The sequence below is a fragment of the Ornithodoros turicata genome, chromosome 1, assembly GCF_037126465.1.
Source record: "Ornithodoros turicata isolate Travis chromosome 1, ASM3712646v1, whole genome shotgun sequence".
Lineage (NCBI taxonomy): Eukaryota > Metazoa > Arthropoda > Arachnida > Ixodida > Argasidae > Ornithodoros > Ornithodoros turicata.
The window spans coordinates 192,133,753-192,204,877 of NC_088201.1; the positions used below are offsets into that span (position 1 = coordinate 192,133,753).

At 45.6% G+C, this 71,125-nt stretch overlaps 5 protein-coding genes across 8 annotated transcripts in view; 2 read left to right on the forward strand and 3 right to left on the reverse strand.

The window, feature by feature from the left end:
- The first annotated feature begins 23,235 nt into the window (after positions 1-23,235).
- Positions 23,236-24,131, forward strand: LOC135374508 (uncharacterized). The gene is made up of 3 exons (XM_064607465.1): positions 23,236-23,527; positions 23,672-23,850; positions 24,007-24,131. Exons 1-3 carry the CDS (start codon positions 23,272-23,274, stop codon positions 24,028-24,030), a joined length of 459 nt encoding a protein of 152 aa, XP_064463535.1. The 5' UTR covers positions 23,236-23,271; the 3' UTR covers positions 24,031-24,131.
- A 1,240-nt stretch (positions 24,132-25,371) lies between these two features.
- Positions 25,372-27,039, reverse strand: LOC135374512 (uncharacterized). Its single transcript, XM_064607469.1, has 3 exons — positions 26,879-27,039; positions 26,325-26,560; positions 25,372-26,004 (listed from the first exon to the last, which is right to left on the reverse strand). Exons 2-3 carry the CDS (start codon positions 26,437-26,439, stop codon positions 25,424-25,426), a joined length of 696 nt encoding a protein of 231 aa, XP_064463539.1. The 5' UTR covers positions 26,440-26,560; positions 26,879-27,039; the 3' UTR covers positions 25,372-25,423.
- Positions 27,040-31,577: 4,538 nt separating this feature from the next.
- LOC135374521 (uncharacterized) lies at positions 31,578-32,473 on the forward strand. The gene is made up of 3 exons (XM_064607476.1): positions 31,578-31,869; positions 32,014-32,192; positions 32,349-32,473. Exons 1-3 carry the CDS (start codon positions 31,614-31,616, stop codon positions 32,370-32,372), a joined length of 459 nt encoding a protein of 152 aa, XP_064463546.1. The 5' UTR covers positions 31,578-31,613; the 3' UTR covers positions 32,373-32,473.
- A 1,240-nt stretch (positions 32,474-33,713) lies between these two features.
- LOC135374532 (uncharacterized) lies at positions 33,714-35,381 on the reverse strand. The gene is made up of 3 exons (XM_064607477.1): positions 35,221-35,381; positions 34,667-34,902; positions 33,714-34,346 (listed from the first exon to the last, which is right to left on the reverse strand). The coding sequence occupies exons 2-3, from the start codon at positions 34,779-34,781 to the stop codon at positions 33,766-33,768; spliced, it is 696 nt and encodes a 231-aa protein (XP_064463547.1). The 5' UTR covers positions 34,782-34,902; positions 35,221-35,381; the 3' UTR covers positions 33,714-33,765.
- A 15,596-nt stretch (positions 35,382-50,977) lies between these two features.
- Positions 50,978-71,125, reverse strand: part of LOC135378895 (caspase-7-like) — a 103,975-nt gene continuing 83,827 nt past the window's right edge. For 3 of the 4 annotated variants that reach the window (XM_064612061.1, XM_064612060.1, XM_064612059.1), the window contains exons 8-9: positions 62,433-62,510; positions 50,978-51,747 (exon numbers count right to left, since the gene is read on the reverse strand). In XM_064612061.1, the coding sequence (XP_064468131.1) occupies positions 51,247-51,747; positions 62,433-62,510 (579 nt within the window). In that variant the 3' untranslated portion in view covers positions 50,978-51,246. Of the gene's footprint in view, positions 51,748-55,069; positions 62,302-62,432; positions 62,511-71,125 lie in introns of those variants that run through there. The other variant, XM_064612062.1, reaches the window with a different exon arrangement.

Below are 71,125 nucleotides of genomic sequence, written 5' to 3' on the forward strand. Positions count from 1 at the left end.
GCTTGCTATTGATAACCTGAAATAAGAGACTTCAACTAGCAAGCAACGACGGTTATCGCAGTCCCATATGAAGACACTTTATAATATGCGAGAAGCGGTAAAAAAAAAACGCGGATGCAAGTGCAAGTTTTCTCACCCGTCGGAAGCACTGTAATGCTTAATCCGCAGTCTCCGTGGGACGCGCATGACTTGACATGACAGTTTGATTAAAATGCATGGGAAGTCTTGTGAGTGCGCACGAGAGCACATTGTTAAGGGTGAACAAATACAATTTAAAAAGAGAAACAAGAATTTCGACCCCACGCGCCTTGCTGTTGTAACGATGGCGGTTAAACCTGCTCTGTCTGCTGCTGTTCTGAAATGTTAACACCTTGGCATTCTGCAGAGGGGGTGGGGGTGGATATACGTTTATTTCGGAAAGGTCAGTCTGACCGAAGGTCGGCTTGCTATTCCTAAAACAAAAATATAGCACAAAGATGGAGCAAAACCGAATATAAGATAACGAAGATGGGTGAAGTGTAGATGACATGAGAGGTCAACTCATAATTTCTTCGTGAGGGGACTTCATATAACGATGTACAGTCGACCCGCGTTTAGCCGGACTTCGTTTATCCGGATTTCTGCGCTATCTGGACAAAAAGCATGGGACAGATTTTTCCCCATGTATTTTGCCCTCGTTTATCCGGACTTCAGCTTCCGGACTCGGGGTAGGATTCCAGGGAACAGAAGTGACTAGTACGGTAGTACCCAGCAATCGGATTCAGTTTTCCGGTCATTGTCCAGGAAGGACACTTGGCCCGCGCCGCACCTAGTCAAGGGAGGTCGAGGACGCTGGTCGTGGCCTCCTTTTTACTGACACAAAGAGGGCGTTGCTATGAAGAATTTTCTCCCTTGCTGACTTTGCACGTTACACAAAAGTAGTCCACTGAGCAGTCTGGTCATTTCAGACTGAGAAGGTCCGCAACGAGGACCCCTGCGCTGCAATCACAGATGACGGCATCGTCGGTGTCGTCGCTTCCGATTGTGCTGAAGAATCTGATGATGAAAGTGGGGAATGGGGGGGGGGGCACCAGCTGTGAGGTAGAAAATCCGCGGGTGGCACTGAGAACAGCGCTAGTATTTTCCGAGCAACAAAACAATATTTCGCAAGTTAATGCCATTAGCGAAGGTTTGCAAGACCTGAATGTGTGTATTAGAATGAAACAGATGACAATGGATAGTTTTCTGTGTAATGGTCAATAAAGGTGTGTCAATAGTGAATGTCCTTTTAGGATCACTCTGGATTTCCGTGTTTCACTTATCCGGTTCCCCAGGAATCCGGACATTTTCACAGGAAACGAGGCCGTCCAGATAAACGCGGGTCGACTGTAGTAAGTTCGGATGCAATGAAAAGTGGTCTACCTTTCACATACTAGTCATGTTATGTCATAGTGCCTAATAAATAGGCCATCCAGGATAAAAATTGTGATGATCTTGCCTTGCCGTAATCTTAAAACTCTCTTTACAAAAAAGAAGAAAGGCATGATACTCAGACCGAACCAGGGAACATGAAACCTAGAATCGACATTTGCATCACTGAACCACCAGCCCAGAATGTTGTCATCGTGAGAGACCAAGACGCAACCACTTTGGAACGCACACTCAGCAGCCGTTACTTCTTTCGTCGTGTAAATAATAATAATAATAACTTTATTTTTGTTGGGGTACCTAAAAACAAGCACAAGGGTCAAAAAAAGAAAGGGTGAAAAAAGAACGAAAAAATAATTTTATAATGAATCTTCACAATTCCTGAAAACAAGTTGAACGCGCAATTCTAGATTTGTAGAGCACAACCCTGAGAAGTCTAGTCAGCAAGAATCGAAACAGTAGGCCTAGTACTTTTAGTGCCTTTAAAGATTATGAGAAAATGCCCTATCGTCGAGCGTTGGGCGAGTTCGGCGGCCGCTTTTTCCTGTCGTTCTCTCACTGTCAACCTTTGACAACAATGACATCACAAAACATGGGGCACCCCCCCCCCCCCCCAAGCAGCACAATGTACTGAAAGTCGAGTGCAATAGAGCTGGACGGTATGTGTCTTATCAGTGTTCTTTAGTTTCACCATTCTGTTCAAGGCCTTTTTGTAGCTGATGCGCCAATAAACCCGAATCAAATCAAATCAAATCAAGGCCTTTTACCTACCCGTCCACCCCTATTGCACTCGACTTTCAGTACATTGTGCTGCTTGGGCCGCTTCCTAGCGTCCTGGTCGATATCGTCATTTTTCTTTTCTCGCAGAACGTACACACTTATCGAGCAGCAGAATCGGCAATTTTATTTTTGTTATCTCCGTGGTACATTGATAGTTTTATTGCGTGACAGTTGTCACATCAAATCGCGAACTGCCTTGGAAGGTGCTGAGCAGACCAAAGGAGATAATGACGGAAAGAAGATCAAAGACGGCATGTTTTATGATAACGTAGACTGAGAAATGGCATCACTAGTTCCCCTCACGCTTACTTCTGGGCACAGAGCGGGCTGTTCCATGATTTCAGGAACAACCTGATGTCAGTTGAAAAGGAGTGACACCGAGACAGGGAGAGGAGAAATTGGCCGCAAAACCCGCACAATGCTCAATTATTTTGTATTTTCGGACATTTGTAATACAGCACAAAAAGGCGCTGTCGTGTCGGTTCTTGTGGGATACACCCTCCAGAGTTGTACTCTACATCTTTGCAATCACGCAGTCAACGTATTTTCATTAATTACAAAAATTAATTACGAAAGTTAATTAACGGCTGCGCTAGTTACTGATACACCACCACCATTGAGTAGATCCCGTCGGGAAAAAGATATATTCAACGACTCTGGCGAAAAAAAAAAGTCAGTCGCGGATTTAATAAAATTTAGTCGGTCTTACGTCACGTACCCTGTATATATGACAATATGCACGCATGTATTTTTAACATATTCATTATTTTGGTACCTAGAACAAGTTAACCCGTAAGGAGATTACGGCCTTGCGCAATGCTGAGAACGAAAGTTTTGGCGAGTTGGGGAATAAAGCAAGTTTAAGCCAAAAATTCGAAATTCATGTTAGAGGATTGACAATCATCTACATTATAACAAAAACGCGCGGCACTGTGCAAAACGGAGATTCCTGTAACGGTGAAGTAAGTCAAAACGAACAGCATGCAGTATGACATAGAGCCAGTACGGCATTATTAAGCCAAAACTCTGACGCTCTCGCCCTGCCGTTACTCTCATAACTCCCACTACAAGAAAATAAAAAATAGAGAATACATGAATATAATAATAATACTAATAAAAAACACTAAGCAGGCCGCGGATCGAACCACGGCCCTCGAAAGCTATAACCAAAATCGCCACCAGTGGGCCAACACCGCCCGTTGCTGTCACCTTCTGGAATGAAGATACAGACGCTTCGCAGGCCACACTGAGCTTTTCAACACTTCTTTTGTCGTGGGAACAACATTGGAGCGGCCCACAGTAGCGCACACAGTTGCAAAGTGTAACAGACAACTTCACCTTTCGTGTCCGACATCGGCATTTTCTGCAGAAGCCATTGTTTTGAACAAGTACGAGAAAAATAGCACACCAATGCATTCTGCCACGAAGCCAACACGGCGAAAATAAGTCCTCCAGGAACAAAAGCGTGACGTTCTTGCGCTTCCATTCCACTTCTACGCCATCGAAGGGCCTCTCACAACAACACCCATGTGTGGGCATTTCTTTCTAAAGCACAGGGTCAACAGATATTCTAACAAAACCAGATGGGATGCATTGCTTCAATGGAGGGCAGCGAGTACGCCGGTCAAGCCAACTTTAAGAAGCTGTGTCCCGCACTTCTGGGAATGCTTTGGGAAGTTATTATCAGTGTGTGCAATATAATTACGTGAACATGCACTGTTGTGTTGTCAGATGTTCTTAAAACCGAACGGCAATTGGTGATAAACAAAAAGTATACTGCTAAAATTTTCTCAAATACGTTAACACAAACGAATTCATCGAACAGCGACATCTTAATAATTAATATGACAAGAGATAGCGCTTCAAAATTTGTGTTCCACCCGCGGGTGCATAATGTACCAACCATGCTCTCAAAATTATATCTAACTCAAGAAATGAGGTCAAAAGCAGTTACTAAATCTAAATAAGCAGAGAAAAGTTCAACTGACGCGTAAAGGTGACTTTCCTGCTATACAACGCTGCAACGCGGAGAAGCCACTTTGACTGTTTCCGAATTTTGGCATTTGGGCCAAGATTGCCATGCAAGGGAACCGCAGACGATTGAGTGACTCTGAAACTTCTTCTAAATGTTGAATCTAGAGGTACCCTGCAATGCATATCCACGGGAATATTACAGTGCATCATACATTACCAGAGATATTAAGCGATGAAATCGTTTCCTGCGTGAAAATCCCTATACCTCCCATGTATTCACGGTCCGAAAAGCGGGATGTCTGGGGAACCAAATGTATTTCACGTATAGCGATAGTTTTCGTTTGTATAAGCTTAGAATAGATGTCTGAACGTGTTTCCTCGTTAATATTACGGTACCTTGGATAGAACAGCTGCTACAGCACTTTTCTATTGTCTTCGCGGCAAGTTTCACTCAATGGTCGCGAGAGGGCGCAAGGCGTCGCTGTCCACGAAAGCTGGGAATGCGTCGTTGTCGTCGTCCAGCGCCCGCCACAGGGGTCCCCCGGCCGTCAGATGCGTTGCGGACGCATCGCAAGAGCTGGAGTTCAGGTAACGCATCTGGGAAAAGCTGCAGTTGAGGGCGACCGTGGTAGGCGTGCAGACGTGGCGACGTGTGGTCGAACAGGGGCACGGCACACGTTGGCGGCATTTCACAGAGGATGAAGATGGGAACAGCGATCCGTCAGATAGAGACGAGCGAGAGAGAGTGAGGCGCTCGGTGTCGTGGTCCTGGGGTGCCGCGACCGGCACGGGAGCCGCAGCTCGAGAGTCCCAGGTGGAGTGAGTGAGGTGCCGAGACGGGCTGAAGCGTGCCGAGGCGTCGGCTGCCGCGACTGCCGCGACCGGCAGGTGAGCGCAAGGCTCGAATGTCGCGGCCGGCAGTGAGAAGCGTGAGAAGAGGAGCGAAGAGTACCGAGATGCGGAAGGAGTAAAGGCGGGCCGTGTGTGCCGGAGGTAGTGCTGCTCGATGGCGTCGTCACAAATTTGGGATAGTGAATGGCCGAATTGCTCCGGACGTGATGTTCTTCGTCCGGGTCACCAAATGTAGAGGACGATGGTCTTCCTCTACATGAGCCCCGACCGGCGATGATGGTATGCCACGGAGAGGCGATGACGGTGGCCTATCTCCATGGCCGCGCCGGTGGAACTGAGAAGCGGCTGCTCCATGCGCGTGGCCATCGTTGTCGTCGTTGTCGCCGTCCAGCGCCCGCTACAGGGCTCTCCGCAACCTTGATCAGAAATGTGTGAAGTATCTGCTGGAGGTATTTAATAGATCATGGAGGTCAGGGAAAGTACCCGACATTTGGAAGCGCGCACGTGTTATTCCGCTATTGAAGCCATGCAAACCACCATCGCAGCTCTCCTCCTTTCGACCAGTGGGCCTGACTAGTTGCCTTGGGAGGTTGATGGAGCGCATGGTACTCGCTACACTGGAGTGGTGGCTCGAACATCGCCGCGTCTTCCCGGAAGAAATATCAGGCTTTCGACGGCACAGAGCAGCAATAGACTCGGTACTCGATTTAATCACTTCTGTGGAAGACGCAAAGGTGCGCAAGAAGACTGTGCTGGCTGCCTTTCTCGATGTTAGGCGGGCGTACGATACTGTCAGCCACGCTTCTGTCCTCCATGGCCTTGTTGATGCCGCCCTGCCTTTCAGAGCTCTCTCATGGCTTACTGATTTCCTTCATGGACGGGAACTGTTCGTCCGCACAAGCCAGGGGGATACAGACTTTGTCGAGTTGACACATGGGGGGCCCCAGGGGAGTGTTCTGAGCCCCATCTTATTTAACATTGTTATGGCTGGCCTTCGAGGTTGCGTCGGTAGGAAAGTGGCTATCTCCATCTATGCTGATGACATTTATATATCTGAACCAGCGGTAAATCCCGTCCTGCCCTCCAGCGACGCCTCCAACTCGCTCTCGATGCTATCCAGCAGTGCCTGTCACTGGCGGGCTTAGACATATCGACGGAAAAGACAGTAGTACTTCCTTTTACAAGGCGGAACATGAGGCACTTCCAGCTTTCCGTTGCTGGCATACCGTTGAAACACGTGTCTCACCATAGGTTCCTCGGTCTCACTGTTGATGCTAGGCTCTCTTGGCGGAGGCATATTGCAAGCTTGGAGATCAAGATCCACCGTTGGATTGCAGTGATCCGTCGCTTGGCAGGCATGAGATGGGGAAGTGACACGAGCTCTCTGTTGGCCGTCCACGGGGCTTTGGCTCGAGGGTCTCTCGCGTATGCTTTGCCGGTGCTTAACGGCCTGCCGACATCTTCAGATCATAAGCTGCAGTGCCTCCTGGCGCGAAGCCTTCGTGTGTGCCTCGGCGTCCCCCGAGCAGCAGAGACCCGAGCAGTTATTGCTGAGGCGAGGGACACCCCACACAGGTTCTTCGCTACGGTGAGACCTGCCGACTTTTCCTCCGCCTTTTATCCCATCATCGGCGGCACCCGCTCGTATCGAAGATCTTGAGGCGCAAGCACTGCAAGGTCCGCTCGGTGATGACTCAGCTGAAGCCTAGCGTCCCGCGTTTCGTAGTGAAGACAGTGGCTCCCAGTGCCCCTCCATGGTCTCTGTCAAGCCCAGTCACCCGCCTAACTGTTCCTGGCCTGCATGGAAGGAAAAGGGATACAGCCCCGTGTGTCGTCAAGCAGCTTACCCTGGGCATGATGAACGACAACTACACGGCGTCAACGTCAGTTTTCACTGACGGGTCATCTACTCGGGGTGGATCGTCCTCGGCATTTGTCATTCCATCTCAGTCAGTCTCCTGTGGTCACCGTCTTTCTCACAGAACATCGTCTACGTGTGCCGAGCTTTACGCCATTCTATTTGCTATGCAAAAAATATCAGCCAGTCCAGCTCAGTCCTGGGTCGTCTTTACAGACTCAAGACCTGCGCTCCAGTGTGTGGCCAACTTGGGGATACGTGGACTCCTCAGTCCTGTTGTCTTTGACATCCTGCAAGCTTACAAGAAGGCGACCATTGCAGGGCACACTGTAGTATTGCAGTGGATCCCCGGACATGTCGGTATCAGCCGCAACGAAGAAGCAGACAGAGCCGCTTTGAACGCCCATCAGCACCCAGCTTGTTCCCCGATAATGATGTCGTCGGGCGACCGAAGACACCTCCTCTCGATACTCACCGGCCCCAAGATGCAGGCTCAGTGGGAACACGACATAGCTCACTCCCTTCTCTCGGATGTAGACCCCACGCTTTCTCCCGTCCTTCCTCCGCGACTACCGCGCCCCTTAACTGCTCTCTTCCACCGCATGAGGCTCAACGTTGCTTTTACACCTGCCTTTCAACACCGTCTCGGCTCCACCTCGTCTTCCCTCTGCCCCACTTGTGGAGTGCACGGCGACCTCAGCCACGTCATCCTGGCTTGTGGGCAATACCACCACGACCGTGCCCTAATGGAATTCTCTATGCAACGCATTGACAAGCGGCCGTTCAACCTAGCGAAGATCCTCGGTCCGTGGTCGAACGCTGCCCACCAGACGCAGGGCCTTCGTCTTCTGGCGGAGTACTTGTGCTCCACCGGTCTGGCGACGGCTCTTTGAAAGCCCCATCATCATCCCTTCATCTTCCCCCAACGCGAAATAGGGCAGTGTACCGCCTCCGCGGCGGTGAATCGCCCACCCCATCACCATCCACTATATATATATGTGTGTGTGTGTGTGTGTGTGTGTGTGTGTGTGTGTGTGTGTGTGTGTGTGTGTGTGTGTGTGTGTGTGTGTGTGTGTGTGTGTGTGTGTGTGTGTGTGTGTGATGTGGTGCATCGCTGGTGTTGACCAGATTTCATTAAAGGTGTTAGGGTGGACTGGTTGTTTGGAAACAATTTATTATGATCTCGTGTGCCCTTCAACCACAACAGAAAAAAAGCCCACAGTCTTTCTTTCAGTGGAAATAGGCGTTTTTGCTACATTAACAGAAGGTGGCTCAAATTAATTGTACCTCCTTGTGGCCTAGGTGGAGTATGCCTCACTGTGCTTTATGTCCAGTAATTTCTTCTCTAACCGTATCTCTTTCGCAGTGAGCCACAACGTATGCAGTTTTCAAGCTTCCTCTCACCCGGAAGAACAGCGTACAGCTCCGCAGGCATCAGAATATCTCCACACAATAGGGGGCTGCAATCTAGCCCTATAGGTGCCAACGTTTTAAATGGTACTGCGAACACAGTCATAGTACCCTTTATCACGGCACAAAGCAATTATGTCAAAGTCATGCTTGTGGAGGCAAAGCCATGCTTGCCAAAGCCAAAGAGGCAAAGTGATGCTTATGGAGGGTTTTATTATGCCCTGCTGCTCAGTGTATGGCTTCTGTTTATAGCTGGAACAAACCAATAAAAAAATCTGAGGAAAGAAATATGCCACCTTCAGTTGCCATCGACTAAGCAAACTAAGTCAATAATGGTGGTTGTTATTCACTCTGCTATGTGATTGTGTTCATGTTAATTCACCTGTTTGGTACTGTGGTGCCAGCTAGCTTCCGTGTAGTATAACTAGGGTTCGTGGTTTTCGGCATTTTCCGAAAAATGCCGGAAAACACCCCCCGAATGATTTTTTTCAGATTCGGAATATTCCGAAAAAATCCGAATTTCTCGTATCCTGACAGCTGCCATTCCTGGAACCGCAAAGGGAAATCCCCTTGGAATCTCCCTTTGTCGACTATTTCTCGAGCGTGGCATTATCTTCGGGCTGTGCCCTTGTTTCGTTGTGCTCTGTTGTGCTCCTAGTGACACACCTATCTTTAGTGAATTTACTATTCAGAACCTTTGTGGTCTGTTGTTGTCGGGTTAAAAAGAGATCACGAGTGTACGGAGCTCCCAAACGGTTTCAAAAGCCGATCGCTGATCCCCTGCCCTCGCCTTCTAGTTCATTTTTGTGTTCTTTGTATTCATCTATCTACTTCCCTCCAGTTACGACTTTGAGTGACCCTTGTTTCCGTTCCTGAGGCACTTCAAGGCACTTCGAGGCACTTCACTGTATGAGGACTTATTCTTATTTGTTCTACGAGATGAATCTCGTATGGATGATATAAAGCGCGAGTGTTTCGAATATGCTGCATGCCCTGCCCCTCAGGTGGATATATATCCTATTCATTTTTGGACGACCCGTTCCAGTACATGGCCTTTGTTATCGCAGTGCGCCTTAAGCATACTGGCTATTCCTGTTTCTAGCGCTAATGTTGAGCGCGCGTTCTCTAAACTGCGTGTTATTAATCGCAAGGAGCGAGCCGCTATGACAGATGCGAGCATGATGATGTACGCTTGCATCTATTACAACAAGAGGTAGTCTCCTTGTTTGCTGGTTTGGCACAGGCAATAAAAGGCATTGTTAATGAAATCATGAATCGATTCACTTCTTTTCGGTTCGTTGTTACTTCGCGCGCAAAATAGGCTTTCCTTCATGCGAAATAAATAGATGCCCGTATTCGGGCATTTATTTTTTGGCGGAATATAGATGCCGAAAAAATCCGATTTATAGTCCCCCATATAAATGCCGATAACCACCCCCCGAATTGGGTTGAAAATAAATGCCGAAAACCACAAACCCTAAGTATAACATATATGTGACCGCATGGAGGACAAAGAGGAGGAAAGGCGTAGGAGCTCTCACACTTGCATAGCTGGTCAAAAAGAAAATGTGGGCCATACATCACATAAAACACAAATACCAGTATATTTTCAGCAACCAGTGGTTAATTTCTAGTAGGTGCGGTGCATATAGCGTGTCCATGGACTGATTTTTTTATTCTTAGGGAAATCATATTTTTGCAGTTATAATGGATGACAACATGTTCTACATCCGAAGTGGATGTACTAATTAGGTCTCGTTGAATTATTGGAAATAGAAGGTCGGTGCAAATGCAACGTCGTTTTCCCTATGTGCCGCTATAGTTTTCAAAAGTATGCTCGTGACCATTTAGTGCGAGGACATGGCCCCGAATTAATCGTTGTGTGAGAGTAAGTCTCGGAGAGTTCTTTTTGCCTTTTCACTTGAACGTGAGGAAGAAACAACGCTGCAGAACTCCAAGCAGCACATTTAATGTAATGTCGTGCAGGATGCAAGTTTTACAGCGATTTCTTATTTCAGCACAATATTTATAAGCTGTAAAAATAGGTGCAAGGGTACGATACAATGAAGTAGCTGGTACCGTAAATTTTAGACCTCTTCTTGGCGTGGGTGCTTGGCATAAAGAGTGACCTGCTAATAAACGTACTTCGGGATTTCTGAATGTGAAGATCATAGGAGAGAAAGGAAGGCAAACAAATACAACAGAGGGTGCCATTCATTTCTCGCACTTCTGATTTCAGTTACTTATTGCGCTTGGTTTTCTTCACTTCCGACATTTGATCACCAGAATTTGCACTGTATATCCACGTGAATAAAAAAGATGCAAAAATTTCTGTGAGAAAATTTCATGGTACATAAGAAAATGACATTCTTAGGTTCCAGGGTATTCAAAGACCAGTGAAAACAAAGTGCTTGAAGTATTATGTCTAGATACATCTTTTGCAGCTTTTGCGTGGCAAATCGTTGTCTAGGAAGGTGCGCGAATCGATGTGGATGTTCCTGAAATTAGAATCTTATTTCGTTACACTTTGAGATCACCGTATGCTGGTTACAAAAAATTAGGGCACCTCTGCTGACTCAAGTATTCATCCGAGAGAAAATAGTTTTTTCTTGCAAACAAACAAACAATTTCTTCACATTCATATGCAGCTTATTTGCAGAAATGCATTTCGAGAGTCTGTCCAGTACCTGTTCCCTGCGTTTATCAGAACGTAGGCTCACAAGGAAAACCACAGGCATGTTCCGATTTCACGATTCTACGGTTCTGAGGCTGGAACACACACAAACACATACAGACGGACAAACACAACACATCCACACGGTATCGGAATCAGGCTTTTTCGTCGATCGTCACTGTTCAACTCTACGACTTCACAATCAAGGCAGCTGCAGGAGAATGGCGACGTTCGCGATAATGTTCATAATATAGCAGGTGTCCACCATAGCTGGAACCAACACCGGGAACTCATTTTGTGACACACACGAATTCAGAGTTCGACATACTCAAATTTGACAGGCGAGCAGCAGAACAAATCATTAACTACAGTGTCAACAGAATCCTGATAGCCGGCGGAGAGTACAGTAAACGATTCGTCCAGACTCGGTACTCTCGTTCCCAGCCCACCGCAAAAAGCCTCACCCTGCGGGGAACTATTTTGAGCAGGGGGGTCGTACTCGCTCAAAAAAGCGTGACCACACGGGAGCTGCCATCCGTTGGTCATGGAAGGCGTTGCCTTCCGTTGGCTGCTTCATTCCGCTAAACTTGACGTGCTCGTTTTCCTAAATTCATGACTTGCTATCTAAATTCGACGTACTATGTGCGTATCTCATATGTATTCGTTAAACAAATAAGCAGTTATTATTTTCCCACACATCACTTGCTTGTGTGCTGCCGTCCGTTCGTCACTTTATTACTACGAAACTCGACAGGCCAGAGCATGAAATGGCGGGTGGTTTCGTTTTTGCCATTTCCGGTTCCCGTTGGTTCGCAGAGCACATGGAGGAATGAAACACAAGGAGCGGCCCTTCCGACAGTTTTCTATCGGGGCGAGCGTAGCCTGCTTCGCATTGCACTCTGGGATACTCCTGTCTACCACGTGACCGCTCACGTAACCCTCCAGACAGCACGGCGCCACCGGAGCAGACGACGCGAGCTGTAGCACTCTCACAGTTCAGATAGCAGTATTACGTTGAACGCGTGCTTGCACTTTATTTCTGTATGTTCAAATGTTTACTCTTCTGTTAGAAGACCATTCACAGTGTGCAGAACGCAAAAGGAGTTCGCGGGACGGGAAACATCACGTGTGGCAACGGTGACTACCAACTTATGTACTCAGAACAGTATTAATCCGATTTGTACAACAACAGAGGATATGACATGAACCTGCGGCACAGTGTCAGGTCCGAAACGTACAATTGAAGATGACTCGAACACACACAGGCGACTAAAACAACTGACCGTGTACTTACGAACAAAACGTGTTCCCGTGACAGAGCTGCTTTCAGTTTAACGAGAGCCGCAGCCGGGACAGGAACACATTACCATACGTCGTTTCTACGACATGGTGCTCACATTTTCACAATCAATTACTTTCAAAAAGCAAAATCATACGGAGAGTAGTGCGAGAAACAAAGACTTGCAAAACCGAAACTCTAGAGGGGATCACGTGGTGTACAGGACGTAATGGCGATTTTGACTCGAGCGACCGCTAGAGGGTGGCTACGCTAGTCTGGCGCGAAGAGCCGATCCTTGTGTTTCCTTCCTCCATGGCAGAGCAGCATGAAAATGGCGGATTATCGTCTGTATTTATCTTTTGATTTCTGTTGCCTTCGGAAATACATGCCTACATTTGTTACGATGGGTAACGATTTACTGATTTCGCTCGCAAAGCATACAAACGCCACTTCAACACGTCATAGGTGGTAAACATCTTCATTCATGTCGGTGAAAGCACACCGGCAGAATCCAATCCTCTTATTCCAACAGAATGTAACCTACTCAGCAAAATTTCATGATTTGTCGTTTCAAATGCCCTTGAGAAATCTATAAAAAGAGAGATAGCAACCCATCCACGATCCAAAAATCTATTTACATCATCATTAAAGTCTTCTAACAGATGAATTGTACTTTTTGCTTGTTTGCTTGTCCTGGTCGCACGTCATAGAAAACGTCATTTTGAGATCATGTGACTTTGTTTACATGTCGTTATGCCGCTTACCGACATATTTTCACCGTCATAACACCAAGAAATAACCATATTTTGCCAGCGTAAACTGTGCGGTGCTTCTTCCGCAACATGGTGGCCCATTTCACCTCAGTTTATGTACATCGCATCGGCTCGGTAAGTCTCAACGCGCGGTCGTCATCACATCTTTGGAAGCTGTCAACAATACGAGGCTTTATGTGTAAAACTGCGCGTTTTACTGCGGGATTATCGGATAAAAATAATTACCGTGATCGAAAAACATCCAAAACGTCGTCCAGAAACAACAACCGCATAGTTTACAAACGGTTTGGCCGCCGATCATGGGCGCCGCCATCTTTAAGGTCACGTGTGCCTGGACGTTTGCTGTGACGTGCGACCAGGACCTGTCCAGGATGCATTGCGTTCGCCCAGCACGCTTTCGTCTACGGAGCAATACATTGGATGCCACATGATGTGTTCTCTAGAGTCTTCCTATATTAACTCTATGATTTTGAGACGCGGCAGCCAAAAGCCTTCGCTGCTTTGAGGCTGTCGTGCCTGTCGACCAATCAGAGACGATTTATTTTGAAAGTTTGAATCTGAAGCGTTTGTATCGCAAAAGTTGATTTTTACGGCTTTATCTTTACACCGTGGATTTTTTTCGTGATTTATTTCGAGGAGTTTATTCTCGAAGTTTATTTTGCGAAGCGTAAACCAGAGTGATCCCATTTCAATAAGTCTGCTGTCGTAGGATAGTTTTCTATATGTTTCTCTTGCTTCGAATGAAGAGAGACCAAGGTCTCCCATGACTGCTTCATTAGGTGTCGATTTGTGGCTCCGTAGTGCCAGTCTGCGAATTTCGCGTTGTCTTCTCTCCAGGTATTCTCTTGTTGTTGATGAAATACATATCACTCCGTTTGCATATGTGATACCAGGGACTACCACCATTTTCCATACTTCCCGTACTACATACGTGTAATTAAAGCTCCACTCTGCGATCTTGTTTAGGTAACCAATTGCTTTTTGTGTCTTTGCTCGTAGGTTTTGTTCATAACTTGATAATCCAGAGGATGTAATTTCTATATCAATTCCAAGGTAGCGGTAGTGGTCCTGATTGGGTATAACATTGCCTTGAATGGTGAATTCCAGGGCTGTTTCCTGGCTGTCCATGCAAAGAATTGCTGATTTATCAGTGTTAAACTGTAGTCCTTTCTCTGTTGGTTGCAAGTTCTCCACAAATACTAAGCATTGTTTGCAGGTCTGTCTGCTCTTCTGATATGAGAAGGAGATCATCCGCATATAATAGGCCCGGAATTATTGTTTCGTGTTGTCTCCCATTTTCCCAATGTTTTAGGTGTAGTCCTAATCCTGATCTTTTCAGTTTCTCTTCCAAGTCAGCGAGGTAAAGGTTAAAGAGTATGGGCGATAATAATAATAATAATAATTTATTATTCATCACAATTTTTTTACAAGTCAAAAACACCTGCTTAAGCCAAACGGCTTGTTTGCAGGTTGCAGACAACAGCACCATACTTAATACTCTTTGCCAGATTCTTCTGACATAACTAAAAATAAATAAATAGGAAGATACAGGTCATATGAACAACAAGCTAACATACCAAATGAATTATATAACACAAACAGAGTACTAACACGCACCACTACTACAACCCCACCACTACAACTACATACCATTACTATTTACTACTACTATCATACAAACTAACTACTAGCTTAATCCACAACTCAAAACTTACTGTAGGGAACATACATGCTAACGCTAAGAGTGTTTTACGTGTACAACAGCCACTTTTTTATTTCTTTTTGGACACTAGACATAGATTTCAGCTTTTTGAGTTCATCCGATAGTTTGTTAAATTCATGGGGAACAATATAGTTCCTAGTACATTTGCCCTATTCTGTTTTACAAAAGGGAATTTTATAATGTGTACCAGATCTTAACTCTATGCCTCTTTCTACCAGTATCTTAAATTGAGTTAAAAAGTAATATTTGCATAAAATATTATATTTAAATAAATCGCTAAACTTTAATATTCCCGACTCTACATATATATTCCGAGCTGCATCATTATAACCGTTGTAGGGGACAATGTTTCGTAACATTTTCTTGTGCACAGACTCTATTTCATTTTTTTAAGTATTGCGCACAATTCCCATATAATGTTATTCCGTAGTTTAATGAAGACATACCCAGCGCAAAATAGATAGATCTTCTAATACTGAATGGTGCATTTCTTTTAATGAAGTACAATTGTGCCGAAACGGAGCGGAGTTTCTTACAGACCTTATCAACTTGCGTATGCCATTTAATATTATAGTCTAGGTACATTCCAAGGTACTTTATGCTATCCACATACTCAATCAGGGGGCAATTAGTACAATTACAAAAATCACCATGCATTTTTATGGGTAATTCCTTAAATATTTTTCGCGGATGTCTAAAGACCACCACCTTAGTTTTTTCTACATTCACCGCGATTTGATTTTGTCTGTACCATTCCATTAATTTTTGAAGATCACCTTTAATAACACTCACTGCCTTTTCATAACTATGATTTGCAACCACTAGCGCTGTATCATCAGCAAACTGATATAATGTCCCCTGCAACGGTACCTTGGAAATTTCATTAGCATATATAATAAATAAGAGCGGCCCAAGCACAGAGCCTTGCGGGACACCATGTGACAAAAGTAACCTAGGACTAAAAAAGTTGTAAATTTTCACGGATTGACATCTATTTTCTAAATAATTTCTAAACCAATCATATATATTTCCTATTATTCCAACAGAATATAACCTACTCAGCAAAATTTCATGATTTATCGTTTCAAATGCCCTTGAGAAATCCATAAAAAGAGAGATAGCAACCCATCCACGATCCAAAAAACTATTTACATCATCATTAAAGTCTTCTAACAGATGAATTGTACTTTTCTTAGGCCGAAATCCATATTGAGAATCACTAAGTATTCCCGTTTTTTTCAAGAAATCAACAACTATTTTACTGACATATTTCTCCATGATATAACATAGGGTTGGCAAAACAGACACAGGTCTATAACTTAAAATATGATCTTTAGGCCCTTTCTTGTAAATGGGCATATTGGGCATCCTTGCCTTAGACCTCTGTTGATTTCAACTGTGTTGGTTAGTCTGCCCTTCCATTTTGCTGCTGCGGTGGCTCCTTCATACAAAGTCTGGATAGTACTTATGGTACTTTCCGTAATGCCGTGCTTGCCCAGTGCGTCCCAGAGGATATTGTGTAGCACTGAATCGTATGGCCTTCCTGATGTCGAGAAAGCCTAAGTATATGGAGTCTTTCTGTTTTTTCGTTATCTCGAGGAGTTGCGTGAGCACAAAAATGTTGTCTTCCAGTCTCCTTTCTCTTCTAAAGCCATTTTGCATTTCGTCAAAAATCTTCGCTTCCTATACTTCGTCTTGCCGTCTGGCGCCAATTATCTTTGCAAAGGTTCTGTATAATGCCGATGTGACTGCTATTGGTCTGTAGTTGTTAAAATCACTTTGAGGTCCTTTTCCTTTATAAATCATTGTGATATGAGACTCTTTCCACTGCTTTGGTGCTTCCCCAATGCGCAATATTTCATCGAACAGCTGCCTTAGATGCTCCCTCCCCTTGGGTCCAAGTTCCTTAAGTGCTCTTTGTGATACTCTATCCGGACCCGAGCTGCAGGACGCATCGAGTCTGCGGAGTGCTTGGTTTAGCTCCTGTTCCGTGATATCTTCCACCTTTGCTTTCTCTTGTGTTTCTGGTCTGGACCTTGGCTCCATTATTTCTCTTTGTGTTTTTGTCGAAATTTGCTGGGTTAGCCACATCTGTAGCTGCTAATGGTTGGCTCTGCCTCTTGATTTTTCATGCTTTCCGGTGTCGTGCTAGGGCTTCTTTCCTCTTCTTAATGCTGGTTTTAACTTCATCATCCCACCAGCTCTTTAGTCGTTTTTTCCTGTGTGGGGAGTCCATCTCTTCTGTGTTCTGCTTGTTTGATAGAAGGGCTGTCCATTGTTCATATGTTACGTTTGTCAGGTCCAGTTGTTCCATGTTGAGTGGAGTTTGCTCTTGCTGTCTCGTGGTTGTTATCCCTGTAAGGTGTGGTTGCTTTTGTTCTGTGTTCCCAAATGTGACTGCAATTCGGTTATGGTCGCTCCCTGCACTCCATAACCCTTCTTCATCAACATGGATAGAAGTCACCCTCTTGGCCAAATGGTGGGAGAAAAGGCAGTAGTCAATGCAGCTGCGTTGCCCTCTCTCTGCGTGCCTGCAGGAGTACGGTGAGGTCATTGTTGCCAGACGACACTTATGAATACGGACGTCCAGTGCATGTTACGAAATGAATATCTGCTTTTGAAAGGCAGAACCGGGTTATTAGAATAGTTAAGGCTCCTAGGGCCAAAAAGATTAACAGAAAATGCAGCCCAAGCTAACGGGAGTTCTGATAGCGTCGCCCGATACATGTGTTTTTGTTTTGTTTCAGCAAGTTCAAGCTCTTCTTCGACGCATGAGGCGGCACTGTGGCGGCATCTTCGACGCATGAGGCTCCTTCACCATCTCACATTGGGGGTGAAGGAAAGACGAGTCTCGGAAGATGCGCAATGAAGAAAATAAAGAAAAAAATGGTGTTCCTTCACGATTTTTTTGCGGACGATCTACCGAGCGGATTTTAGTTCTGAAACGGCTACGATATCAGGTCACCGAAAGGAACCGATGTTCTCATTGGGACAACTTCGTAGCTTTTATAATTAAAAAGTTAATTAACGATTTTTAGGTAATTAGTGATTTGACGGTTGAGCAACATATGGCCAAGAACGTCCGCCGGCCTAGAGATGATAGAAGTGAAAACAGCATGTCTATAGCCCTTACAGTTTTTTGATGAAAAGTCTGTATCGCCTAAAAAGAGACACCCTGTAAACTGTGCATCTGTCGTGACTGAGGTTAGGTTAGGTCTGGCGAGTACGAACTTCATGTGTCGAGAGGGCCCATGCAGACTGTGCTTCCGTCGTGAATGAGGTTCGGTTAGGTCTGGCGAATACGTATTCCATGTGTCGAGAGCGTCCATGTAGACTGTGCTCTCGTCGTGAATGAGGTTAGGTTAGATCAGCTGAATACATATTCCGTGCGTCGAGAGGGCCCATGTAGACTGTGCATCCGTCGTGACTGAGGTTAGGTTAGGTCTGGCGAATACGTATTCCATGTGTCGAGAGGGCCCATGTAGACTGTGCATCCGTCGTGACTGAGGTTAGGTTAGGTCTGGCGAATACGTATTCCATGTGTCGAGAGGGCCCATGTAGACTGTGCGTTCGTCGTGACTGAGGTTAGGTTAGATCAGCTGAATACATAATACATGTGTCGAGAGGGCCCATGTAGACTGTGCATCCGTCGTGACTGAGTTTAGGTTAGGTCTGGCAAATACGTATTCCGTGTGTCGAGAGGGCCCATGTAGACTGTGCGTTCGTCGTGACTGAGGTTAGGTTAGATAAGCTGAATACATATTCCATGTGTCGAGAGGGCCCATGTAGACTGTGCATCCGTCGTGACTGAGGTTAAATTAGGTCTGGCGAATACGTATTCCATGTGTCGAGAGGGCCCATGTAGACTGTGCGTTCGTCGTGACTGATGTTAGGTTAGATCAGCTGAATACATATTCCATGTGTCGAGAGGGCCCATGTAGACTGTGCATCCGTCGTGACTGAGGTTAGGTTAGGTCTGGCGAATACGTATTCCATGTGTCGAGAGGGCCCATGTAGACTGCGTTCGTCATGACTGAGGTTAGGTTAGATCAGCTGAATACATAATCCATGTGTCGAGAGGGCCCATGTAGACTGTGCATCCGTCGTGACTGAGGTTAGGTTAGGTCTGGCGAATACGTATTCCATGTGTCGAGAGGGCCCATGTAGACTGTGCGTTCGTCGTGACTGAGGTTAGGTTAGATCAGCTGAATACATACTCCATGTGTCGAGAGGGCCCATGTAGAATGTGCATCCGTCGTGACTGAGGTTAGGTTAGGTCTGGCGAATACGTATTCCATGTGTCGAGAGGGCCCATGTAGACTGTGCGTTCGTCGTGATTGAGGTTAGGTTAGATCAGCTGAATACATATTCCATGTGTCGAGAGGGCCCATGTAGACTGTGCATCCGTCGTGACTGAGGTTAGGTTAGGTCTGGCAAATACGTATTCCATGTGTCGAGAGGGCCCATGTAGACTGTGCGTTCGTCGTGACTGAGGTTAGGTTATATCTGGGGAATATGTATCCCATCGAGAGGGCTCTACGTCATTATTGGGCACCAAACCCTGCGAGTGTACCCACGATACTGTCGTTTGTGTGTCCTTGAGGATGTGGCCCAACTTGAACAAGTTCGTGTTTGTGGTTTTGGAATAAAGCACTTGCGAAGTGTCGTCTGATACACGTGCTTGCGGTGTTCGGCGACATCGCCAGATTGGTGTTTCATCACGGTTTCTTCCTAATGTTACGCGTTATTTGTAATAAGTTTACGTTTTAGTTACATGAAAAGGTTGAAATGTCGAATAATTGTTTTATACTTTTGTGTTTGTGTCATATTTTGGTTCCATTGGGATAGTGGCGCTGAAGTAGTGGGATGGGGGATGGAGATCACTGATCTCTATAGTAATAGGCTGGATAGCGGATTGAGGGTGCAACCGTACGGTCACCGGCCGCCATCTTGCGAAGCTCAAAACATTGCCGTCCGGGACTCAGCTGCATATTCTGCATGCGCCTTTGCGTAGCATTTTTGTGGTGTCATGCCCGCCTGCTGTGGTTATGGGTGTACCGTCTGTACTGGCAAGGCACCGGGGACGACATTTCACAAGTAAGTGACTTAGGTTTACAAATAAATGTGATTTATTAGTCCACGAGCGGGGCGACAAAACGTTGCTGTTGACGCATGTGCGCGGCACTTTGTGACTCGTATCTCAAGATCTAAACGTTAAACTTTAAGCAGTACGTTATCTAGATAGTGTCATTGTGATAGTCCAGACTTCCTGCAGTTCACGGATATGGTCTCGGCACGCAGCAGGCGTTGAAGTGCGCTTGTCAGGTGTGGCATTTACGGCTCAGTTTGTTGGTCACGGTATCGACGATTGCTTGCTTGAACCCCAGCAGCCTTGCATTGCAGCATTGCAGCCTTGTCACCCCTGCCGTAATTGATGGCATAAATTGTTCAATGCAGGTTTCCTCACAGCCGCCCAGAAGATTTAAAAAAGTGTGTGGTGAATGTCAGGCGAAAGGACTGGACGCCGTCGAGGACATCACTGGTCTGCAGCAAACATTTTAAAAACAGGTGCTTCGACAGAACGGGCCAAACCGTTCGACTGAGGCCTGACGCTGTGCCCAACAAGTTCGACTTCGCAGAACACCTCCAGAAAGTAATAATGCATGCGTCATATGTAACGATACTGCCGAATAATTGTTTTATACTTTATAGAGGCCGGATTTAGATGCACTAAAAGCTGGTTGAACACACATGCATGAAAAATTCATTAATCTTGCTCAAAATATGCACCTCGACAAATTCACTTGCTAGAAATATAATTGCTAATATTCACTCTAGAAAAAAACGCACACTGGGGCAAAAGTATCTTACTTTATGCAGTGTACAAAAAGCATGCAGAGTTGAAAGCATAGATCGAGAAGTGACCCGTCAAAAGGAACTCGTTACGAAGTTACTGTGTGAAAAATGTAACTAGGTTAATAACGAAGTTATTCATCCCGAAACGTAACTCACAGTTACGGAGTTACTTAAAAAAAGTACGAGTTACTCCCAAGTTACTTCGGACACAAAATAGCCCTACACAGGTGCAGCGCGTGTGAGCAGTTGAGTTCGACCCTGAGTTGCCCGCGTTGAGTTTTCGTTTATGTCCAACAATTCGAACGCTTTGCATCTTATTCCCTGTGGGCACACAATGGTTCAGCTTCATTTCAATGGTAGCAGTTCTTACTTCCTGAACAGAATACTGTCATTGACTGGACATCACGTTTTATGACATAAAATGCCATGGAAGAACCGGAGAGAAAGCAAGAAAAAAGTGGACGTGAGTGAAAAGCAAATTAAAAGTAACTTGGAACGTGGCTTAAGTTACTTTGGCAAAGTTACCTGAAAAAGAAACGAGTTCCTCTGAAAGTTACCACGGCGCACAAGTAGCGAGTTAAGTTACCAAAAAAAAAGGAACTTAGTTACGGTAACGAGTTACCTAGAACTCTGGTCGAAAGTGTGTATTTGCATGAAAATCTAGCCTCTATGAATCACGTTCCTAATTAAGAGTTTCAAGCGATGGTTGATGATTGGAATCAGTACTGCATGAAGGGCACCTTAAAGCTCCAGCTAGTCCAATATCTGAAAACACTCCTGAATTATGCATTCATATGCAGTTAAAAGCCACTCCATATTGGATAGTACAATACTAAGATGGGCAAAAGCATATAAAGAACAAATTGGACAGTGGACACGGTTGCTCCATCACAGGCGCAACGATGCGTAACCCTTTGTGCTTTGTTATGCAGGTTCTGACTTGTTTGTCAGTTCATCTTCAAAATGCTGAAAGTGTGGACGCTATCGGAATAAATCTTCAGATGCCATTCCACGTGTGGGTCGACTCGGAACTTCCTTTTGATGTGATACAGCCGCTTGCGGACTCTATCGGTTCTGGTACTGCCTGGGAATCGCCCTTTATCTCTACGTCAGCACCAACAGCGCCGCCACCGAAGTTCTTAAATTGCCGATCAGCACCACTCTGCTTCAGTGGACACGGTTGCTCCATCACAGGCGCGACGATGCGTAACCCTTTGTGCTTTGTTATGCAGGTTCTGACTTGTTTGTCAGTTCATCTTCAAAATGCTGAAAGTGTGGACGCTATCGGAACAAATCTTCAGATGCCATTCCACGTGTGGGTCGACTCGGAACTTCCTTTTGATGTGATACAGCCGCTTGCGGACTCTATCGGTTCTGGTACTGCCTGGGAATCGCCCTTTATCTCTACGTCAGCACCAACAGCGCCGCCACCGAAGTTCTTAAATTTCCGATCAGCACCACTCTGCTTCAGTGGACATGGTTGCTCCATCACAGGCGCGACGATGCGTAACCCTTTGTGCTTTGTTATGCAGGTTCTGACTTGTTTGTCAGTTCATCTTCAAAATGCTGAAAGTGTGGACGCTATCGGAACAAATCTTCAGATGCCATTCCACGTGTGGGTCGACTCGGAACTTCCTTTTGATGTGATACAGCCGCTTGCGGACTCTATCGGTTCTGGTACTGCCTGGGAATCGCCCTTTATCTCTACGTCAGCACCAACAGCGCCGCCACCGAAGTTCTTAAATTGCCGATCAGCACCACTCTGCTTCAGTGGACACGGTTGCTCCATCACAGGCGCAACGATGCGTAACCCTTTGTGCTTTGTTATGCAGGTTCTGACTTGTTGGTCAGTTCATCTTCAAAATGCTGAAAGTGTGGACGCTATCGGAACAAATCTTCAGATCCCATTCCACGTGTGGGTCGACTCGGAACTTCCTTTTGATGTGATACAGCCGCTTGCGGACTCTATCGGTTCTGGTACTGCCTGGGAATCGCCCTTTATCTCTACGTCAGCACCAACAGCGCCGCCACCGAAGTTCTTAAATTGCCGATCAGCACCACTCTGCTTCAGTGGACACGGTTGCTCCATCACAGGCGCAACGATGCGTAACCCTTTGTGCTTTGTTATGCAGGTTCTGACTTGTTTGTCAGTTCATCTTCAAAATGCTGAAAGTGTGGACGCCATCGCAACAAATCTTCAGATGCCATTCCACGTGTGGGTCGACTCGGAACTCCCTTTTGATGTGATACAGCCGCTTGCGGACTCTATCGGTTCTGGTACTGCCTGGGAATCGCCCTTTATCTCTACGTCAGCACCAACAGCGCCGCCACCGAAGTTCTTAAATTGCCGATCAGCACCACTCTGCTTCAGGGGACACGGTTTCTCCATCACAGGCGCAACAATGCGTAACCCTTTGTGCTTTGTTACGCAGGTTCTGACTCGTTGGTCAGTTCATCTTCAAAATGCTGAAAGTGTGGACGCTATCGGAACAAATCTTCAGATGCCATTCCACGTGTGGGTCGACTCGGAACTTCCTTTTGATGTGATTCGCTTCTCCAGCGTACGCGTGTCCGCCTTGCGGCGGCCAACGGAATTAGCGAGAAGAGTATGATTCAAACGCGGAGGGCTGTATGCAAGCGTAGGTGTAGGCAAGCGGAGCGTCCGACTTTCCGCTGCTGCTGATTATGGAGTTTCCCCCTAAGAATCCAACGCCCGTTAGTAACAGGTATTGTTCAGTGCCTCAGTGCAACAGCAAGGCATCAAAGGACAGAGAGGTGGCATTTCACAACTTCCCTGGGCCTGCAGAAACGTGCATTCGGAACGGTCAGACTGTAAACCGGCGGAACGAATGGGTTCGCGTTTTACGGATCGGGAAGAAGGTCTCCAAAGCTATGCTCGTCTGTTCAAAACATTTCAGGAAGGAGGACTACTTCTTTCCAGGTAGGTATTGCGTATTTACGACAGGGAAAATGTGTTGATTATATGCGTTACTCCGTACTTCATATGTTGGCGTACGCGTGAAGTAGAGCAGCAACATTAACACGTTTTAGCTGAGAAATGACTATATGCTATGCAATCATCCAGATCTCCACAGCCAGAAGCGACGCTTGAAGAAGGCGGTAGTGCCTTCTGAGAATCTGCCAGTTCTCTCAACTCATGATGCCAAGAAGGAACAGTTGAAGACAGAACGGAAGGAACAGCGTGAGCAGAGACTCCTCCAAAGGCAAAAGAGGCATGAATCCTGTCAGCCCATGGAAATAATGGTGAGTCCAATTTCCCCGGTGATTACAGAGGATGCTGCTATTTTCGTTGAGGCTAACAAAACTTCAGTCTCCAAGTTCGAGGTGTTTGCTGACCATTCATTTCTCACATGCTTGACCTACTCAGCCTAACAGATTTTCTCGTCTCTTGTTTGGCAGCTCCTTCAACCTGATTCAGTCTAAGCCTTTTCTGTCTCTACATTTCTTCACTTCTGGCTCGAATTCACAATTGCTTGGTATAACTCAGTTAGTCGCAAATATATACTGTAAGTTCGTGAATGGAAGATAACACAATGTGATTCCCTACAGGATCACACTTCTCCTGAATGCACAGAGAGTTGCGAAGAAATGTTTGTCTGCAGTGCCAGCAGCACAAGTACAAGTGCAGAGCAGGAAGAGGATACACAGGAGTTGCTCAAGAACCTACCTTCTAGCAGCATGACGAGCAATGTGGGCACACAAGTCACTTCGGGTGATTTCGAAAGTTTTAAATTTACAGCTGTCCTCACCGAAAGAAACGTGCGGTCTATGATAGGAATTGGCAGCCTCCAACTACTTGAATTCCTTTGCAATGAAATCGAGCATCACATGCCGACTTCATCGAAGAGTGCACTGAGCACAAAGGACAGGGTGGTCCTCACAATGCTTGTCATGAAGCACACTTTATCATTTGACTTTTTGTCACACATGTTTGGCTGTTCACCTACAACATGTAGCTCAGTCATTAGGGCCACACTGAAGGCCCTCAGCACAGTTTTGAGATGTACCATTTATTGGCCAACTAAAACAGAAGTTCAGAACAACATGCCGATTTGTTTTCAACAGTTCTCTCAGGTGAGAGTCGTGCTTGACTGCACAGAGATATCAGTAGCAGTACCAAAGTGCCTTCAATGTGCAGTAAGGACGTACTCTCACTACAAGGGTGGGAACACGATTAAGTATATGGTAGGCATCTCTCCAGGAGGGCTGATCACATATATAAGTAAGGGGTATGGAGGACGCTCATCGGACAAAGTCATTTTTGATCAAAGCAACATAGCGGACCTTCTCACTCCAGGGCGTGACCAGGTCATGGTTGATAAGGGCTTCCTCATTGACTCTACATGTACAAAAAACTTCATAACTGTTGTCAGACCTCCCTTTCTTCGACAGAAGAAGCAATTCACAAAACAGGAAGCACTGTTGACAAAAAGTATAGCGTCAGCTAGAGTCCACGTTGAAAGGGCCATTCAAAGAATGAAAATTTTTAAGATACTAAGTCATAGACTTCCGTGGCATATGGTTCCGCTTGCTGATGATATAGTTACTATTGCAGCAGCTCTAACGAACTTGTCACCACCTATCCTGGCAGATGAGCGTTTCCTCTGAGAGTTGTGTCGTTTTCTTTCTCTCCAAATGTGTCTACTTTATGTGAACAAAACAATACTGTGATTACCGTTCTGTTTATAGCTGGAAAAAATTCTTCATAGCACAGTGTGTGTAATTCTTTGTTGTACCATTTATTTGCTGTCAGTAAAGCTTTTCAAATGATCTATTCATTTGTCTGACTTTACACATGGAAGAGCTTCACACACAATCACTTTTGTTTGTTCGCTTCAGTGTCACAAAGAATGGGCACAATGTGTTTAAAATATATAGCCTTTAAGTGAAGAAGCATGCGTAAGCAGAAATCCCTGTTGAAGGGGACTTTCACAACACAGATGGTGTTGTCGAAACTTGAATATACAACAAAGTCGCAGCTCGCAACATTTAAAACAGCCATGCCAAGCTGAACTTGTGCATAATACGTGTGTCTCTCCTTGAGCTTGTAAGAGCCATCAACACACGTGAGAAAACTGCAACCAGCAGCAACAGCATTGGCAGTGTCTTTTTTGCCTTTAACAGGACACTTGATCTCCAGTAGCCTTTCTGGTGTGCCGTTCTGGAACACAATACCATCTGGCGTGAAACCGAGCCACGGATTGCTTGAAGGCACCACAAGTCCACACAGCACTGTCTCACTGTTTCCTTGTTGTCTGTACAGTTCGCGTGCTTTGCCCTCCATGGAAATTCCATACTGGGTGTTTTGATTGCCAGTAAACGTGGCGTGGAGTGTAGTGTGAACCTTTTTTCTCCAGTCTTCTTTCTTGTAAGTGTACAAAGGGTAGCATGTTGTACCTACAAAAGTATAAAACATGCATGTGATAAAACATCACATAGTACTGCAGATGACACAACACCGTTGCAAGCTAGTGTTGCTTGCAATCTGCAATTCACTGTTTAATATTTTAGGAAAAATTCTTTCCGAAAACAGAACAGACATTCAAACACTGGTGACAACCAGGAGTGGTCGAGTGGAAAAATGCAAAGTGAGTACAGTCTCTGTCGTTGGCTGGCAGGGTACCGTTTCACCACAGTATGCAAACTGCACATAATCGTATTGCAAGCCGTACCAGTTGATACAATACTGGAATGCGAAGAGAAGTAATAACTCCTACCAGTTATCCGGACTTTTCTCTGCTCTAACCACAGCACCTTGTTGTGCAAGGTGTCACTCATGAATGTTGCTGCTGTCATTTCATCAATGATGACATGTTCCTGGTAGAATTCCATCACTTTTGGTTCATGTGGTGAGTTTTTGCTTGCACACACTTCCTGAAGAACTGCACTGTTCTTGCAGTGTGCCAGTATTTCGGGGATGTGGTTGCCAGCTTGAACGTTGTTCAACTGCAAGCTAAGATTACAAACACTAGTGTTACTAACCCATTCGTTCTAACAAAGATTATTAACATGGTTCATTCTGTGTAGCAAACCTTGTCAAAATCCCAGTGCGTTGCCTCTTACTGAAAGTAAAAGCAGAAAAGATCGATGCTTACACACAGCACAAGAACGTAATCTAGCTACCCTAAGGAGCAATCACTAAGCACAGAATAACACATTATGCATGAATGAAGGGGCTTTACACTATCATTTCTACCAGTGCATCAAAGTGGGAACCTCGATTGCTCGTAGATAGACTTTCTAGTACAGTTTAATGCATGCGTTTATATACCTGTGCTTTGCAATGACTGAATGTGGACACAATGCAATAACGGCGCTCTTGACTTCGTCAGATCTGTCAGCTGGCGAGACAAATGGGGCTGGAACTGCCTTTACGTGACAGTAGTTTTCCAGTGGAAAAACTTCGTCGTATGGCCTTTTCCCGCCCCTCGCTTTCCACCAGCATTCTGTATCTGTGCAGCTTATGATGTCTAGGTTCGCCACACCCTTCCTGAAAAAAATGCACGAGATTGGTAACGACAGCTAAGTTAATGGTACTCGTCAATGGACAAATGCGGCGCAAATTGTCAATGTACACGTACCTGTTACACAGCAAAAGCACACCGACTTCATGTTTACAGGATTCCGAGTTCCCTGCCTTGCATGTGCAACTGGTCTTGGATACCCGAAAGGAGTCGTTTTGAGCTTTCAAACTTGCTGTCACTACGTGGGGATCCCCTTTCAGCGCACTTGTCGAGAGGCACAGCGCTACAATTTCAACACCCGACGTGCTTTCTTCAGTCTTTCCACATAATATCACGTGTTCCGCGTCAAGTAACCTTTCACCTTCCACCAAACTCCGTGAATCTTCTGAGAGGTTTACAAAACGTAAGATATCGGACAGAGAGAGCCTTTTATCGCTCATACTCCTTCCATCCGCCATTTTGAAAGGAGCAGAGCGCCCCCTGTAGTTCGTTGGAGACGCGAATACAGCCGCTTGCGGACTCTATCGGTTCTGGTACTGCCTGGGAATCGCCCTTTATCTCTACGTCAGCACCAACAGCGCCGCCACCGAAGTTCTTAAATTGCCGATCAGCACCACTCTGCTTCAGTGGACACGGTTGCTCCATCACAGGCGCAAGGATGCGTAACCCTTTGTGCTTTGTTATGCAGGTTCTGACTTGTTTGTCAGTTCATCTTCAAAATGCTGAAAGTGTGGACGCTATCGGAACAAATCTTCAGATGCCATTCCACGTGTGGGTCGACTCGGAACTTCCTTTTGATGTGATACAGCCGCTTGCGGACTCTATCGGTTCTGGTACTGCCTGGCAATCGCCCTTTATCTCTACGTCAGCACCAACAGCGCCGCCACCAAAGTTCTTAAATTGCCGATCAGCACCACTCTGCTTCAGTGGACACGGTTGCTCCATCACAGGCGCGACGATGCGTAACCCTTTGTGCTTTGTTATGCAGGTTCTGACTTGTTTGTCAGTTCATCTTCAAAATGCTGAAAGTGTGGACGCTATCGGAACAAATCTTCAGATGCCATTCCACGTGTGGGTCGACTCGGAACTTGCTTTTGATGTGATACAGCCGCTTGCGGACTCTATCGGTTCTGGTACTGCCTGGGAATCACCCTTTATCTCTACGTCAGCACCAACAGCGCCGCCACCGAAGTTCTTAAATTGCCCGATCAGCACTACTCTGCTTCAGTGGACACGGTTGCTCCATCACAGGCGCGACGATGCGTAACCCTTTGTGCTTTGTCATGCAGGTTCTGACTTGTTTGTCAGTTCATCTTCAAAATGCTGAAAGTGTGGACGCTATCGGAACAAATCTTCAGATGCCATTCCACGTGTGGGTCGACTCGGAACTTCCTTTTGATGTGATACAGCCGCTTGCGGACTCTATCGGTTCTGGTACTGCCTGGGAATCGCCCTTTATCTCTACGTCAGCACCAACAGCGCCGCCACCGAAGTTCTTAAATTGCCGATCAGCACCACTCTGCTTCAGTGGACACGGTTGCTCCATCACAGGCGCAACGATGCGTAACCCTTTGTGCTTTGTTATGCAGGTTCTGACTTGTTTGTCAGTTCATCTTCAAAATGCTGAAAGTGTGCACGCTATCGGAACAAATCTTCAGATGCCGTTCCACGTGTGGGTCGACTCGGAACTTCCTTTTGATGTGATACAGCCGCTTGCGGACTCTATCGGTTATGGTACTGCCTGGGAATCGCCCTTTATCTCTACGTCAGCACCAACAGCGCCGCCTCCGAAGTTCTTAAATTGCCGATCAGCACCACTCTGCTTCAGTGGACACGGTTGCTCCATGACAGGCGCAACGATGCGTAACCCTTTGTGCTTCGTTATGCAGGTTCTGACTTGTTTGTCAGTTCATCTTCAAAATGCTGAAAGTGTGGACGCTATCGGAACAAATCTTCAGATGCCATTCCACGTGTGGGTCGACTCGGAACTTGCTTTTGATGTGATACAGCCGCTTGCGGACTCTATCGGTTCTGGTACTGCCTGGGAATCGCCCTTTATCTCTACGTCAGCACCAACAGCGCCGCCACCGAAGTTCTTAAATTGCCGATCAGCACCACTCTGCTTCAGTGGACACGGTTGCTCCATCACAGGCGCGACGATGCGTAACCCTTTGTGCTTTGTTATGCAGGTTCTGACTTGTTTGTCAGTTCATCTTCAAAATGCTGAAAGTGTGGACGCTATCGGAACAAATCTTCAGATGCCATTCCACGTGTGGGTCGACTCGGAACTTGCTTTTGATGTGATACAGCCGCTTGCGGACTCTATCGGTTCTGGTACTGCCTGGGAATCACCCTTTATCTCTACGTCAGCACCAACAGCGCCGCCACCGAAGTTCTTAAATTGCCCGATCAGCACCACTCTGCTTCAGTGGACACGGTTGCTCCATCACAGGCGCGACGATGCGTAACCCTTTGTGCTTTGTCATGCAGGTTCTGACTTGTTTGTCAGTTCATCTTCAAAATGCTGAAAGTGTGGACGCTATCGGAACAAATCTTCAGATGCCATTCCACGTGTGGGTCGACTCGGAACTTGCTTTTGATGTGATACAGCCGCTTGCGGACTCTATCGGTTCTGGTACTGCCTGGGAATCGCCCTTTATCTCTACGTCAGCACCAACAGCGCCGCCACCGAAGTTCTTAAATTTCCGATCAGCACCACTCTGCTTCAGTGGACATGGTTGCTCCATCACAGGCGCGACGATGCGTAACCCTTTGTGCTTTGTTATGCAGGTTCTGACTTGTTTGTCAGTTCATCTTCAAAATGCTGAAAGTGTGGACGCTATCGGAACAAATCTTCAGATGCCATTCCACGTGTGGGTCGACTCGGAACTTCCTTTTGATGTGATACAGCCGCTTGCGGACTCTATCGGTTCTGGTACTGCCTGGGAATCGCCCTTTATCTCTACGTCAGCACCAACAGCGCCGCCACCGAAGTTCTTAAATTGCCGATCAGCACCACTCTGCTTCAGTGTTACGGTTGCTCCATCACAGGCGCAACGATGCGTAACCCTTTGTGCTTTGTTATGCAGGTTCTGACTTGTTTGTCAGTTCATCTTCAAAATGCTGAAAGTGTGGACGCCATCGCAACAAATCTTCAGATGCCATTCCACGTGTGGGTCGACTCGGAACTCCCTTTTGATGTGATACAGCCGCTTGCGGACTCTATCGGTTCTGGTACTGCCTGGGAATCGCCCTTTATCTCTACGTCAGCACCAACAGCGCCGCCACCGAAGTTCTTAAATTGCCGATCAGCACCACTCTGCTTCAGTGGACACGGTTGCTCCATCACAGGCGCAACGATGCGTAACCCTTTGTGCTTTGTTATGCAGGTTCTGACTTGTTTGTCAGTTCATCTTCAAAATGCTGAAAGTGTGGACGCCATCGCAACAAATCTTCAGATGCCATTCCACGTGTGGGTCGACTCGGAACTCCCTTTTGATGTGATACAGCCGCTTGCGGACTCTATCGGTTCTGGTACTGCCTGGGAATCGCCCTTTATCTCTACGTCAGCACCAACAGCGCCGCCACCGAAGTTCTTAAATTGCCGATCAGCACCACTCTGCTTCAGGGGACACGGTTTCTCCATCACAGGCGCAACGATGCGTAACCCTTTGTGCTTTGTTATGCAGGTTCTGACTTGTTGGTCAGTTCATCTTCAAAATGCTGAAAGTGTGGACGCTATCGGAACAAATCTTCAGATCCCATTCCACGTGTGGGTCGACTCGGAACTTCCTTTTGATGTGATACAGCCGCTTGCGGACTCTATCGGTTCTGGTACTGCCTGGGAATCGCCCTTTATCTCTACGTCAGCACCAACAGCGCCGCCACCGAAGTTCTTAAATTGCCGATCAGCACCACTCTGCTTCAGTGGACACGGTTGCTCCATCACAGGCGCAACGATGCGTAACCCTTTGTGCTTTGTTATGCAGGTTCTGACTTGTTTGTCAGTTCATCTTCAAAATGCTGAAAGTGTGGACGCCATCGCAACAAATCTTCAGATGCCATTCCACGTGTGGGTCGACTCGGAACTCCCTTTTGATGTGATACAGCCGCTTGCGGACTCTATCGGTTCTGGTACTGCCTGGGAATCGCCCTTTATCTCTACGTCAGCACCAACAGCGCCGCCACCGAAGTTCTTAAATTGCCGATCAGCACCACTCTGCTTCAGGGGACACGGTTTCTCCATCACAGGCGCAACAATGCGTAACCCTTTGTGCTTTGTTACGCAGGTTCTGACTCGTTGGTCAGTTCATCTTCAAAATGCTGAAAGTGTGGACGCTATCGGAACAAATCTTCAGATGCCATTCCACGTGTGGGTCGACTCGGAACTTCCTTTTGATGTGATTCGCTTCTCCAGCGTACGCGTGTCCGCCTTGCGGCGGCCAACGGAATTAGCGAGAAGAGTATGATTCAAACGCGGAGGGCTGTATGCAAGCGTAGGTGTAGGCAAGCGGAGCGTCCGACTTTCCGCTGCTGCTGATTATGGAGTTTCCCCCTAAGAATCCAACGCCCGTTAGTAACAGGTATTGTTCAGTGCCTCAGTGCAACAGCAAGGCATCAAAGGACAGAGAGGTGGCATTTCACAACTTCCCTGGGCCTGCAGAAACGTGCATTCGGAACGGTCAGACTGTAAACCGGCGGAACGAATGGGTTCGCGTTTTACGGATCGGGAAGAAGGTCTCCAAAGCTATGCTCGTCTGTTCAAAACATTTCAGGAAGGAGGACTACTTCTTTCCAGGTAGGTATTGCGTATTTACGACAGGGAAAATGTGTTGATTATATGCGTTACTCCGTACTTCATATGTTGGCGTACGCGTGAAGTAGAGCAGCAACATTAACACGTTTTAGCTGAGAAATGACTATATGCTATGCAATCATCCAGATCTCCACAGCCAGAAGCGACGCTTGAAGAAGGCGGTAGTGCCTTCTGAGAATCTGCCAGTTCTCTCAACTCATGATGCCAAGAAGGAACAGTTGAAGACAGAACGGAAGGAACAGCGTGAGCAGAGACTCCTCCAAAGGCAAAAGAGGCATGAATCCTGTCAGCCCATGGAAATAATGGTGAGTCCAATTTCCCCGGTGATTACAGAGGATGCTGCTATTTTCGTTGAGGCTAACAAAACTTCAGTCTCCAAGTTCGAGGTGTTTGCTGACCATTCATTTCTCACATGCTTGACCTACTCAGCCTAACAGATTTTCTCGTCTCTTGTTTGGCAGCTCCTTCAACCTGATTCAGTCTAAGCCTTTTCTGTCTCTACATTTCTTCACTTCTGGCTCGAATTCACAATTGCTTGGTATAACTCAGTTAGTCGCAAATATATACTGTAAGTTCGTGAATGGAAGATAACACAATGTGATTCCCTACAGGATCACACTTCTCCTGAATGCACAGAGAGTTGCGAAGAAATGTTTGTCTGCAGTGCCAGCAGCACAAGTACAAGTGCAGAGCAGGAAGAGGATACACAGGAGTTGCTCAAGAACCTACCTTCTAGCAGCATGACGAGCAATGTGGGCACACAAGTCACTTCGGGTGATTTCGAAAGTTTTAAATTTACAGCTGTCCTCACCGAAAGAAACGTGCGGTCTATGATAGGAATTGGCAGCCTCCAACTACTTGAATTCCTTTGCAATGAAATCGAGCATCACATGCCGACTTCATCGAAGAGTGCACTGAGCACAAAGGACAGGGTGGTCCTCACAATGCTTGTCATGAAGCACACTTTATCATTTGACTTTTTGTCACACATGTTTGGCTGTTCACCTACAACATGTAGCTCAGTCATTAGGGCCACACTGAAGGCCCTCAGCACAGTTTTGAGATGTACCATTTATTGGCCAACTAAAACAGAAGTTCAGAACAACATGCCGATTTGTTTTCAACAGTTCTCTCAGGTGAGAGTCGTGCTTGACTGCACAGAGATATCAGTAGCAGTACCAAAGTGCCTTCAATGTGCAGTAAGGACGTACTCTCACTACAAGGGTGGGAACACGATTAAGTATATGGTAGGCATCTCTCCAGGAGGGCTGATCACATATATAAGTAAGGGGTATGGAGGACGCTCATCGGACAAAGTCATTTTTGATCAAAGCAACATAGCGGACCTTCTCACTCCAGGGCGTGACCAGGTCATGGTTGATAAGGGCTTCCTCATTGACTCTACATGTACAAAAAACTTCATAACTGTTGTCAGACCTCCCTTTCTTCGACAGAAGAAGCAATTCACAAAACAGGAAGCACTGTTGACAAAAAGTATAGCGTCAGCTAGAGTCCACGTTGAAAGGGCCATTCAAAGAATGAAAATTTTTAAGATACTAAGTCATAGACTTCCGTGGCATATGGTTCCGCTTGCTGATGATATAGTTACTATTGCAGCAGCTCTAACGAACTTGTCACCACCTATCCTGGCAGATGAGCGTTTCCTCTGAGAGTTGTGTCGTTTTCTTTCTCTCCAAATGTGTCTACTTTATGTGAACAAAACAATACTGTGATTACCGTTCTGTTTATAGCTGGAAAAAATTCTTCATAGCACAGTGTGTGTAATTCTTTGTTGTACCATTTATTTGCTGTCAGTAAAGCTTTTCAAATGATCTATTCATTTGTCTGACTTTACACATGGAAGAGCTTCACACACAATCACTTTTGTTTGTTCGCTTCAGTGTCACAAAGAATGGGCACAATGTGTTTAAAATATATAGCCTTTAAGTGAAGAAGCATGCGTAAGCAGAAATCCCTGTTGAAGGGGACTTTCACAACACAGATGGTGTTGTCGAAACTTGAATATACAACAAAGTCGCAGCTCGCAACATTTAAAACAGCCATGCCAAGCTGAACTTGTGCATAATACGTGTGTCTCTCCTTGAGCTTGTAAGAGCCATCAACACACGTGAGAAAACTGCAACCAGCAGCAACAGCATTGGCAGTGTCTTTTTTGCCTTTAACAGGACACTTGATCTCCAGTAGCCTTTCTGGTGTGCCGTTCTGGAACACAATACCATCTGGCGTGAAACCGAGCCACGGATTGCTTGAAGGCACCACAAGTCCACACAGCACTGTCTCACTGTTTCCTTGTTGTCTGTACAGTTCGCGTGCTTTGCCCTCCATGGAAATTCCATACTGGGTGTTTTGATTGCCAGTAAACGTGGCGTGGAGTGTAGTGTGAACCTTTTTTCTCCAGTCTTCTTTCTTGTAAGTGTACAAAGGGTAGCATGTTGTACCTACAAAAGTATAAAACATGCATGTGATAAAACATCACATAGTACTGCAGATGACACAACACCGTTGCAAGCTAGTGTTGCTTGCAATCTGCAATTCACTGTTTAATATTTTAGGAAAAATTCTTTCCGAAAACAGAACAGACATTCAAACACTGGTGACAACCAGGAGTGGTCGAGTGGAAAAATGCAAAGTGAGTACAGTCTCTGTCGTTGGCTGGCAGGGTACCGTTTCACCACAGTATGCAAACTGCACATAATCGTATTGCAAGCCGTACCAGTTGATACAATACTGGAATGCGAAGAGAAGTAATAACTCCTACCAGTTATCCGGACTTTTCTCTGCTCTAACCACAGCACCTTGTTGTGCAAGGTGTCACTCATGAATGTTGCTGCTGTCATTTCATCAATGATGACATGTTCCTGGTAGAATTCCATCACTTTTGGTTCATGTGGTGAGTTTTTGCTTGCACACACTTCCTGAAGAACTGCACTGTTCTTGCAGTGTGCCAGTATTTCGGGGATGTGGTTGCCAGCTTGAACGTTGTTCAACTGCAAGCTAAGATTACAAACACTAGTGTTACTAACCCATTCGTTCTAACAAAGATTATTAACATGGTTCATTCTGTGTAGCAAACCTTGTCAAAATCCCAGTGCGTTGCCTCTTACTGAAAGTAAAAGCAGAAAAGATCGATGCTTACACACAGCACAAGAACGTAATCTAGCTACCCTAAGGAGCAATCACTAAGCACAGAATAACACATTATGCATGAATGAAGGGGCTTTACACTATCATTTCTACCAGTGCATCAAAGTGGGAACCTCGATTGCTCGTAGATAGACTTTCTAGTACAGTTTAATGCATGCGTTTATATACCTGTGCTTTGCAATGACTGAATGTGGACACAATGCAATAACGGCGCTCTTGACTTCGTCAGATCTGTCAGCTGGCGAGACAAATGGGGCTGGAACTGCCTTTACGTGACAGTAGTTTTCCAGTGGAAAAACTTCGTCGTATGGCCTTTTCCCGCCCCTCGCTTTCCACCAGCATTCTGTATCTGTGCAGCTTATGATGTCTAGGTTCGCCACACCCTTCCTGAAAAAAATGCACGAGATTGGTAACGACAGCTAAGTTAATGGTACTCGTCAATGGACAAATGCGGCGCAAATTGTCAATGTACACGTACCTGTTACACAGCAAAAGCACACCGACTTCATGTTTACAGGATTCCGAGTTCCCTGCCTTGCATGTGCAACTGGTCTTGGATACCCGAAAGGAGTCGTTTTGAGCTTTCAAACTTGCTGTCACTACGTGGGGATCCCCTTTCAGCGCACTTGTCGAGAGGCACAGCGCTACAATTTCAACACCCGACGTGCTTTCTTCAGTCTTTCCACATAATATCACGTGTTCCGCGTCAAGTAACCTTTCACCTTCCACCAAACTCCGTGAATCTTCTGAGAGGTTTACAAAACGTAAGATATCGGACAGAGAGAGCCTTTTATCGCTCATACTCCTTCCATCCGCCATTTTGAAAGGAGCAGAGCGCCCCCTGTAGTTCGTTGGAGACGCGAATACAGCCGCTTGCGGACTCTATCGGTTCTGGTACTGCCTGGGAATCGCCCTTTATCTCTACGTCAGCACCAACAGCGCCGCCACCGAAGTTCTTAAATTGCCGATCAGCACCACTCTGCTTCAGTGGACACGGTTGCTCCATCACAGGCGCAAGGATGCGTAACCCTTTGTGCTTTGTTATGCAGGTTCTGACTTGTTTGTCAGTTCATCTTCAAAATGCTGAAAGTGTGGACGCTATCGGAACAAATCTTCAGATGCCATTCCACGTGTGGGTCGACTCGGAACTTCCTTTTGATGTGATACAGCCGCTTGCGGACTCTATCGGTTCTGGTACTGCCTGGCAATCGCCCTTTATCTCTACGTCAGCACCAACAGCGCCGCCACCAAAGTTCTTAAATTGCCGATCAGCACCACTCTGCTTCAGTGGACACGGTTGCTCCATCACAGGCGCGACGATGCGTAACCCTTTGTGCTTTGTTATGCAGGTTCTGACTTGTTTGTCAGTTCATCTTCAAAATGCTGAAAGTGTGGACGCTATCGGAACAAATCTTCAGATGCCATTCCACGTGTGGGTCGACTCGGAACTTGCTTTTGATGTGATACAGCCGCTTGCGGACTCTATCGGTTCTGGTACTGCCTGGGAATCACCCTTTATCTCTACGTCAGCACCAACAGCGCCGCCACCGAAGTTCTTAAATTGCCCGATCAGCACTACTCTGCTTCAGTGGACACGGTTGCTCCATCACAGGCGCGACGATGCGTAACCCTTTGTGCTTTGTCATGCAGGTTCTGACTTGTTTGTCAGTTCATCTTCAAAATGCTGAAAGTGTGGACGCTATCGGAACAAATCTTCAGATGCCATTCCACGTGTGGGTCGACTCGGAACTTCCTTTTGATGTGATACAGCCGCTTGCGGACTCTATCGGTTCTGGTACTGCCTGGGAATCGCCCTTTATCTCTACGTCAGCACCAACAGCGCCGCCACCGAAGTTCTTAAATTGCCGATCAGCACCACTCTGCTTCAGTGGACACGGTTGCTCCATCACAGGCGCAACGATGCGTAACCCTTTGTGCTTTGTTATGCAGGTTCTGACTTGTTTGTCAGTTCATCTTCAAAATGCTGAAAGTGTGCACGCTATCGGAACAAATCTTCAGATGCCGTTCCACGTGTGGGTCGACTCGGAACTTCCTTTTGATGTGATACAGCCGCTTGCGGACTCTATCGGTTATGGTACTGCCTGGGAATCGCCCTTTATCTCTACGTCAGCACCAACAGCGCCGCCTCCGAAGTTCTTAAATTGCCGATCAGCACCACTCTGCTTCAGTGGACACGGTTGCTCCATGACAGGCGCAACGATGCGTAACCCTTTGTGCTTCGTTATGCAGGTTCTGACTTGTTTGTCAGTTCATCTTCAAAATGCTGAAAGTGTGGACGCTATCGGAACAAATCTTCAGATGCCATTCCACGTGTGGGTCGACTCGGAACTTGCTTTTGATGTGATACAGCCGCTTGCGGACTCTATCGGTTCTGGTACTGCCTGGGAATCGCCCTTTATCTCTACGTCAGCACCAACAGCGCCGCCACCGAAGTTCTTAAATTGCCGATCAGCACCACTCTGCTTCAGTGGACACGGTTGCTCCATCACAGGCGCGACGATGCGTAACCCTTTGTGCTTTGTTATGCAGGTTCTGACTTGTTTGTCAGTTCATCTTCAAAATGCTGAAAGTGTGGACGCTATCGGAACAAATCTTCAGATGCCATTCCACGTGTGGGTCGACTCGGAACTTGCTTTTGATGTGATACAGCCGCTTGCGGACTCTATCGGTTCTGGTACTGCCTGGGAATCACCCTTTATCTCTACGTCAGCACCAACAGCGCCGCCACCGAAGTTCTTAAATTGCCCGATCAGCACCACTCTGCTTCAGTGGACACGGTTGCTCCATCACAGGCGCGACGATGCGTAACCCTTTGTGCTTTGTTATGCAGGTTCTGACTTGTTTGTCAGTTCATCTTCAAAATGCTGAAAGTGTGGACGCTATCGGAACAAATCTTCAGATGCCATTCCACGTGTGGGTCGACTCGGAACTTGCTTTTGATGTGATACAGCCGCTTGCGGACTCTATCGGTTCTGGTACTGCCTGGGAATCACCCTTTATCTCTACGTCAGCACCAACAGCGCCGCCACCGAAGTTCTTAAATTGCCCGATCAGCACCACTCTGCTTCAGTGGACACGGTTGCTCCATCACAGGCGCGACGATGCGTAACCCTTTGTGCTTTGTCATGCAGGTTCTGACTTGTTTGTCAGTTCATCTTCAAAATGCTGAAAGTGTGGACGCTATCGGAACAAATCTTCAGATGCCATTCCACGTGTGGGTCGACTCGGAACTTCCTTTTGATGTGATACAGCCGCTTGCGGACTCTATCGGTTCTGGTACTGCCTGGGAATCGCCCTTTATCTCTACGTCAGCACCAACAGCGCCGCCACCGAAGTTCTTAAATTGCCGATCAGCACCACTCTGCTTCAGTGGACACGGTTGCTCCATCACAGGCGCAACGATGCGTAACCCTTTGTGCTTTGTTATGCAGGTTCTGACTTGTTTGTCAGTTCATCTTCAAAATGCTGAAAGTGTGGACGCTATCGGAACAAATCTTCAGATGCCATTCCACGTGAGGGTCGACTCGGAACTTCCTTTTGATGTGATACAGCCGCTTGCGGACTCTATCGGTTCTGGTACTGCCTGGGGATCGCCCTTTATCTCTACGTCAGCACCAACAGCGCCGCCACCGAAGTTCTTAAATTGCCGATCAGCACCACTCTGCTTCAGTGGACACGGTTGCTCCATCACAGGCGCGACGATGCGTAACCCTTTGTGCTTTGTTATGCAGGTTCTGACTTGTTTGTCAGTTCAACTTCAAAATGCTGAAAGTGTGGACACTATCGGGACAAATCTTCAGATGCCATTCCACGTGTGGGTCGACTCGGAACTTCCTTTTGATGTGATACAGCCGCTTGCGGACTCTATCGGTTCTGGTACTGCCTGGGAATCGCCCTTTATCTCTACGTCAGCACCAACAGCGCCGCCACCGAAGTTCTTAAATTGCCGATCAGCACCACTCTGCTTCAGTGGACACGGTTGCTCCATCACAGGCGCAACGATGCGTAACCCTTTGTGCTTTGTTATGCAGGTTAGTAAATCTTACAGCACTGTTAAGAGTGATAACCTGCTTTTACTGGAGCTGGGGTGTCCCACAAACCGGAGACGATATATGTCTATTACACTATGTTATATGCAGTCGTTTGTCTGTGCTCTACGTTTAATATTATTGTGCGGTGATATTGAGGAAAACCCAGGCCCTATCGAAATGCAAAGGGTGCTTGAGGCGTTAGCACGTCTCCAAGAGGGTCAGACGTCATTACATAAAGCCATATCCGAGGTCAGGCAGCAACAGAAAGCCACTGAAAGTCAGCTTGCCGCCCTGACAATCAGAGTGTCTGATCTTGAATCTACAGTTATATCTAAAATTGAAACAGTTCAATTTGAGGCCAAGGTCCTAACGTGCAAGGTAGACAAGCTTGACATGAAATTAGAGGATCTTGAGAATCGTCAGAGGAGAAATAACCTTATTTTTGTTGGTCTGCCCGATTCGGATTCTGAGGCGTGGGCTGAGTCTGAAACCAAGATACGAAACCTCTGCGATGAGCACTTGGGTATCTATCTTACAAGCAATGACATAGAACGGGCTCACCGACTCGGAAAATTCAATGAGCAGAGGGAGAGGCCTATCATAGCTAAGTCTTTCAAAGTCAGAGACAGCATATTGTCAAATTCTGGCAAATTGAAAGGCACCAAGTTTTACATAAATGAGGATTTCTCCGCCTCTGTGCGAATAGCGCGAAATCAGCTTAACAGATTTGCAAAACAGCAGGGTGAATGCTTCCGGTTACGTTTCAATAAGTTCTACATCAGCGATAAAAATTATGAGTACGATGCTGACAAGAAAGCTGTAGTAGAAACAACACACATGCCGCCTTCGAAAAAAAACTAGTTGAGCCGACGGCTGTTTCTGTATTGTGTGTCAATGCAAGGAGTGTTTTGAACAAGAGATGTGCTATTGAAGCTCTACTTCTTGAACATGATCCCGACGTAGTGGCGATTACTGAGACATGGCTCTGCCCAAGTATTAATTCACAAGAAATTTTTCCAGATGACTATGCAGTTGTTAGAAAAGATCGTGATACGCGTGGCGGGCGCGTTGCCTTGTTGTTTAAAAAGAATCTTGATTTTATGTTTCTTCCCCCCACTGATATCGAAAGTGTTTGGTGCCGGCTTATCACAAGGCATGGTAATGTACTTGTTGGAGTTTTATTTATTTTATTTATTTAAGGGATACTGCTGACATCACCAAGATGTCGTTTGCAAGAGTGTGAAAAATAAAAGAAAATGTACAGGTCATGAGCATATTGTACAACAAAAGTAAATCCACCGTCTCGGAATTATAACAAAATTAGCAAGACTTAAATGGCAATTAAACAATAATTGAACGAGCAACTGAACACGCATTTAAACAGGAGTAGGCATCAACAACAAACGACACTTTGCTACCAGAACGGTACCGAAACACCATCAAAAATAAGATACACTGTGTTTACATTTTTTGAAAGTAATCATCAATTCCACGAATAAATGAGGCAAGAGAGTTGAAGTTGACAAGATCGCTAGGCAGTGCATTCCAGTCCTTAATTACTATAGGGAAGAAGGAATTTTTAAAGGCTTCAACCCTACTATACGGGGGCTTAATGTAACGATTATGGGTTGTTCTGGTGGCACCTCTCTGAATAAATGTAAAATATTCATCATATGGAATTTTAAAAATTCCTGTCAGAATCTGCCAAAAGGTTTTCAATCGTTGTATCCTTACTCGTGTTTTTAATGTAGGAAGGCCTGCCCGTACCAGCAGCGCAGAAGGAGAGTCTAAAGGGTTGTATTTACTGTATACGAAGCGCAGTGATTTTCTCTGAACCATTTCAAGCTGTGACACCATCGTCTTAGCTTGTGGAAACCAAACTATAGAGGCGTATTCAATTAAAGGGCGAATACAAGTGGTATATGCTACTAATTTAGTGGAAGGTGTAGCTAATCTTAGGGCATGACGCAGGGAAAAAAGCCGACCATACGCTTTGGAGCAAACGTCTGTGATGTGGGGTTGCCACGAAAGTTTATTATTGATCGTTAAGCCCAAATATTTGTGTTTAGTTGCAAGTTTAATTGGCTCACCGGCTAACGTATAGGGAAACAAAAGGCAATTTTTCTTCAGGGTCACTGTCATGCACAGCGTCTTTTCGCAGTTTAGCGTCGTCTGCCACTTCTGGCACCATTCCGACACTCTGTCGATGTCCCTCTGTAACTCCCACTGGTCATCAACAGAAGTGATCTGCCTATACAGAACGCAGTCATCTGCATACATTTTAATTTTAGAGGTAATATGTATTGGGAGATCGTTCATGAACATAATAAAGAGAAGGGGCCCCAAAACTGACCCCTGGGGAACACCAGAAGTCACGGATGTAAGTGCAGAGTTTCTATTATTATAGGTGACGAATTGAGAACGGTCTCGAAGATAGCCCTCTAACCATTTGCCGACCTTCTGGTTTTTCAAATACTGATTAATTTTGTGCAACAATTTAGTGTGAGAAACCCTATCGAACGCTTTCGATAGATCCAAAAATATAATGTCAGTTTGAGCTTTATTATTAAGACCCTCGGAAAGATCATGAACGACCTCTATTAACTGTGTAGTCGTCGAGTAACCTCTTCGGAAACCGTACTGACTGCAGTGTATCAAACTGTGTTCATTAAGAAAGGCAACCATACTCTTAGTAAGAATATGTTCAAATATTTTACAACAATAACTCGTCAGAGATATTGGGCGGTAATTTTTAACTTCCTTCCGGTTGCCCCCCTTGTGAACTGGAATAACCTTAGCTATTCTCCAATCTGACGGTACCTCACCGCTGTGATACGATCTATGAAATATAGTCGCTAGGTACTCCGCTACCCATTCCGCATAAGTTCGGAGAAAAATATTAGGAATGCCATCAGGGCCTGGGGTCTTTTTGGAATCTAGTTTAAGAAGGGATGATATAATACCAGGCAATGAGATGTCAATGTCAGGCATAGGGGGCACACTTGAAGCGAAGCAGTCATTTGGAATGATACCGTTATCAGTCGAGAACGCAGATTCGAAGAAGTTACTAAATTTGTGTGAAGAGTTGTGTATAGACCGCCAGGTGCAGATGCGTCCGTCTTACTCTCATTAACCGATTACTTATCGAGTATCACGCAAATCAACAATAAGATAATAATGTGTGGCGATTTTAACTTGCACGGCATTGAGTGGCTTACTTTAACAAAAGGTGAATGTCGCGAAAAAGGCAGTGCCGACGCCCTCATTGACCTTGCTTATCAGTTTAACTTACAACAGGTGGTTAATAGGCCTACAAGGGTGACGACTTCGACATCCTCGCTACTTGATCTGATGTTTGTGACCCGTCAAATGGCTGATGTTACTCATGAAATAGTTGAGGGAATTTCAGACCATCACTGTATTGTTCTCAATTGTTACTTGTCTCCCCTAAAAAGAAATAATAGCAGACGCGCTTTCTTCTATGACTTGAGTCGAGCAGCACATACTGAGGTTATCGACTGCTTATCATCCGGATTTGACAGATTTTGTGTAACGGTTTCTCAGCTCTGTAGTGATGAAACGTGGTCAGTGTTTTACAATTTAGTTAATCACTGTTTACAGTCATATGTGCCACTCAAGAAAAAATTAGTCGGCAGGCGCAGACCATGGATTTCGAGAGAAGTAATTCATGTGAAACGCAAGCTGAATAGACTAAAGAAGAGAGGCAGCCCAAAACCTATAACAACGCAACTTAGGAAGGAACTCAGAACTATGATTTCAAATAACAGAAACCACTTTTTCAGTACAACCCTAGGAAGCTTTCTCAGGGATTCACCGCAAACATTTTGGCGCTATGTTGCTCCGAAAAAACGCAGCACAGCTGTAGATGTTAATCTCTCAGCGGATGTATTTAATCGGCATTTTTCTTCCGTGTTTCTAACAGATGATGGACAAATTCCTCCCTATAGTGAACCTAGGCACTTACCCCCGATTTCTAACGTGGTTTTCACATCACAAGGTACCCTTGCGTTATTGTTGAAGATTAACACTAAAAAAGGCGCAGGGCCCGATAATATTCCTAATGCATTTCTTAGGCGGTATGCTGAATGGATCTCACTATATTTGGAAGTGATATTCCAAAAGGTTTACGATTCCGGAGTGCTTCCCAAAGCTTGGAAAACTGCAAAAATTGTTCCCGTACCTAAGAAGTCTGAGTGTCGCGGTACTAGTGACTACCGACCCATTTCACTGCTATCCAGTTGCTCAAAAATTTTCGAGCATATATTGTACTGTCACATGGTAAAGTTTTTGGAAGAGCATTCTGTGCTTAGCAAATGTCAGTATGGATTCCGCAAAGGATCCTCAACTACACATCAATTAATAGAATTTGTACACGATCTAGCTACGTCCATTGATGATTCAAAGCAGTCTGATGTTATCTTTCTTGACCTCCAAAAGGCATCCGACAGTGTGTCGCATTCTAAACTGCTTTGGAAACTCAGCTGTCAATTTAAAAACGAAAAGCTCATCAACTGCCTTGCGTCCTATCTGACGGGGAGGCTCCAGTTTGTTACTTACAATAATACATCTTCCGCGTCACTCAGTGTAGTTTCCGGAGTTCCCCAAGGGTCGGTGCTCGGTCCGCTGTTTTTTCTTTTATATATAAACGATATTGCAGAGCACGTAGATGCTAACATTAAACTTTTCGCAGACGATTGTGTGCTTTACAAAGTTGTTAATACGGTTGAGGACCAAGTAACCCTTCAGCGTTCCCTTGATTCTGTAGTCCATTGGTGCAAAACTTGGCAAATGGGGATTAATGCGCAGAAGAGTGTTTACATGACGGTGTCTAGAAAGAAGACCAGTGCCATGCAGTGCCAATACGAAGTGAAGAGCGTTCCTTTAAAGCAAGTAAATGCACACAAATATCTCGGCTTGACGTTCACCAGCGACTTGACATGGAGCCAGCACCTTAAAGAAGTTATCTCCAAAGCTAGTAGCAGGTTATACTTGCTACGGCGAACTCTAGTGGAGGCTGACTCCCAGACAAAACTAACTGCCTACAAATCTCTTGTCCGCTCTATCACTGACTACGGCTCTGTAATATGGTTTCCCGAGGCTGTTACAAAAGTAAGAGAAATTGAGATGGTACAGAAGAAGGCTATTCGCTTTGTGTATAACCGTTATTCTCGTTTAGACTCACCAACGCGCAGGTGTTGGAGTCAGCCAATCTACTTTCATTGCGTTCTAGAAATACAATTCAGCGTCTAAAACTCCTATGGAATATCTACAACGATCTGACCGGTATTGCGAAAGATGGATACTTGCGCTTACAGCAGTATGGCAGCCGACGGGGGAAACACAGCCAGCACCTAACGCCATACAAATTTCGAACTAATTCTCTACGGGACTCCTTTTTCCCGGCGGCCATCAGGGACTGGAACAGCCTTCCCCAGGCGGTGGTTGACTGTGACACACTGTCTTTATTTGAGGACGGCATCTCACAATATTACAGAGCGTTATAGGTTTTCTCTTATTGTTAGTATCCTTTTTAATTTGTGTGATTATCTGTTCACTGCATGTGTTCTGTATTCGCGTTCGTACTGTCCCTCCTTCTATGGCATTCATGCCAGAAGTATTACAAATAAAAAATAAATAAATAAAAAATTATGAAAATTTTGCATAATGTACAAACTCGTGTTAGTGGGACATAGAAACACACCAGCGACATGTCTCTTTGGTGTGTTCCAGTATGTTTACTTAGAGACAATAAATAATTTTTCAACCTGGAATGTATACTCTTTATTCTCCCTGCTTAAGTTTACGACAACATATGTTTGGATTCAGCCCAGATGAAAACAATGTGATCCGTCTGGTCAAAGAAGTTTCCCAGTGCTACAGCGGTATCGGACTGTACCACCTTGCCAAGGAATATACAGAGAAGGTGACAGCCAGGCCTCATCTGCGAAAGAAATTGTCAAGGTTGATCATATACAACAACCAGTAATGCACTCTGCCCACTTACCTGGTCGACTGCTTCAAACTTGCCTTTGCAACTGGACTTGTGCTACTTTGGTGTTGGAGCTTTCACCACAAGACCTTGCTACTTAGCCTTTTTATGACATATTCACTCGACCCTTAGTCATTTTGAATTGTCTTTGTCGTCACTTACCCTCCTAGTGCACATTTTTCTTGTCGATATGTTTTTACCGTCATATAGCCTTTATATCACATGCTTAATCTCGTCCTAGTCCTTTGGAAGTGCTGTACTTCCGTTCGGCCCTTCCTGTCACACCAAGTCATATCTAAACTTCCTGTGCAAAGCATAATGTTTATGGCAAAGTATTCATAGGCATATTAAGGTAGTTTCATAAACAAACGTGCCAAACATTGCTGAATGCCACGACTCAATTCTGAGACTACTGCTCCCTAACATTCTAGGCCCTCAAGCCGATAGGAAATGGGAGAAACACGAGAAGTGACACGCGCACACGATGACAGATCACAAAGGAAACGTAACACAACAAATACAACACCACACGAAACCAGCAAATCACATAATCGAAGTTCAAAGTACAAAATTGGAACGACACGAGCGTCACACGAGTACAAAATAGACAGGAAATAACATGTACGTGACAGGATTTCACACAAAAAATGCAAGGAACCTAATCACGAGGAATTTCTGCAGCGATCCGTGGCAAAATTTTAGCGAAGCAGCAAGGGAAGCGCTCACAAACAGCAAAATATGTCACAGCTTACATGCATTCCTATGGGCTGTAATCGCTCTTTTGAGCACCGCAATATGGCGGCCGGTTGTCGTACCTTTCCCGCGATACCCTCACCCATCCGCTATCCAGCCTTCTAAATAGAGATCAGTGATGGAGATAGATCGCGGTAATTATCCGTTGTCGAAAGAGGTAATTTCGTATCAAAATTCACAAATTTTGCAAATCGGTAACAATTTTTGGCCTGTAAAATAGTAAAATAGTAAAATTGCATGTAGAGACTGGACGCATATCGGTTTTCTGTGTTTTTCATGAGTTTGTCTTCGTAAAAGGCGCGGGATCGTCACTAAACTATATCCAGAAAGAAAAACAGTTGCAGCAGGTAGAGGAACGACTAATCTATCGATATTACGCTGTTATTTTCCATAAAAACGCTAAATTATTTAATATGAAGCAAGAAAATTTACGGCTCTACGCCCTGCCTGCCTCACGTTGAGGAATGACTTCACTTCCTGTAATCTCGTTCCCAGTTGCTTTTCTTATGTTGAACTTGTGTAATTTCCCCTCAAAGACTACACAATCTCAGGCGCATATTAAAACGGATATGTTGCGATATAAACCTGGTGAAAATGTGAATGAGGAACAGCACGCACGCTTGACTATCGACAGTTTAATGATGCGAGCCGTCACTTTGGATCACCGATAAGGAGCGCAGGTTTTTCCTGGACGGGTGTCCCTCATTCCTACTTCGTGTCTTTTCACCGCTCGTTTATATCGCTAGTACCATGTACCAACTCCATACCATTCGGTAATATAATAATCTCAAACGTCCCTGATGATGTAACAATCAATCAGTGTAATGTCAGTTTTTAATTTTATAGTGAGGTGAGATGAATGAATGCCTTTTGCATAAACGCTTAGTAAGCAGTCAGTTCTGAAATAAATTTTCTTTTACTGCCCTTTTTACCTCCACAGAAAGCCTAAGGTACTGTAGGTTGGCCTGAACAAGAAAATGATTGCCGGAAGGAAGACAGACGTCTCAAGAGCAGTTAACCTTATGTGAAAGCTTCATTATTGGATGTACCAAGTTGGTTAAACTTTGTAATGTTTCAAGTTTTGTTGCAAGGTACATCCTTGTTCCGGTGTTGGCATGCAATGCCCAGCATTCAGGGCAGGTGAAAATTTTGTCCAGAGCTCGCTGACCCTAACTTTATTACAGCTGAAGTGACTTAAAGGAAGACTTCGCAAGGACTGGAAAAAAATTGAAGTGAGCATCATACCGAACACGAACCACCCCCTCGATGCCGAATACAACATTCGCACTCATTTTACACGAGTAATTTTCGTAAATGATGACAATTGTAACCCGAAATGCGAAGAGCAGTAAACCGAACTCCATACTACGGCGGTTCATCCGGATGAGGATACCGTGACGTCACCCAGCAGTGTTGTCTGCTTCGAAACCTACATTATCCCTTGCCTGGTGCCGGATGATGTCAGCACTGTGTTGGTTTCACGTCCTCTCACTTTACAGAGGTGAAGCGCTCACTTCGTATAAATTCGTTTGAATAAAACCTGCGCAGTTTTCGAATCAGATATTTCGTACACATGTTCCCATCATCCCAAAAGTTACAGATATACCATAACCATTGTGGTGATTTTGTAGCGGAGTCCCACTTTAACAATACATGTCTATGCAACATATATGCATGTGCACACAGTAGTTGATGCACTTCCTAGAAAGATACTCTTGATTGATACTTTTTCCTTGAAAGATTTGTGGTGACATGGCACGTTAAAAGGCTATGGCATTTTGATTGACATTTTTCATGGCTTCATGCACATTTGTGTATTGTATGTAAAAGATCTGAAGTTGCAATCTTCCAAGCTACCGACTATGGTCATGTTCAACTTAAGAAGAAAAAGAAATCTAGTCCATCAGCTCTCAAAATATTAGTGCGCCACGCATAGGACGGCTGGACACAGTGAGGTCACGCTCCCTGTTTGCGCCAGATAATGTAATCCATCGTACTCATTCTGTTTCCCTATTGACTGCTAAGACTGGCAACATGGCAATACGCTGCGGCAGGAAGTGCACTCCCCTACTGATGGCTCATGCTGGTGGTGCAGTATTTCTCCTGGCACACTATTGCTTCTCATTATCTCCAACAGCATATGTAGTTGGCAGACTAGGTTCCTTTTCCTTCTTATGTTGAACATGACTGTAGAGTGTTTTTCTACGTGTCATTCTTGGCTGGATTAAGCCCTTGAATACATGTGCCCGTCGGGCTCTGACATCAGAGCTCTGGTCACTGCTATTGGTAGTCTGTAAGCGTGTGACTTCTCTCACCCTTCCTCACTGACAGAAACGCTTGCTGTGACTCGTTTGCAACTAGGACCTGTCTGAATCGCGAACATCTGTCAGGTACATTTTTCCATACCATCATAGCTCTGCACGCTGGCTTTTGTGTGAATTACCGCCTTTTAAATTAGGTTGTAGCAGTGAATATCAAAACTTCACGAGCTTCGATATTCTTGATGCTAGATTTCTGTGTGTCTATCACTCCCTTTGCTGTAAAACTTGGAATACTGGATGACATCAGTGCAAATAAGTGCATTTGACTTTTTTCCGTGACAGCTTGACAGCTTGAAATGAACTGTTGCAACTCATTTAGTATCAGTTTCTGTCTTTGTACTTCAGTGTTGTTTCACAATGCTCCAAACCAGATGAGAGTGTAAAAAACATAAATCAGAGTGCTGTGCTGTTAAATAGGCATCTGTGGCTGATTATAAGTGTGCTACAGAAATTGAACCAGAAATGGAACCCCAGTGTGTTTAAATAGGTTCGGTAAGTGATGTCACAATTGGTGAAAGTATGCCACGTGCCAGTTGTCGTTGAGTCACTATCTGGAACATTCCGCAAGGTCAAGTCCCGGTGGTGTCATTCTTCTTGGGGAGCCATCTCAGGGGGACTTAGGCCGTATATAAAAGCAAATAAAAGGGAACTATATCCCATCTTTGCGACCATATTCCTTACTGTTGAAAGTACACCAGGATCTTCGTTAATGATTGATTGGAATTTGTAAATGAGGTAAGACTCGCGTTGTTCCCTGCCCCTATCTGAGCTAAAGTTTGATTGAAGAACAAAAACGGCGACGTCACTTATTGAATGACCAGGCTGTTTGAAATGACGAGATACAGGAAGATTTGGCGTTTTGTTAACGTCCGATCAGAGGTTGTTCAACAACCACCGGTCGCACGTTAACAAAAACCCAAATCCTTGATGAAATCTTTCTCAAGAAGCCAAATTTTTTCAAATTGACGGTCTAGAAACATGTTTTAGTTGGCTAAGATTTCTAGTTACGTCAGCGTCGTTTGAGCATATTTTCCTGTATCTCACAGCCTGACTATAGGGAATAGCCAATTTTGTGTGCCGTGGCTGGCAACTGTTGAATGAGAAATGCTGCTGAGAATCTGTCGGCTTGCGATAGAAGTCAGTAGTTAGAACACCATCAGTTAATTTAACTTGTACATCCAGGAAGTTAATAGTGGTCGCCGAACATGAATGGGTGAACTTAATGGAGGAATGGCACTGGTTGAAATCAAGTAGCACGTGATTCCTCCCGTCAGGGTGTGCTAAGACGCCTACGTGCTACGTGACATCGTGTGTGACGTGACATCACGTGCTACGTGACCTTCTGACGCTACCCGTTCAAATGTTACCTACCTGCATACTGCACTACCTACTTTTTTACTACCTACTTACCTACTTTTTTTTTGTTTATTGCGCATTTTCGGAGACGAGTCTTTCCTTCACCCCCAGTGTGAGAGGGTGAAAGAGCACCCTGTCGTCTCTTGCGTCCTCGAAAAAGATTGAAACAACACAGAAAATGCAACCCAAGATAAGGGCAGTTCCCATAGCGCCACACGATACATGTTTTTTTTTTGTTTTGCTTCCGCACGTTAAAGCTCATCTTCGACGCATGAGGCAGCACTGTGGCGGCATCTTCAATTTCACCCTCTCACATTGGGGGTGAAAGAAAGACGCATACGCCTCAGTGCACCTAGTGTACCGTGAATTTTGGGAGCAAGACTTTTTTGTTTTCAGAACCTGCCACTATTGGGGGTCAATACACCCAATGAACACCCTCCGTTTGGGTGAAATATGTGACAACCATGATTGGGGTTTGGGGTTGTAGCATTTACACTCATAAGGGTGTGAGTTATCATTTTACACTAATTTTTGGTGTAAAAAATGTACTGTGATAGTTTAAATCTGTCCTGTGCAAATACATGGGAGTTAGACCATCGCTAGACCGCTGTGAGACATTCTGGGCAAATATTGATTTGAGTGCGAGAATATCCGCCTTACCAACGCTTTTACAAGCTTTACGGGTCAAAACTTACCTTTATTTCGCCGAAACATTTACGGCGAACCGCAGACTAGGCCTATGCGCTGTGCACACGAGCCCCATGGAGGCCGCCATGAGACTCACGGCAGCCGGGATAGAGCAACAGGGTGATTCCTCATGATTGGCGGATGAAGGTCTCACGTGATCGACTAAGTGGAACTGGTGAATACGGGCAGTGAAGCTTTGGTAAAAAAATAAAATGAAAAAAAAACGTCTTGATTTCATTCTCACTGTGCAGTACGCTGTCTTGATCTTTTTTCGAGTTTCTTAGACGGCGGCGAAGCCTTTCAATGTTGTAGTTTTATTAATGGGACTAGCCGTCCCGACTTTTTGGGACAGCTCTTGCTTCTTCGGTTCATTGTCCCGCTGCCAGCAGGCCTGTTGGGGACGGTGTTTTGTCCCGCTTTAGAATAGAACGATTCCCGAATGAAAAAAAAAAAGTGGCTAAACAAGGGTTCTCTACTCTCCCGTTGCATTCTTCCAGCTCACGTCTTTCCACGACCTTGTGAATGGAATATTACGATGCCATCCCCTTTTACAGTACTACTTGGACGGGAAAGATGGTCTGCACACGGGCTTTTTTCATCAAGCTGCCCCAGCGGGAGGACAATGGTCTTGATGTAATGATGAATCATCGCAACCTCGGACAACAATGGCGAAACTAAGTTGAGCGATTCAAGGTGTTTTCCGTTCCTATCCCTAAAGTATGAAGGTACAGTAAACTGAATAAATTCCAGTCAAGGTATTTAATATGAGCTATCGGCAGTACAGAAATTGCAAAATGTAATATCTATTAACATCCATGTCTCAAAAAGGACTACAAGACACAGAATACAATGTGACCAACATCTCGTGCCCGAGACCAGCGCACACCCTTTTCATCGCCCTCATCAGTGCTTAGCTAAAACACTCCGTAAGTTCCTATCAAGCGATAAGTAGACAAAAATATAACACAAATTGTGAGGCAACTAAACATGTCGGGAGATATATAGAAATGTATTACTAATTTGCAGGATAAAACTTAAGCGACAAGCGCAAAGCGTTGCCGTGTGTGAAATCGTCTATTGTAAACGGGTTCAGATGTATGAGCCGGTAAACTCTACCCTTATAACACTCAGGTTGAGGTTTTTGATGACTTGAAACGATCGAATCAGGGAAGTTCGATTTCACTTGCACGTTAAATGTGTCCATTACTTTGTGCATCAGCGTGACCGTGTGTGGCGTATTGAATGGCCATGTCAGGTCATTGTCATAGGGACCGGGGCACAGGAAGAGCACAACTGCTAGGAATGGCAGCCCAAGTACTATTCTGATTGTCAGGACAAGCTTGAACCTGTAACCCATCATGAGGAAGTGCGGACTCTCGGTACGGTAACTATCCTGCTCTGGTTGCATCTCCAGAAGTTTGTTTACTCCTTGCGGCCGCCATATTACCTCCGTGGGTGAAGATATCTTCAAGTTCCTGCCTTCGTGGTATTCAATGCATGGACTTGTTGGCCGCACCTGAAAAAGACCAACATAGTGCCTTTTTGCTGCCTAAATCTGTTTCAGTGTGACTTCTGATCCAAATATCGTATCGTAATTATTGTAACCCATACATATGTTTAACGCAAAATACGGAGTGCGCATTGCAATATTGAGACTGCTGTATTATTCCATATATATTGTCTGTGTTATTTGCCCATGTTAAAGTTGGTGTGCTGGATGTGGCCACGGACCAAGCAATTTTGTGAGAGAGGGGCGACGACACGCAGGCAGTCGCGCGTAGGGTCGTCTCACCACGCTCTCAGCCTCTGCGCTGTCTTCTGCACGTGATATCCCTATCGTGCTGGATTCCTCTTCAGACCCTGCCTTGGACGTACCTTTCTCGCTTGTTGAGCTTGAATCTGCCCTGAGGAATTCCCCCCAGCACACCTCGCCTGGAGCTGACCAGGTGACGTACAAAGCCCTTCGGAATCTCCCCTTATGTGGGCGTCAGCTCCTCTTGAGGCTCTTTAACAGAACCTGGCGGACAGGTGAAGTTCCACGCGGATGGAAAACTGCAATGGTTGTTCCTCTTCTGAAACCAGGCAGGTCACCGCATAATATTGATTCCTTTCGCCCGATTGCCCTCACAAGCTGCGTTGCGAAGACAATGGAGCGCATGGTCTTCCGCCGCTTGAACTGGTACCTGGAGAGCACGCGGTTTTTTCCTGAGGTGATGGCAGGATTTCGTCAGGGACGTTCAGCAATTGACAACGTACTCGATCTCGTCGCTGAAGTCCAACAAGCAAAGGCTGAAGGCAACCTCACCGGTGCAGTTTTTCTCGACGTAGAGAAAGCTTATGACAACGTGTTGCACAGCACCATCGTCGCGACGCTACAAGAGGCAGAAATAGGAGGTTGCGCCGCCTCATGGATCCAGGACTTTCTAGCTGACCGACGCATCTTCGTGCGCACAATGGAAGGTGACACCGCTTTCCATCCAGTCCGTCGTGGTGTCCCACAGGGAAGTGTATTGAGCCCTCTCCTCTTTAATGTTATAATGGCTTCGCTTCCCGCCCAGCTTCGTGATCATACCCGCATCACTTTGTACGCAGACGACATCTGCATATGGACCTCTGCCACCCGTCGAGACACCGTCCAACGCCGGTTACAATGCGCCTTGGATTCTATTGTAGAATACCTTGCCGATCGAGGCTTATCGGTCTCTCCTGCTAAGACCGTTGCCATGGCTTTCACCCGACGCTCATTCCAAAGGTATCCATTGTTCGTCAGTGGGACACCGCTGGACTTTGTGCCTCATTGCAAGTACCTTGGCGTGACATTAGACAGAGGCATGACGTGGTCCCGGCATGTGAAAACAATAGCCACCAAGACCAGCGGTTTTGTAAATGCTTTACGTTGCATTGCTGGATCGTCGTGGGGCCCTTCATGCGCTGACCTCCGTCACGTGCACACAGCGTTGATTCTGGGCACATTGCGGTACAGCCTGCCTGTTCTACACGGCCTCAGCATATCCGGAGAGCGTGAGGTTCTCAATATTCAGGCCCGAAGCCTCCGTGTCTGTTTGGGAGTTCCCAGAACGACAGAGACCTATTCTGTCCTGGCAGAGGCACGCGAAACTCCAGCAGGCGTCCTACGAGACGTGGAAACTCTCCGGATATATGCACGGTACCTCACACAGCATCCTTACCATCATCTTCGGCTCATTGATATTGACTGTCCGGACTCCAGCATTGGTATTGCTGTTGACCGCCTGAGAGTGCACCTCCCCACCACGCCATCAGTGCTTTCCTATGCCCCGCCGATGTGGACTCTTCGCAGGCCTCCTGTATGTGATCACATTCCTGGTCTTCTGAAGAAAAACGCTGTACCTCCCGTTGTTGCTCACCAACTTACACTGGAGCACCTTAACTTAGCGTACTCGCAACGACTCCCTGTGTACACTGACGGATCAGTGTCTCAAGGCGGATCTACTGCAGCCTTTTATATGCCAAATGAAAACCTTGAAGTGGCGCACAAGCTCCCCTACGAAACGTCATCTACAGAGTCCGAGCTCTTCGCCATACTGACAGCGTTGAACCACATAGCGGTATCACCGCCTGGCGCTTGGGTTGTGTTCACGGACAGTAAGGTGGCGCTAGAAGTTCTAGCAAATTATTGTTCCAGAACAATCGGCGGCCTAGATACCATGATAGTCGCAATATACAACCGACTTCTATCCTTTGGTCATAGCCTGTGTTTCCAATGGGTACCCAGTCACACCGGCCTGCACGGAAACACCCGCGCAGACGCCTTAGCACGTCGGGCACATGGGGACGGCACCTCCAGTAACTGTCTCCTACCACTTTCAGCCTCATCGTGTCGGTTACAGACACAGCGACTCCGTTATAACGGCACTCGGCAGTTTCAAGAGGACGCTGTCCGACTGAACGACCATCTCCGATCTATCGACCCGTCGATGGATTTCGTTGCCACACACCACTGCTCGCGTCAAGAAGCGTCCATTCTACACCGACTACGCCTTAATGTCGCCAGGACACCTCTACTCCTCTGTAAAATGGGTCTTCTCCAGTCGCCCAAATGCCCCACTTGCGCTGTTGAAGCTGATGTGCCACACCTTCTCCTCGACTGTCACAGATTCGACACCTCTCGAGCCACGCTGAGACGACGCCTACTCGAGCTGCGGTGCACGGACTTTTCTCTGGCCACTCTGCTCGGCCCAGTACGAGATCACACACAGCAGTCTGTGACCAAAGCAGTGCTGACTTTCTTGAGAGACTCAGGTCTGATGAACAGCCTGTGAACTCAGTCGTGAAATCTCATTCTTCTTCTGTGCCCCACTCTCACCTTCAACGCATTAACCTCATGCCTTCTTTTTAAAGTCATCTTCTGTGATTCGTCTCATCATTCCTTCACCGTTTGTTAGTCATCTTTTTTGTCATCTTTGTCTTTAATCTACCTCATCCTTCTTTCATCATCTGGTAGTTTTTCGTTTTTTCCTACTTCTTTTTCTTTTTCTTTATTTCTTATTTCGTAATTTTCTTTATTTATTTATTTATTTCTTTTTCTTACTTTTTTTCCTTTTCTTTATTTCTTTTTTCTTAATTTTCTTTCTTTATTTCTTTTTCTTACTTCTTTATTTCTTATTTCTTTATTTTCTTTATTTATTTATTTATTTATTATTCCTTCTTATTTCTTTCTTTCTTTCTTTCTTTAATTATTCTCTTTTCTTTTTATTTATTTATTATTATTTCTTATTTCTGGAATAGCAAGCCGACGTCCCGTTTGGCTGACCTTTCCCCGTTTTTTTTCCCTTTTTGTCTAATAAACATATCCCCCCCCCCCCCGTATGATGCAACCCGAGTACGAATAACGCATAATATGATCTTAAAATGCGTTTAAAATTAATTTACTATTACCGGCCACCAACGGCCAGCTTTCGCCAAGTCGATTTCCCGTTTATGTCTGACATGACACAGTCGACAGGATCAGCAGAAGGTTCATCGACTACCAAAACGAGATTGTTCTATGGTGTTCCGTGCACGATTTTCCACTTTATACGTAATTCAGTCAGGCAGAGCTTTAGTGCATTGCAGAATACCGGTTTTGAGTTATTCCTCTTAAAGCACAGATACGCTGATTTTCGAGCTTAACACGCACAACATGTTCATTGGGGAACACTGATTATGTGTGCAAAGTAGTTATCCCAAACTATTCGCGTTTTTCTCTTTCTTTCTTCTTCTTTTTTTTTTTTTTTTTTGAAAAGTAAATTTTTAGTTTCACTGACATTCTGACATGCGGCCCGTAAACCCTGTGTCAACGTGACACTCGAGGTCGGGACTGTTTTGGCTACGCATGACATTTCGCTTGGTTTCTTCCGCCTGGCTGGTCGAACCAGCATGTGAGGTGCAGAGATTGAGATTGAGGAAGTATTACAAGAGTGATGCGCGATTAATGAGCAATTATCTGTGGCTTTATCGAACCCACGAGGAACGCAAGTTTTGCTTAGTTTGGAGGCAAAGCATTTGCTAGGTTAATCGAAGAGGCTACCTGGCGCAGAGTGTCTCGTGCTCCGTACCGAAAATGCGCGTTGCTTCTCTCCCGTCTGCAATAATAATTCAGCGTGCAATGTTCCAATTCCACAAGTTTCTGAAAGACGAAAGGAGACGCTCTTGGGAAGCAGTTCCCGCTCCTACTGGGCGCCAGTATTATATGTCGTTATCCACTGTAGGCGCAATTTAGACTCCCCACCCCCACCGCGATATAGGTCACGAGCGCATGCGCTTCCAACATGTGATTATAGACATGGAAGAACAGACACACACAAAAAGGACAAGTGTAAATATATGTTTATTAAAGCCTATTACAGCCAAAGAATAGACATACACAGTTGTACGAGCAAAATTATTTTATTAATGTGATTCAACACAAGATCAATGATACGGATGAATGTAAATACACCCTAATTATACCCACCTCAACCAATGTTTTCTCCATTAGGCACTGTTTATCATTGTAATTGAATCAATATCAAACAAAACATATTTGTGTAAATAAATCACATTTTTCGAAGGGCACGGTATGAGTCTATCGATCAAAAAGCACGCCAACCAGGACTTAAAATAATGAACACTATCACAGAGTTATATTTCACCATAGCACACAAATTTTAAGAAGAGACACTTCTAAAAATATCACCCTCGTGACCTAAGCTAGGCGAACACTGAGGAACATAATATGCAATATCAGGACAATTTTCATCCCAGCTAACAGATACTACTAAGCTTACTTTTTGACGTAAAAATGTCTGTAAGTTTGGTTGGGTAGCCATCGCAAAATTTGCGGTGCAACGAAATTATGACGAATTTCAAGACGGGAACAACGGGATGAGAAATAAACCGATACCATCCAACAGTTAGATCTATATAGTCTACACGCGTAAAGCTAGGACGGCGATCGAGCTGTCGTTCGAAAGCACATCAGAAGTTGTACGTGGACCATAAGCGATATCTGCTTGAACAATAACCTAAATTGTATAAATTTCCAAAGTTGAAATCACAAACATTTGCCAGAACGCCGGTATACAGGAACCTAAGATGAACTAAGTGAAGAACCGAAGGAAATGTCAATAGGAAAAAGGCAGGCTCGAGAATAACCCACGGTACCGAGTGATCGAGAGAGCAACGGGAGCGCCGAAGCAAGCTAGCAGCGGAGGGCAAATTTGCCAGCCGGCGTGCAAAGCGAGTCCTTGCCCTCTTGAATGAGTATTGTGTTTGTTTCACTAAAATCATGCGGGCTCATACCCTGTTGAATAAGTTCATAAATACTTGCATTTCTTTGCCTAAAATCCCAAGACGAACAAGGGAATTGAAGATTGCGACGTTTTCATGTAAAACAGCATGGCTCGGACGCCACTAAGCCCGCCCTAATTTTATGAATCCATTAGATGCACACAAGTCCAAAGTAACACACAGAAAATATACACTGTAGAATGGCAAACGAGCTGAGGCCAGCTCCACCTCCACATAGGGACGAGCACATCTCATTTCCTGCGCGTTTACACATACCTTTCCCCTTTCCTCCAAACGAGCGGGCGACTCTCTCTATCGACGCCCAAACCAACGCTTTCCCCAAGGCTGAAATCCATATTGAGTGCCATGAATGAGGTACAGTATCACAGCACAAGTAACATTGCCAAGCTTTTCTGTTACATGGAGGCAATATTTTTATTATCCTAATTGATCCGGCATTCGTCGTCTACAATCGAGGTGCGGCGCAGCTTGCGCGCTCGCACGGGTTCAGTGAAAAGGTATTCCTAACGAAACATTGAAGCCGTGCGGCAGATTTTCTCTTCGGGTGGTAAGGAAGGTTTGATTAGCTCCGAAATCGGAAAGGATGATGTGTGACAAAACGAAAATAACAAGAAAATGATCGTGCTGTCTTGCCCCGCCTTCGGTAGCGCTTATCATATCTTGGCTCAGCTATCGTGCAGAGATTGAGCATAGCCTTCTTCGCAGCCAGAGGGATAAAAATGTGACAGGGATGTGCTCCAAACGAATTCAAAGCTTGAAAATTGAAAACTGAAAATTTCAATTAAGGAAGGTTCCTTCTCCAGCCATGTCTTTCTACCATTACTTCGGATGGTGGAGAGTGGGGTGCTTGATAGAGATACAACGACACTGGATGAAGCACTCCGGCGAGAACAAAAATGTTTTCGTAAGATAACCTCACTGTTCACTTACAGCCCTTGAGCATTCCCTCTGGTTGCTAGAATCAGGCTCCTGGTGATGCTGGTATCAATAGGCATTGTATTTCCTATGAATTCCTGTTACCTCAGAATGAATGTTTCGGGTCATAAAGTATGAGAAGTCAGGCACGGTAAACACGCAACACAAAGCATGCGACGGTATACTAAACCTTTTGCTCGAGCAGAAATGCAGGCTTAGGAGGCTTGTCTTACCGCCAGGCGGACTTGTTGTTGCGAGATGCGCCATCGGTATATGCTGCCGTAAACGTAGAAAACTTCTCGTCTACCAGACCATGAAAATGGGCTCGGAGGATTTGAGGGGGACCTTATCTCTTCTTTCCAGAAGATTCGGAAGGCTTACGAAAGTCGGCGGTACCGGCAGAGACCAGGGCGGTATAATGTCCTTAGCTATGAAGCCAGTGAGAGTCTGGCGTGTCCTCTGTGCCACTCGATAGAAGTCGCTTTCAGGGCGGTATCGAATTTTCCTGAGGAGCGGGCGACGGCGGATGTGAGCACGCAAACGTAGGAAGTGCCGAGCTGTGCAAGTGCAAGGACGACGCCTTTCACATCCAACCTCCTCAACAGCTCCCAGAACACTATGCCATCCTTTTCTTTCTACAACACGTCGCTGATTTTACCCTGCGGGAATGGACAGTCTTCACAGACTCCAAATCTGCACTTCAAGCTATTGCAAATTTCAGCGTACGAGGCCCATCCGCACCCCTAGTCACAGATGTATTAATGGCTTACCACACTCTCTACGCAGCAGGCCACAGGCTAGTTCTCCAGTGGGTTCCAGTCCATTGTGGTGTCCTGGGGAACGAGCAGCCCGACAGCGCCGCAGAAGCAGCACTCTCGTATCGGAAACGGACCAGTATTGTTCTGCTGAGAGGAGACCGCCGTTCCATTCTGTGACGCCTCGTGACACCCCTGGTTTCCCGCCAGTAGACAACAGACATTCTCCCCCCATCTATGTTGAGCAGAGTTTATCCAACGCTCGCTTTCCGCATGCCACGGAATACCTCTCGTCAAGATGCTGCATTAATCCACCGAATGCGACTCGATGTGGCCTTTACAGCTCAGTGGCGTTACCGCTTCAGACAAGTTGACTCTCCCACCTGCTGCCACAGTGGTGCTCTTGAGGATCTGGAGCACATTCTTCTTCATTGACCCCACTACCAACCTTCCCCAACCGCACTCTCCGAGTCTCTTAGTCAGCTGGGCTCTCGCCCCTTCTCCCTATCGAAATTACTTGGCCCCTGGCCCAGTCCAGCCCAGCAAAGATCTGCGCTCAAAGCTCTTTTGACATTTCTGGACACTATCGGACTTCGATCGTTATTGTGAAGGGGCTCATTATTTTATTTCTCACCTTCCCACCAGCAATAGGGTAGAGTATCGCCTCTGGCGATGAACCTCCTCACTTTCCATTTCAAAATAAAGTTGTTGTTGTTGTTTCTTACCGCCAGATTCCCACTGAGCCCTAAGGGATATCTGAGGTGGAGTGCACCTCGAAGGGCCCTCTAGTCTGTTCTCGAAGCGCTCTCGAAGGCAGCACCATCAACCAACAGTTCCCTACCCTCAAGGGCAGGACTGACGTCCATCTGCATCCCCTTGAGCATAATGGCGGAATATATTGCCGAGTACGATTTGATTGATTTTGTACAACATGTCGTCAGGTTGTCCGAGAAAGGACAGTTTGTGCCGCATAAGAAACTGCAAGACTGAAGCAATCCCTTCGACATATATGAGCGGTCAAAATTTGTCAGAAGATATGACACCGAAGGGGGGTGTCTGCGAACTTGTTGATCTGCTAGGACTCTCCGGCAGTGTGAATGATCGAGGAAGCCTGTTTCCGCCACTGTTTCACACTCTTTTTACTCTTTTTCTTTTTTTTCACAGGATCTTTGCATACTGGAAACGGTGATATAGTCAATGCTAGCCAACCAATCCTATCAAGAGCAGTCGTCGAGGTGTCAGAAGTATTTGCAAGTCTACAAGTTACTCTTACAGTCTACTCGTTATGTCAAGATGCCCACACGTGAAGAAATACAAGACGTGCCGATAAAGTTTTATCACATTGCTTGATTCCCTAGTGTTGCAGAGTGCATTGATGGGACGCACATTTCCATACAGAGCGCCGATGGTGAACAGGCCGAACTCTTCCGAAAAGGAAGGTTGTGTTTCTGCTGAACGTTCACGTGCGTATATTGCTATTCTGTCTTAGTTCGTTGCAGCGACAGTTTTATGAAGTGTGAAGAAGCCCAGCGCTGGGCCGGATCCACCAACGACGGTCGTATTTTCCAGAACAGCAGGATTGGGGTCAAACTCGAAACTGCACATTACCCAGGCATTATGTTGGGAGATGCTGGCTATGCGTGCAAACAATACCTACTACTGCCAATGGCTATTATGATAACGGCTATTGTTGTTACCGTTACATTTTGTTTACGTTACTGTCTCTCAAATTGCAGGATTGTAAAATTTAGAGCCTCGATTAATTCTACATTTTGTGTAGCCGGACTGGCTCTGTGCAATAGTTTGCAGCTTCGCAGCATTTTAAGGCTATCGTAATTTTGAGATGAGTGTGTGCTACAATAACTGCATGTCACTTCGTATAAACAGACGTTTCGCACTGCTGCAAGTGCACCTTGCATGCACCTTTATCCCTTAAATCTAAAGTTGCAATAATTTGCTCATCAGTACATACCACGAGTACAATTAATTGGTATTTTAAAAATAAGGAATGAAGTATTGAGCAAATTCAAGTATTGAATGATTGATCAAAAACAGTTGAATCTCATCTGTAATACGACTTCTATGACATAAAACTAAGGGGAGAGAGAGAGAGATTATGGTTTTAATGGCACAAAGGCAACAAAGGCCATAGAGCGCCAAAACTACCACACCACTGCCATGACACCTGTATTGTGGGTCATTGACAAATAAGTACTGAGTGATGAAGATGGTGGCAACCCGCTACATAAACGGTCGTTCCCTGTCAGCTAAGCAATCATGGAATATAATTAACGAATTCTTAATGTTCTGAGAATCAGTCGGCACTGTTTCTGTAGAGTTTACTTCATGAAAATCATCAAAAATAGTCGCATCATCAATAAAAACCAAAGTAAGCATGTATTCACTTCTTCAAATGTTTCATAGGTTGCAGAAGTATGGGGATGGGGAGATACAGCAAATGAGCACCATCCCCAAGAATCACAAGTTTGCCGTTCGAGACATCAACGAGGTTGAAATTAGATACGGAGAAGCTGTGTACGTCACAAGCCTGATCAATGGGAAGGAGGTAAAGGTGTGCCACCATGGGGGATTCGCAAAGCTAACAGACTCAGAAATTGACGAGCTGAAACAGCTGTCTGAGCTCCAAATGGAAAAAAAGGGAAAGAACTACAAATGATGGTCGTCGCGCCGTCTCATCCGACATCATTTTTACCCTCGCCATGGAAGAGGACTGGTCAAAGTAAGCAATGGTCACATGTTATCTCTGTACCCTAGCCGAGCATCAGCACTATGCAACAGGAGTTCCTTTCCAAATTCATTTAGCTAATGTACACAATATTCATGCTCGCTGTGCACCGTTTTGTTAAACTTTATGCACGTGCAGCTTTGTGCTGTAAGTTGCATTTGCATGAACAGAACGCATACACCTATGAGGTGATGACGTCTTTTCATGAGCTGTTACGACTCGCCATTTTCCCCTTCCTCCCACAACTTGGGAAGCCATTTTCCTCACAGCCCCATAGCCCTTTAATGAGGGACTAAATGGGAGACAACGAGGTCAGCTTTCCTGGAACCACTGTCGATTCTGACCTGGTTCCCAGGGACGTCTCCTGTTTAAGCGAACGTTGTGATCCGCTAAAAAGAGAAATAGTGTATACTTAGGTAAATGCACTTTCTGTTTTGTAGCCTACACCCCCGTGTCTTCAAATGATGGCAGAACATTAATCGCGTTTCTGGATAAAGCTGTGTGTGGCCTTGCCAACCAGCATTTTTGCATGGTGGAGGTGGTGTGCCTGAGTGATCTGCTTCTCCTTGCACACTGACACGGCGTCAGCGGTAGGGTATTCTTGACAAAACATTGAGTTGCTGGCAGTTCTGCCTCATGTAGACTTCCTCAGTTCTTCTCCATGTTCCTTTCGCATTTTTTTTTTTTTTTTGTTATTCAATATGGACTGGGCACATTCTAACACAGAAAGTGAGAAAACCTGCACCAAATGACTCCTTTTCAAGTGCATAATCTACACTGCAGGCCAATGACCAATGTGCTTCTCCAGACAGTACCAGTACGGTTTCATAAACATCAGATGCACCTTCAATAGATAATAGATAAATTACAATACTATAAGGAATGCCAGCTCTTCATGCCAGAACACCAAGATGATTGCGTCATCTTTAGTGCCAGGATCAAAATATTCATCTCCGTGAAATGAATAATGTTTACCTTGATGGTTGTGCGTGCCAAGGCGTGTTCACATTTCTGAGCAGCACTGCTTGGCTGTGTCGCTGTCACCTTGGCCGCCTGAAATAAATGAGATTTTTACACTATAGGTGTTATACAGCGATTTTTCTGAGGGTGCACGATAAATGTCTACATTCAACGCAGTTGTAGGTAAGCTAATGAAATGGAAAGCACTGGTCATACATGTACATACATTAGATTGATAATATTTTTATGATGGTAGTGCTTCCTCCCACTTATTTATTATTTTTTATTAATTCGAGCATACTACACGTCCCTTCTGAGGCCCAGGTAGGAGAGGGTCGTAACAGCAGTGAGTAGGAATTGTGACAGAAGAGAAGTGTTACATTGTTTGAATACGTATAAAAATATTAGTCGTGAAACAGATTATGGTAAATGTCCATGAGTGCTGCAAAGGAACTGCAGTACGCTTGTTGTGCGAGAATGGCGATGGAGGATGATTGTTGAAGAGATCATTGGGGGGTTACACCCACATGTCCAAGTCTCTGATACCTAGTCGCCGAACTTGTAATCATCCGTCCACAACGGCAGTCCAACCGTTTTGAATATTTTCTCGCCCTGCGTAAACGAAGACGATGACGTTCCGGTGTCCTCTTACGCGATCCCATATTCTCAGTTCATTCCCTTCTTTTCCGCGCAGAAAACGTTCGATTGACGTACAGCGCAGAAAACTGTGCAGGACATCACGCGCCAACCATGTGTGATCCGGACTATAAACAACAACAACAACTGTGTGGAACAAATGATGCGTCCTCAACGGTCACCCTTATAACCACCGCTGCATGCAATCCATGTTCTTTTACAAACCGCAACGGCTTTTGCACTTGGAACCAAACGCTCAATCTTTAACCGAGGAAGCCAACGCACATTTTTCACTCCTCACCTATCGAAGGCTTTCTGATGCAAACATGTCCACATAGAACTCATTCCCATAGCATCCTTTGGGAGTAATCTACCCCAGCGCCCACAAGAACTCTACATAGTTGAAGTCTACCTGCAGTCACACTCGGGGACAGGACACCATAACGTACTCGCTTTGGTCTTTGAAAAAATCTGCACCCAAGTTCTCGAAGCCCCTCCCAGAGTAAATCAACAACGGCTACAGGAACAGAACCTCACAATGGCCGACACAACCACCAGTCCAGATTCCTTACGGATACAGTTATTGAATGGGGCGGATCATTACTGGGACTTCGTAACCAAAAACCGCAAAAAAGTGTTTGTGCCGAAGTGACCCCGAACCGAACCTAAACATTTTGCTCTCCCCCTGAACGAACCGGAACTGAAGCGAAAAAATATGATGCGGTAACAGGTTCGCCAGACGGTAAAAACGCCTATACCTTCCCACTCGACTGCCACCCACCAACTCCCTGCACCGCTCAGGATATTGCAAAATTCATAAAGCGAATATAAGAAATTCATAAACCGAGAAGTGGTGAGCCCATGCACCTCCTACAGTCTCACTTCCAAAAGGTTCACGACATCCCTGTACATTTTTGTGACTCGAGGTGTAAAAAAAGATGTGCTACACTACGGTTACACTTTGCATTGTTGCCTCGGCTGCTTCATTTCATTCAGCGTCGCAGCGTGTAGGCGGTACAGTAAAGGATGATCTGCTGTGAACTGCATGGTTCTTTGTACCTATCAAGTGTAGAGGCGAGGGTGTAAGAGGAAGGAAGCAGGAACAGGCCATAAAACCTGATGTTACCTCTCACATGTACTGATTAGCACAGCACATGTACACCGGTTCGAACCTATTAATATCAGTTTAAACCGTTATTTGGATTGCGCTGAACCCGAACCCGAACCGAACCAATAACCTTGAACCAAAAATTGAACGGCAAAATTCATCATCGTTATTACGGTATTCGAGTGGTAGAAACCAACCTTGGATGGACACTACAAGGGCCGTACTCGTCCAAAAATAAGATAAAAACAGCTGGTTGTCACAAAATCACTGTGCTGAATGTGAGCTCCGAACACCAGGAAGAAATAACTGATATGATGGAACGGACCTGGAATCTCAACAGCATAGGCATCCGCGCCAGCAAAAACCACGACGAACGACCCGGAATGGTTCTTGATGAACTTGCACAGTCTACAGAGTTCAGGAATGGACGATACGTCGTTGTACTCCCATGGAAAGTGGACGTCTTGATGGGCAACGAGAAGGAGATCGCTACGCGACATTTGTATCAAGTAACTCGACGGCAGGTGCGTTCCCCCGCACTACCCGACAAACAAGATACAGGCATACGCGAATATCTTCTGTCTGGGGTCGCCGAGGAAGTCGCACCTCAAATGGACAAATCATCATGGGAGCACGGGACGTTCAGAAAGCTGAAGAACTATACTTTCAGTCCCAAGACCTTTTTAACGAGGCATCAGTGAAGCTCCAAAACTGGGGTTCAAACATTGATCGTATGCGCAAAAAATTCAAAACCGACTCTGACGCTGTCTTGATCAGGGAGATCACAAAGATACTTGGCATGTCGTGGAATCAGGAAGCCGACACACTGAATATTGGTCTGCCGACGCCTACAGAAGAGGCCAACACAGGCCTAGCGAAACGACTAACGTTACAGTCACGTGCACGAATTTATGACCCCATGGGATTTCTTTTGCCGTACGCAGTATCAGCAAAAGTGCTGCTTCGAGAAATACGGAAACGAGGTGTGGATTGGGACAGTCAACTACCCAAGGACCTCAATGACAAGCGTCCGAGATGCCCACTTAGTCACCTTGCGGCGAGCAACCTGTTGAATATAGTACTGTCGTAGAAGACGATATGGAAGTACGATATACCGCGCGAGCATTCTGTATCACTTGTCTGTTCTTCTAATGCCGCAGTAAAACATCATCATCCAAATGTATCTCTGTCTCTTCTTCTACAAACTGCACGCAACACGCCAAACCGATCTCGCGCTCCACTTTTGTTATGTACCATATTTTTGTTAATCGTCCTATAACCTCGTCGTTGTCATCCCATTTCATTTTTTGATACCTCTTCTTCCAGGATTCCACAGAGTAGGGCTCCTTTATGTTGAGCGGGATGGAAACTTCTTGGTGGCCATGGACCAGCTCACGTGGCTCAGTGGTTAACGTGCTGACCATGTCACACCGAGACTGGGAGCTACCCGGGTTCGAATCCCGGTGCCGGCTGTGCTGTCTGGGGTTCTTCCTGGGTTTTCCTCGGACGCTTTCAGACATATGTCGGCACAGTTCCCTTAAAAGTCAGCCTGGGACGCACATTCCCCCAGGGCATCAGTCGTGACGTTGGCCACATATGTGAGGCCGACAGCGGCGAGCCCTTTCACCAGCACTACCACAACCTTGTTGGACGCGAGTTGGGAGCTTCAGTGTGGGAGCTCTTGTTAAATGACTGCAACTAAAATTCTCCGATTTAAGTCCGCTGTGGTAATCATATCTGTGATCTGTGGAGCGTGACGGACCAGCACGCGCACACCTTTCTTTTCTCGCGGATTTGGGGTGGACTGCTTCATTTTTGCCCACCACGGGTGCTCCGCGAGATCTCAAATGCTCGCACATGGGGTCACATGGCTACGACGGCGCGAGAAGCGGCGGCGATTGAGCTCTTCGTAGCCACCTATCAGCAGGACCGTCGGCTCGACCCGCTTGCAGCCGCCGTTTGGCACACCAGCGCTACTAGCTCACCATACTTCAGGTGCCTACAGTAGGTCGTACCGCTGTACCTGCCGGAAACTAATGCACAGGCCTGATAAAGTTACAATCGAAATACACTACAGTCTGCAATAGCCATAAACAAATCGATGCTTGGGGAGCGTCCTACCTCTTTAAAGCCACAGGGCAGATTGTGACTTCCTGAGGTACGGAAGGTTCGGTTGGCTTAAGTGTGAGAAAGGAGAATCAATGACGAACATCTGGGGCCGGCTCGCTTTGCAACGTACATCGCCCCCTCCCTGCCGTCTGACAGAAAACATTCCCGTCACATGACTGAATGACCGAAAATATTTCTACAGTGGTGAAACTGTCTCCTGCAAAGGTCATTGCAGTGTGAATCGGTTGCATCATGTGGAACTTGTATTTAGTCATATGGTTATGTGTGGAAAGTGTAAGGTGTAAGAAAAATAAATGGCTGTAGAAATGAGTGAAGTTAGGTAAGCCTTAGATTAGGAATGCAGACAAAGAAAACGTGTTCTGATTATGAGGTCCCCTCATTCAATATGGCGTACCTTTTGACTTTTTCTCTCATCTTTATCCTATATTTCTGGTAACTCACTACATCAATACCCATTTGCATCCATTCTTGGACGGTAGAGAAGGTGTAGGGGACACAGAGAAGACCATATACATACAGGCATACAACGTGGACGGTCCCGCGGCAGTGTCCACATTATGTTCCTAGGATTTGTATGGACGACCTGTGGACATCCCAACCGTTTATTTTATTTTTTTTAAACGGTTCAGTTCACGAACTGGTTCAGTGGCCACGTGTGGAAATGAAGCACAACAAGCAGATTAAAGCACACTTCCGTTTGTGAGGTACAGTGCTTGAATTGGACAGGAAGGTGTCAATGGTCGTTCAAGATAAAAAAAATTGATTGAATGAATTCAGGTTTGGGTTGACTTCCCCGGCACGTGTCGCTGTGGTTCACTAACCCACCGGGTTGTTCGCAGAATCTCGGCAGCAACATAACAGTGAACCAAGCCTGCCACCTTTGTCGAAGCCATATAAGTCATTGAAGTTATTGATTACCAATCAGTAGACACGAATGCACGTAATGCGAATAAGGGATGGCGAATAAGGTATGTAGCCGATTCTTATATTCCAATTATTTAAATGTGACATTATATACTGTTGTTTTAATGAGTAATGGCTTAGACGTTCTGCACAACATTTTTTGGACAACTCAGCGCGAGACTTGCTTATGTGCGACAGCTTTGATTGATAGGAAAGAATTCCTGGAATATGCAACTGATTAATTGGGTGTGGACTTGGCAAATATTTAGCATATTCTTTACTTCTTTTTCGGGCAGGTTGACAGAAAGTCACGTTGCGTCTTCAATGATGCGACCCTTGAAGAAGTTCAGCAAGCGACAATGTGATGGATGCACCACGCTAGTTGCGCCACGCACCACAAGTCGTCAGAGGAGGAGTTCAACGCACAGTGAATGGGAAGGAGGATAGTGATACATTTTGTGTGCATTGAATATTTCTTTTTCATATTACTTCTTTTTAGGCATTTAGTTGGGTGATTCCATCGCAACTCAGGCAGAATGGTCAAGACACCATCACCAATTTCCTTTGAAAAAAATATATGTTGCACCGCAACGCGCATGCACAGAGGAACAATAAATATTTTGGCTTTATGTGTTGTGGTCCGCCAGAAAAAAAAAATCCGAAAGAAATTGACTGGGCTGCGGAGCGACCGACATTTTATTCCTCACCATTGGACAATCTCAAACTATAGATTTTTTTTACGCGATATGCCAGGTACAACGGCTTTCAGCCTGCGTAAAGAGCACAGGTCAATTCTGTTTTGATTATCAATTAAAAATCGCCAAAACTGCCACAAAGTTCAGATTTTCGTCATATTTGTCTTTACGCTGTACTCCCCCTATGCATGCCATCGAGATATGTGAGGTACCACTGTGTAGGTCGAAGCGTGCTATTTAAATTTATATCAAATTTTCATGTCTGTACCTTGCCCTCTTTCGGCGAGACGGTGTAGAGTGCAGATATGGTCACAAAAATTGGGTTGTTTGGACTCTCGTTTCTCAAAAACTTTTTCCCTCACACTTTGTAGTTATATAGTCCAGGCACGGCCCCTCGATCGCTCTCTCTGCTTCGCATGGTACGTCCGGCCGAATGCCCCCCCGCCGGTGATTGGAAAAGTTAGTATCCCTCCCGCATTATCTGTGAGGCACTGACCATCGGGGGTTGTTCTATGCTTGCTCGCACGCCCGTTTACCCATGTGGTGTGCGGATGTAGATGTACTTTCGCTTCATTTTCAGCAAAATTTTCAAAATTCAGCAAAAATGTTCTGCGTGTGCGGTGTGAATACGTCAGATATAAATTCCTGGAGCTGATCAAACATTTACGGTGATTTCTGTGCACTACTCCTTGTAAATGTCGCCGAAAGCTAGCGGCTTGCAAGGTGCCCTGCTGGCGAATTCATGTGCGTCAGGGCGGCTGGTTCCTCGTGCAGTTTAACTGTGTATGCGTGCCAGCTATAATGCTGAATGAACGTCATTGAAATAGCCGAAACTAAAATCGAGGGTCATTGTATGCCAGCCGCTCTACGCAGTGCATTTGGATAGCATTTTTATAAAAAGGCTCAGAGATCAGCGTAGATGTGGTTTTTTCAGTTGAGTTCCACGGCCAGGCGGACATCCTATCAAAGAAAGTGTGCAACTACAAGATGAGTAATTACTAAAATTCATTTACGTATTAGCTTTATGGGATTTCGGGCAAAAGCGAGATAGCTGATTGGGGAAACTAGTTGCAAGGTATTTCACGTTTAACAAATGCTGAAACGCACACGTTAAAATGTCCATCCCCAAATTTTGATATACAAATTAGCCAAAACCGTGGCGACCGGTAAAGCGGAGAGTACAGCGCTCACTTCACGTAAGACGGCCACATGATCAGGGGTGATGGAGGTAGTTTCAACCAGGATGGTCTCTCGTTCTGTTATATCGCTTTTGCCCGAAATCCCCTAATTAAAGAGTTAATTTATGGATTTCAGGCAATTTGTGATCTTGTAGGTACATATTTTCTTCCAGAGGATGTCCGCTGGGTCGTAGAACACAACTGCAAAAACGACATGCTCATAGCTTTTTAATCAAAATTATGTAATTTTATATACAATACTATTCACACAACTACAAGCACAGAACGCGACAAACGCAACCAGATGGAAACCAAAAGCGCCTCGAGCACACGGACGCTCATCTTGACTTCTCCACGGTACTAGCTTTGTTCCTTCCGTGATGAAAGTACTAGCAGATGGCACATGGTGCTGGCATAAGTGTAGTGACAGCGCGACTATGTGTATACCCGTTTAAGCGTATCAGCAAGTAGCAACACATCACGAAGCAAGTGCGACGGGGCTTGAATTAAGTAGATACAAAAAAAAGCAGACAAAGGGATTCTTATTCTTATTTATTTGTTTGTTACGACGACGTCGAAAAAGAAATTCAAAATTTCCAATCCCAATCTGTGAGTCGACTGTGCTGTCTAGATGTTTTTCCTGGTTTTTCACTCATGTCGGCCCAGGACACACGATACCCTCGTGCAACATGCTGCCACGTCGACATGCAGATCGCTCGGAAATAACACGTCGCTACAGCTACCGAAAGTAGTAACAAACGTTCCGGCAAAAATAATGCATGAACAAGGCAAAAATATCAACGAAACATATGCCTTGTTGAGATAGACCAAATAAAAGCCATTCCACATTTTATCTGTATGACGAACAACTCACTAAACAACGGAAAGTTAGTTTAACTTTTTTTAATGCCTCATGAATAGAATGCTCCCGATAGCCGTTCTTTTTACAATTGCTTTATAATTTTGTGTTCGTTTATTTACATATAGTGCAGGCCAAACCAATTTCTCAAGCGGGGGGGGGGGGGGGGAGCTACATTAATCAGTCAGGGCAGCACAAGAGAACACAACGCGATCACATGATAAAATAATAATGACACGCAAGACGGCAAGTTAGGTTATACTCCCGAAACAATAAAAAAAAAGAAACATTCGATTTATCGTTCACGGCATATTATTATTATTATTATTTCGCTCTCTAATGTCCTCTGATGAATCTATATCGTAAAAAAGTAAAAACGTATTTTACATCCCTGTCCGACAGTCGCTTAATTGGGGACGCAATTTAAAGGCCGAAACCCCATAGGAGCAACTTAGAAATCCGACAGGGAACCCCCGCTCCGTGCCGCCCCTAGCATGGAAATGTGGCGATTCCTTCGTCACGCTTTTTTTATTGTTCTCTCTCCACATCGGCAGACCGTACCAGCGGAGCAGAGAGGAGCGATCGAGGGGCCGTGGTCCAGGCTATGGCCTACCTGTGTGCGCAAAATGGAAGGTTCCCTCTCAACACAATTCGGAATAGCGTGCAACAAACATGGTGTGCAGAGCACACACTGTAACCGTTTTCACACCTTTAAAGGTGTAAAAACGTGCATGGCGTACGCCTTTTTCGGTGTAATTTGGTAACATCATAATGAAGCATGGTTTAGCACTAATTTTCTTTACTCTAATGTTGTCTGTCCTCCAAAAATTCAGTCTTGCAACGTCTCAACATTGTTGAACAGTATTGTAGACACTTGCACGTGCATGATTATCGGTAGCGATGCATATCTGCATTAGCACGTATCTACGACATCCAAGACATAATGAAAGCAAGATTTGCACTGACACTTGATCTTTTGTAGTGTTTTCTGAATTTTGTAAAATATCATCCTGGAGATACAATGTTACGCAACCAGGTTGAATGTGCATAGCGCACGCGTTTAAAGGTGTGAAAAAGTTTACAGTGCACGACATACATCTCGTTCGGGAGAACCACGCCAGAGATTTAAGAAAATTTTTGGCGTCTGCTACTGCCGACATCGCTGGCCTTGAATGACAGAGCTCAAGATGAGACCTACC

What these genes read in the sequence shown, in the direction of transcription:
- LOC135374508 (XM_064607465.1), top strand. Translation starts at nt 23,272, where the DNA reads ATGGAGTTTCCCCCTAAGAATCCAACGCCCGTTAGTAACAGGTATTGT. An exon ending in GGAGGACTACTTCTTTCCAG is followed by an intron (nt 23,528 to 23,671) that starts GTAGGTATTGCG and finishes GCAATCATCCAG; the next exon opens with ATCTCCACAGCCAGAAGCGA. An exon ending in GTCAGCCCATGGAAATAATG is followed by an intron (nt 23,851 to 24,006) that starts GTGAGTCCAATT and finishes CTTGTTTGGCAG; the next exon opens with CTCCTTCAACCTGATTCAGT.
- LOC135374512 (XM_064607469.1), bottom strand. Translation starts at nt 26,439, where the DNA reads ATGGAATTCTACCAGGAACATGTCATCATTGATGAAATGACAGCAGCA. An exon ending in GAGAAAAGTCCGGATAACTG is followed by an intron (nt 26,005 to 26,324) that starts GTAGGAGTTATT and finishes ATACTTTTGTAG; the next exon opens with GTACAACATGCTACCCTTTG.
- LOC135374521 (XM_064607476.1), top strand. Translation starts at nt 31,614, where the DNA reads ATGGAGTTTCCCCCTAAGAATCCAACGCCCGTTAGTAACAGGTATTGT. An exon ending in GGAGGACTACTTCTTTCCAG is followed by an intron (nt 31,870 to 32,013) that starts GTAGGTATTGCG and finishes GCAATCATCCAG; the next exon opens with ATCTCCACAGCCAGAAGCGA. An exon ending in GTCAGCCCATGGAAATAATG is followed by an intron (nt 32,193 to 32,348) that starts GTGAGTCCAATT and finishes CTTGTTTGGCAG; the next exon opens with CTCCTTCAACCTGATTCAGT.
- LOC135374532 (XM_064607477.1), bottom strand. Translation starts at nt 34,781, where the DNA reads ATGGAATTCTACCAGGAACATGTCATCATTGATGAAATGACAGCAGCA. An exon ending in GAGAAAAGTCCGGATAACTG is followed by an intron (nt 34,347 to 34,666) that starts GTAGGAGTTATT and finishes ATACTTTTGTAG; the next exon opens with GTACAACATGCTACCCTTTG.